Genomic DNA, 72,089 nt, shown 5'->3' on the forward strand with positions numbered 1-72,089 from the left:
AGGTCAAAGAAGTTTTGAGCACACTGCCTATTATGCAAGCTCTTGATTGGGAGAAAGAATTTTATGTTAACCTGTCAGTTGGAGATGATGCCATTGGGGATATGCTGTTGCAAAGAGGGAAGGAGTCCAAGTATATGAAGCCTGTTTATTATGCTAGCCGAGTTAAAACCCCTCATGAAAGAGAGTACTCAGCGATTGAGTTGGTGATGATCAGTATGGTCTATGCTTGCAGATGATTCAGGCATTACCTATTGCAAAAATCGTTCACTTTTCTCACCAGCTATTCATTGCTGCCTCAGTTGTTTAATAACTCAAATATATCAAAGACAGTGATGAAATGGGTAATAGAACTGCATGCATTTCAATTCACTTTTTTGGTGGAAGAGAGTACTCGGGCTACCCTGGCAGATTTACTCACTTACAAAGAGACTCCTATTTTGGTTAAGGAAGAGGTGGTGCAAAGGAAGAAGGTCGAAACTCCTGCTAAATCCAATGCTTCACTGTTATATTTTGATGGCTCTTATTGAAGAAGTCATGAAACTGCTTCTGGAGGGATTGTTGTCTATGATGTGCAAGGAAATCTTGTGAGGAAACAAGGGTTAAAACTTGATGCGAAAAGTAATAATGAAGCAGAGTACATGGCCCTTGAGGGCGGTCTACACATTTGCTTACAGTTGGGAATTAAACGCCTGCAAGTCAAAGGAGATGCCTTGTTGGTTGTGAAGCAGGTAATTGGGGGTGTGGAAGAATAAGAACCCTAAGTTGAAAATTTTGTGTTTCAAAGTGAAATATTTGTTGAAAAAGTTTGAGGCATGGAGTTTACAGCATATTGAGAGGTCTCAGAATGAAGAAGCTCATGATGCTGCCCAAGAAATGATCACTTGTGTGTTTGTGTTGAAGGTTGATGCCCCTCTGTATCATGGAAGAGAGGTGTTGTCAAAAGAGGTGGATTTCTTATTGACCGGTGTCTTGCCTGAAGATTTTCCTTCATCTAAAAAGTATGCTTTTATGAGAAGAGCAAGGAAGTACAAAATGATTGGTGATATGCTTTACGTGAAAGGAAGTGATCTGGTGTTGCGTCATGTGCCTTGGAAGGAGGAGATTTACAAAATTTTAGAAGAAAACCATGAAGGGTCTTGCGGCGGTCATTTTGCTATGAAGATTATGCTTCACAAGATCTTGCAAGAAGGCTATGTTTGGCCTAGTATTCAACGGGATGTCAATCACTGGTGTAAATCTTGCTTGGCTTGTCAAAAGATGGGAAAAAGGGTTCTTAAACCCGAGCTACGGAAGACATTCCTGGCTAATGAGGTGTTTGAAAAATGGGGCCTCGATGCTATTGGGCCATTACCCACTACAATTAAGAGGAATGTGTATATTTTGACAGCGGTGGACTATTTGTCACGTTGGGCAGAGCCAAGGCTGTCAAACAAATTACCAGCAAGGAGATGGGAAAATTTGTGTACGAACACATATGCTGCAAGTTCGGGGTGCCATTGGAGTTACTATCTGACAGAGGGCCAGGGTTTAGATGTGAAATGTTTGATTTCTTATGCAAGAATCTTGGCATAGAGCATAAATACAGTACCCCTTATTATCCGCAGTGCAATGGACTTAATGAGAAGTTTAATGGAGAATTGGTGAAGATTCTGAAAAAAATGACTTTAACACATGCCAAAACTTGGGACTCAGAGTTGCCTTGTGCGTTATTGGCATATAGAACGGCAATAAAAACTAGCACAGGATTCTCACCATATCACTTGGTTTATGGCAAAGAAGCCTTGATGCCTATTGAAGTGGAAATCCCTGCACTCAAGTTTTTGTCATTGCAAGATGAAGAGCAACAAGATGCTTGGCAATAAAGGTTATTGGATTTACAATGCTTGCAGTTAGACAGAATTTTGGCCTTGAGTCATTATGAAGAAGTGTCAAAGAAGGCTCAAATGAAGGCCAATGAATGCGTCAAGGATAAAGGAATTGAAAAGGGTGATCTTGTGTTGCGATACAATAGTAAACTGGACAATACTTTCCATAAAAAGTTTCAGATTAAGTGGGAAGGTCCTTTTACTGTTGTAAATAAATTTGAAAATGGCACATATCAATTGGCAAACTTAAATGGTGGAGAGCATAAATACCGTGTTAATGGTTACAGATTGAAGAAGTATTTGGCACGTTTGATGACAATTGTGACTGATGAAATGCTATCCATAGAAGAAGACAATGCGGAAACTTCTGAAAATGTGAACGAGGTTTTTGGGGATGAAATGCAGCAGTTATTCACCCTAGGGACCTCTGCTTGTCATGTATGACTAAGCAGGCAAGGGGGGGTTGGCAAGCTATGTCATGCATTTTTTGGGTGGAAATGAAGTTGCTAATCCATGCTAAAAACCTTGCTCACTAGCCCCGAGTACATAGATGTGCATAATGCTTTGAGTGTTTTGAAGAGCTCTTGTAAAATTTATGTACAAAGGCTTGGTTTTGATCAATCTGTTGGTTGAGTCTTGGGTTGGTCAAGCTTTCAAAAAATAGTTTTTAATGAGAATTCCTAGCCGTGCTTGATAGCTTGCAAATCGGACTCTGACATCATGAGTTACACGCACTCGAAGTGGATGGTTTTTCACTTAAAAAGTGGCGGCGAATGCACGTGGGAAGATGACAAGTGGGCTGACTTGATGGATTTTTTTAGAAATGGTATGTTTAGAAATTTATGGAGTTAGCCGGGGTAATAAGCTCCAAGCCATGCTTTACGGCGCTACATTTGGTGGTCGGGGTCACCCCGCTACGCCTCCGAGAAAATGGCTTAGGGTGGGGGGCAAAACAGAAATTTCAGGTTTGGACATGGGGAAGTTGGCGAAGGTGGAAGGATGGTGCCAAGTGGCAATGGAATAACCCCACATGGGGGGGGAGCAAATGACAAATGGAGGGTATAAGGGGGGGAGTGGGTACCCCCTATGAGTGTATCAAAGGAGTTAATGGAGCTTCTTGGCCTTGCTTGAGAGGGCTCATGGACCTTGGGGAGATGAGGGGGCACCTAATCTATGGTCCCACTACCTAGACAGGCGCCTGGCCCATTTTTTGGTCCCCGGACACTGTCCCGCCCCACTTGCCTTGGTCAAAAAGTGGCCGACAGTCCATTTTTTACCCAAAAAAGGCTCAAAATGGACCAATAAAAAGGTGCCTAAAGGGGGAAATGAAGTCGGCTAAGAGGGGAGAGAAAATCCCTTGGGATAAGAGCCAAAAAAATCCCCCTTTAATAGCTGCATTTCTCTGCACACCTGCAGACACTTTCCAGAGACCTCTTTTTTGGAGCTTTTTGAAAACCCCTGAACTTCAAATGCTTGTAATTTGCTCATTCCTTATCGGAATCAAGCATATGGATGCTCTAAAGACATCTAGGCAAGCCAATCTACACACTCATGTTCTCTAATTCCTTTAATTTGAAGTGTGGTTTTCGCTAGAGCTGTTCTTCTCCAAGCTTTACAGGTGTTTAACACAGGTGAATTCGATGGTGCAGCTGTTGTTCTTTCCAACGGTGTGATCGGTGAAAGACTATAGGGGCATTCATTTTCATTGTCTTTTGCACTCCACAACGTGCTTTCCCCGATCATGGCATGCAATAAGAACTATGTTGTCATCATTTGTCCGCATCCCCTTTGATGATCCCCTTTTTTAGATTATCTCACACGATCTCCTTTCAGCTTTGCGGAGATGCCTTCACAAGTATTGTGCAGATTGATTGAACCTATGGGAATTGTCTCTTCTCCTTCAATGTTACTTGCAACTTACAAACTTAAAGCATTTCATGTGCCACATTCACAATGGGATGAGCTTGCTCATGGTATGCATTACACTATACGTAACTATGAGTCCACTATGATTGCCTCCTCAAGTTTAGAATTGCATGGTTTTGCAAGGTGAAATGTGCTATGTTTGAACACTAAGAAATAGTTGTTTAGTAACTATTTATGAACCATGTGATCAGCTTCGAATTGGTTTTTGAATGCAAAAATCCCCATCCACATATTCTAAATTCAAAATGTGTGTTGAGAGATACAAGATGGAGTTGGGGATTGGGTACTGATGGCTTCTTGTACAATTGTGGTAAAAAGAGTTTAGCTGCTTATGTCGGTACCTTTGCCAAAGAAAATCCAGCAGGACATGATTACTTTGTTCAATATACCTTGCGCTTGCATCAATTTGTCAAGGGTGTTACTCATATTTGCTTGAAAATTGGCTTTGCTCGGCCTTCTTTGCTCGTTGATTGGAAAACCCCCTTCAATGGTGACGCCATTATGGCCAAATTCCTTTTATGGTTTTCATTCATGGAAAGGAAGGAATTGGAAGAAAGCATAAACGACTCTATTACTGCTACAACACATAGGTGGGAACCTGCGATGGCGATGCCACAGCTAAATGCGGCAGCAGTGTCGCACTCACAATCAGACTGGTTATCCGCTTCCCAATCAGCTTGGCAAAGCTCATCCAGCACAAACAACACTATAGAAGCTGAAATGCTATCATAATTCCTTAGAATTTGTCTACGTGCTGCAAGCTTCTTTGGTTGCAACTTTTAGGCCTGCCCAACATCATTCAAAATTTCCAGCCCACCTCTGAATGCATTGCCCAAAAGATGTCTCTAAAATCAATCTCTCTCTCTTGGCTCATGTTAAATATCGGCTAGCTACGTTACGTGTAGGTGGAGCACACCGGTAGAGACGATCACGGCGCTTTTGGGGGGCACAATTTTTTTTTGAGTTATAAGAAACAGGCTGCACTACCTCTTCAACCCTGCATGCGTAGCGTAGAGGTATAGCAATGGGCCATGGCGGAGGCGACCAAAGTTCAAGACGTCTACACTGCAAGCGATTTGACCTTTTGGTCAACTACTCAACCGGTTTGAATTCATCGGCAACCGGCTTGGCTTGCTATGCCATGTAGGCAAGCTAGCCAATATATAACCAAATCCTCCCTTCAACCACGGCTATTTTGATTTTTCAATGCGCTCAAGGGAAAACTGAGGAAAACTTTTTCCAAACACTAACCCAAACACTTGGACACACCCACACGCACACATTGACACCTCCACACTTGCTCTTAATTCTCTTTATCACACTCATTATGCTCATCTGACTAGTCTTGGTATCATTTGAGCAGGATGGTCTCCATCTCTCTAGTCATACCTCGCCTACCAAAAATGGAAATGCATTCTTATGGCTATTCACATTAGCGGTAGCACTAATAGCCCTTGTGTAGCATGAGAGGTTTATTGCAATCAACAAGCTTATGTGTGTGTGCAAACGTGAGAGAGAGAGAGAGAGAGAGAGAGAGAGAGAGAGAGAGAGAGAGAGAGAGAACTGATTGATTTGTAGTAGCAGAGGTGCAAAGTAGCATCCATATCAATGCAGCACCTCACGTATTGCTACCGTCACAGTTATGCAATCAAGTTCAACTATATATATATATATATATATATATATTTATTTATTTATTTATTTATGTATTTGAACATCATTAGAGGAAATCCAAAAAATCTATTTGATGAGGCTTCAACTACTCAAAGGGAAACTGAGATGACCAATCAACTACACGTGGGTGACTTTTGGGTAGAAGAGTGCTTATTGAGAACCACCTCCAAAATAGTCCTTATTTGACCTAAATTGGACAGCCACCCAAGTAGGTGTCAACAGTCAAAACAAACATTAGAAGGGTGTCATGTATACGAGCCTCTTGCCTGTTTCTGCCATAGAGGGACACGTCTGCACATGTCCTAGGCAAAAAACATGTATCAAATCAAACCCTTTACAATCTGATTGTTGCAAGCGTCTTTGAGCAAACACGACACCAGACAACAACTCATCTTTAGCAATGGCAGTAGCATCCTTGAGCTCAAAAGCCCTATGGCCTACCAAGCTGCACTATCGACAACCATGGGACTGCACTATCGACCATGTCATGGAGGTCAAGGTCTTGTTGCCACCTTAATAAATTAGTGGCAGCATCAAAGGTAGCATCAATGGCAGATAACCACTCAGACTAAAACTTTGGCAAAAAATTCCCTTCAACCACAACCATCCAACCCATAATCCTGTGTGTCATGTATGCTTGAGAGTTAGTCGCTTATGACATCACTTGCATCATTGCTGATTTCATCACTTGCACCATCGCCTACATCATCCATTATGTCATCACTTGCATAATCACTAGAAGGTTCTAGAAGTTTAAAAAAGAATCTAGAAAGCCCTAGAACGTTGAAGAAGGATCTAGAAGGTTCTAGAAGAACTAGAAGGATCAAGATGGCTCTATAAGATTCTAACCTCCTCATGAACTAGTATAAGTAGCGGTCTTGGGCCACAAGTCCCTCAGTCTTTATAAGACCCAGAGGAGACTAACTGCGGATTCACCTCCCAACCAACTTAATATAGGAGAGCCCATGGCCCTTTGCCCTAACTGGATCCCATGTCCACACCTTCAATCCGGCCCTTGGCCTAAGTACTTGACTCCCCTAGGTCGGGCCCTGCCCTCTAGCCCTTGGCTTGACATTACTCGCCCCTCTGAGAAGTGTTTTTGTCCTCGAAAACAAAAGTGGGAAACTTCTTAAGAGCACTAATGTTTCCCAAGTGGCACCTTCTTCAGGACGATCTTTCCACTTGATTAAAGCTTGTCGACGTACATGATGACGCGTATGTAGATCACGAGAGTCAAGAATCTGCTCAGGTTCATGCAGTGGGGTAGGAGGTTCAAGAAAATCAACCAGAATCTGTTGGTCAATGACATTGTCGTCCCCATGTAACCGTCTATATAAACAGCTTACATGAAATACCAGATGGACACAAGAGTGTGTCGGTAATGATAGGTTGTAGGCATGATCACCAACTCTCTTGAGTATCTTGAAAGGCCCACAATATCTGGAGATAATCTAGGTGTTGGCCTAGTCTTCATACTTTCCAAATGCTCGGGAACACTTAAAAACACTTCTTCCCCTTCCTCAAAGGTAATTTGCCGACGTTTCTCATCACCGTACTTCTTATACTGATTCTGCGCTTACCGAACATTTTGATGAGCAAGTTTCAACATATCCATATGATCTTGGAAAAAATCTTTAACTTGCTGGAGTTTTTCGGTTGCCAACCCCCCGTAATGGGTGACCTAGGTTGAAAACCATACAAGAGCATGAAAGGACTAAATCCACTCATGACATGCTTAACACTGTTGTACGAAAACTCAAGAAGAGGTAAATACTCTTCCCAGTCTGTTTGTTTCTTGCTAACGTATGCACGTAGCATATTCTCTAGCACTTGGTTAACTCGTTCAGTTTGACCATCCGTTTCTGGATGATCAGGTGTACTGAGGTTGAGTTGTGTACCCAATCGTTTAAACACAGCCCTCCAAACATGACTGTTAAACTTGGGATCAGGATCACTTACAATGTTACTTGGCAAGCCACACAACTTGTATAGATTGTCTAGCTAATTCTAGAGTCTTTATGGTTGACCTTGTTGGGATAAACTTGCATAGTTTAGTCAATCGATCTATGATCACCCATACTAAGTCATTACCTCGTACAGTGGTTGGTAAACCCATAATAAAATCCGTAGAGATACTTTCCCATTTCCCATTCGGAATCTCTAAAGGATGTAAGAGTCCTCCCGCCTTCAGGCGCTCTGCTTTGTTAACTTGACATTTTTGGCAATGCAGAACATAATCTTGAACAAAGCCATGTAAACCTGGCCAATAAAACTATCGTTGTATGAGAGCATAAGTCTTTTTAATACACAGGTGCCCTGCACTTGGACTGGCATGACATTCATAAAGAATTTGGCACCGAATTTCCATGTCCGTCAGTACACAAACTCTCCCCTTGTGGAGTAGGTACCCATTGTCGATGGAAAAGTTCTTCCATTGCTGTAGTTCATCACTCGACAGAGGAGAACTATGTGTGGAGGTTAATGACACACTACCAGCATTGGAGTGAGAAGGATCCCTCATTTGCGCATGGCTCCACACTTTGGAATATGCATCAGCATGCTCATATTTACCCTTTAGAGAATCCAAAAATTCACTCCAAAATTCCGTGAACAAAAGGGAATTGATCTTAGGCATACGACTAAGAGCATCAGCCACCATATTGTATCGTCCTTTACGATACAGAGCTTTGCGTCATAATCCTGTAGGATCTCATCCCACCTAGTCTTTCGACCCTTCAAGTCGGTTTGTTGTGTAAGCCATTTTATGCTTTCAAGGTCAAACACAATCTACAAATAATGTTTCCATGTCTTCAAGGCAGACACTATTGCGTAGAGTTTGCATTCATAAGCAGAATAATTTTGCTATGCTGAATCAAGCTTCTTGCTTTCAAATGCAATTGGCCTCCCCTCTTGTAGAAGGATTGCTCCAATAGCACGGTTATTGGCATCCGTTTCCAAAACGAATGGTTTTAAAGGATCTACAATAGCTAAAATAGGAGTTGTAGCTAATGCATCCTTGAGTGTATCAAAACTATGATGTTGAGCGGCCCCCCACTAGAAGGTCTTTCCTTTGCCTTTCGGTTGGTCAGACATGGGAGCAACAATATTATCATAGTTTTTAATGAACCTTTGATAAAAACCTGTAAATCCCAAGAAAATCTGTAACTCTTCCAAATTTTTAGGAGAAGGCCACCTCCAAATGGCATCCACTTTGGATTGATCCATGTGCAGCCTAGTAGCTAAGATAACATGCCCAAGATAGTGAATTTTCTCCTTGAAGAAATCACACTTGGATGGATTGGCCTATAATTTAATTGTTTATAACAATTCAAACACCTGCCTCAGATGTTGCAAATGTTCTTCCTCAAAAGCACTACATACAAGAATGTCATCGAGAAAAACGATAACCAATTTGCCTAAGTTCAGTCTCAATACACTATCCATGAGTGTCATGAATATTGCAGGCACATCGATTAACCCAAAAGGCATAACCAAAAACTCGTAATGTCCAAAACTTGTTCAGAATGTAGTTTTGGGTATATCAGTAAGTCAAATACGTACTTGGTGATAACCCGACCGCAAGTCTATCTTCATAAATATACGAGAATGAGTGAGCTTGTAGAACAACTCGTCAACGCGTGGTAATCGGTACTTGTTCTTAACAGTGACCGCATTTAATCCACGGTAGTCTACGCACATGCATATACTACCATCCTTTTTCTTCACTAATAGGATAGGAGAAGCCCATGGTGAAGAACTCGGTTGAATAAACACTCTGCTAAGATAGTCAGCAAGCTAATGTTCCACCTCAGCATCTTTAGAATAACTCATTCTGTAGGGTGGCTTATTAATTGGTTTATTGCCTGCAGTCACGTCGATGCCATGTTGCACAGATCGTGTCGGCAGTAATCCTCATGGAAAATCACTAGGAAAAACATCATGAAATTCTATTAATAAACTTTTTAATTCACTAGCAACCTTTGCTTGTTGAGAAGTAGCCATTTCTGGAAGAGATGGGAGAGAAGCATGCGGCATTGAGGAATGTTCAACAAATTCAACATTGGAAAGAAAATGACACAATGAGTAACACAAGAAAACTTTGTCTATTTCATTATCAGAATTAACGAGCTTCATAAGCTCTACTGTACATATCAATGGTGAGGAAGGCACATCCTTCTCTCCTAACAACACCACATATGCGCCATGGGATTCAAACATCAGAATGTTTTTCTCGTAGCTGCACTTCAGTGATGGTCCTAGGCTATGCAACCATTCCCTACCTAGTACCACATCTACCCTCTAGATATTCATAACCTAGAAATCCAAGTATGTGGAATAGACTTGTATTCCAAACGATGCAGCTCTGACTTGAGTATCCCATATTTCAGCATCATAATCATTCATCATTGCTACCTTGTAGCGGTGGGAACTCGGAGTTTGGGAAAAGTTGAATTTTTTCACTCATCCATAGTTAATGAAATTGTGAGTAGCACCATCATCTACCAAGATACGCACCTTGTTACCTTGAAGAGATCCGTGCATATGCACTAACTCATGTGGACCAAAGGTCTGTTGCCACATGGAAGCTATGATACTTACACCATAGAGAAACGTGAGGAAGACTCAAGAGGCAATAGCTGCACCGTGTGCACTACTTTCTCCTTGTTGTGAGCATCAGATTTCCCCTTGGGACAATCCTTTTTGCCATGGCCGCGTCCCAAGCATTGAAAGCATAACTTCTCTTTTTTAGCCCTCTCAAATTTCTCAGGAGAGAGAGGACCACGAGACCCCTTGGGTTTTTTAGGTGCTTCAAAATTGTCTACAAGAAATTTTTCTTTAGTGTGCCCATATTGTGTGCGTGCATTACCATGTGTATTAGCATGCACATGATTATTATGTGATTTCTTTTCATCTAGATCATCATGAATGTGTGTTTTCACTATGGTCTCCTCAAGTGTTGTAGGGTCCTAAGTCTTGACGTGTTTCTTAAGCTCTAGCGTCAGACTACATATAAACCCACAAACTTGATGAAAGGTGTCTAGCCCTTCCAACTTAAGGATAACACCCGATATTGAGAGATATATTCAAGCAATGATGGGTGTTGGCACATGAAACAAATGTCCCAAGCCATCCAATTTCTATCTGCCTCATTCGTGGACAGAAACTCTTTTTGAAACATAGCTTCAAAGGCTGCCCAAATCTGTGGTATGATATTCTTCTCCTTGAGAGACATCCACCCTTTGTAGGCCTTTCCTTCCAGAGTTAGACTTGTCTATAGTGTTCTGACTGCATCCGGAGTACGCCGTAAGGCGTGAATTGCACCCCACTTGCTGAGAAAGATGTTCACTGCTTCCTTATTGCTATCACAGTCCTCTCCCTTAAAAGTTGGCGGCTTGGTGTTTTTCAACAACTCGTCCACCTCCTTTGTAGTGAGAGAGTGCAGAGAATCCAGAGATGGACCTTGTCCATGACCAGAAGGGCCTTGCCCTTGATCGGCAACGTGCTCATGCATGTGTGTGTCAACAGGGCCCTTGGCCTGCTAATGCATAGATTGTATGACTAAAGTGGATAGTTTAGTGATATTTTCATGTATGGATGCAAAGTTTGTTTCCATTACTGAGATGCATGCCTGAAGTGATCAAAATTCTATATCAAACAATTCATAAGCGTGATCTCCTCCTATACCATCACAGGCACCCTCCGTGAGAGTATCCGGCTGTGAGCCATCATGGGAACGATCAGGTGTATTATGCTTGAAATCAAAAGTCATGTTGATATCTGAATCCATGGCAACACTGCGCAGTGTAAGAGAGAGGAAGAAGAATACCTTGATTCAAAAAACAATCCCGTAGCCGTAGTGTGCACCACAAACAGTGAGAATTAGTCATGCTAATTGCTCGTCAAAGCTTTGTAAATACGTAATTCCACCCATTCAAATACACGGCTTGAACACGTTGTAGCCGACTTGATCTTTCGAAGAAACAAGTGGTGATGGATACTTGTTTGAAAATTTCAAAGCCGTCGTAAATTAACCTTGACACACTTCTGCAAATTTTGCACTTTTAGAGAATCTACAACAAGCTGACGGCTTGTCGAAGAATGTCACAGCCCTTTGTGGACAAGATTAGGTCGCACCTTGGCAGACAACCGGGGAAGAACCGGGTATGGATGTGTGCCAAGTGGGCATGCACCCTTGCTCGAAATTGTTTAGAGGAGAATGCCCAAGGCCAAAGGCCTTAGGTCTTTTTTTGGTGTGAAAACCACACGCAGGCAGTCATTTATGGTGCCCGACATAGTGCCGTGTGAGCTTGGCAAGGCGATGGGGGCGTGCACGATGCTCCTCGGGGTTAGATCTCATGAACGAGAGTTACAGGAGATCACAACATGCACTCACCAAGCTTAGTAGCACCACGATTTCTTGAGGTCGACAGCTCGTCCCTCCCCACCTCAAGAGGCCCTGCACGCAGTTCTCTCTCTTCGACTCCCTTCCCTGCTTGGCAAGAGAGAAGCTCCATGGCCATGCACATGAAACATGCAAAAAACGGAAGACCACACCCCTTTCCTAGCTAACTTTAGCTATGATACCAGTATAAGACCTAGAGGAGACTAACTACGGATCCACCTCCCAGCCAACCTATTATAGGAGAGCCCATGGCCCTTTGCCCTAACTAGATCCCCTGTCCACACCTTCAGTCCGGCCCTTGGCCTAAGTCCTTGAATCCCCTAGGTCGGGCCCTGCCCTCTAGCCCTTGGCGTGACAGTTTTGCCAACAACAGTTGTGATGCTCCTATGAGGAAAGCCCTCTTCTAGTTATTTTCCTTACAATCAAGCCTTGTCAGAATGAAATAGGTTGATATGGAGGAGATAAAGAGAGAACAATAAGGGAGTGGGAGAGAGAGAGAGAGAGAGAGAGAGAGAGAGAGAGAGAGAGAGAGGCTGGTAGAGAATGAAGAATAGGTAGAAAGAGGAGAAAGAGATGAGAGAGAGTTTGGTGTCGTGCAGCTCCGCTTCCATGATAAGAAAAAGAGCAGAGTAATGCAAGCTAAGATTCCTTGAAGCCTACTTGATTAATGGTCAGTGATGAGGGCTTGTTAACAGGCCAAGTTTAATGATTAACGTATGCCGGATGCGGCTTAAAAGGGCCAACAGATGCCTTAATGATGCCAAAAATGATTATGCTTGAAGTGAACACATATGGGAGTTTATGATCTAGAACTGTAGTGCTTGAAGTGCTCTGCCGGCTTGTCTTTACGGCTCGTCGATTGGAGCTACGATGAAGAAGTTATTAAAGTTCAAGTCGATTGCAGATCCGTACCGGATTGGGCAACTACAGCTGAGGTGACAGAACTGAACTGATTGCATGGGCTTGAAGTGCTCACATAGTGGAGCACGCTAGTCTTTCAGATCAGTGATCGGAGTCCCGATCGCCAAGATATTGGTCGTTAAAGATTCATTGGGGGCCGGTTCCGTACCAGTCCGGTCCGCTCGAACGGTGTGCCATCTGGGAATTTGAGCAGCACCAAGGGTTTTGAATACAACAAAATAAGTGCTTGAGATAGCAGTGCTTTAATCGATATGTACGCCAAATTTGATGCCTGCTACATTACCTAGCCGGTATGTACGCCAATGACTGCCCAATGTTGGCCGACGGTGGTCGTAATTGGCAACATTAGGAGAAATATGAACCTTGCATGGGCCTTGTAAGGAATCCTAATGTTTAGGGATTAAGGATAATGTTGTGTGGGGTTTAGGGGGCAAGGGCATTGAAGAAGGTAGTTTTGAGTAGGCTTTTCTAGCCTTTTTCTTAGACAAATGTAGGATGTGGACCTAAAGGGTTACTTTCTCTCTCTAGCTTTTTTTAAAGTGAAGGAAGCATAGGGGTGTGTCCACATCAGCAATTCTGTGGGTCAAAAAGAGTCAAAATTTGACTTTTTAAAAAAAAATTCATTTTTATTTTATTTTTACTTAAAACTCCCTCCCAACATATGTACATATCCAAAAATCATTTTTTGACCCATTTTTTAACCCAGAAGCTTAGAAAGTCCATTTTTTCAAAAATATTTTCCCCGAAAAAGTAATAAACATTTTGTTCTCTCCTCCTCCTCCCTCCTCCCTCCTCTCCCTCTCTACCCCTACCTTCCTCCTCCTCCCCAATCTCTCCCTCCCCCCCCCTCCCTCCTTCTCTCCTCCCATCCTGCTCGGCCTCTCTACCCTTCCCTCTCTATCTTTTCATTATTTGCTTCCTCACGCAACAACTTCTATGGTGCTCACGGACATCACAAATGGTTTTCTTCCACCACCACATACTCCGCACACCAAAAGCATACATATTCGCTTACCCACGGAATTTGCACCGAAGACCACTAGTGAGGGTGATCAAAGGTCATCACAGGAACGTCGCACCGCTTGCGAGACCAATGTTGACATTTGGGTGGATGGCCATTTGTACCCTTACGATCCTATAAGCCTCTTCCATCCACCATTTAATAGCATTTACACATTTCTTCAATTTCTTGGGAGAGGAGAAGCAGGCTTGTTAGGCTATTGCAAGCGGCTGTGTATGGGTGCAGGTGCTTCTTTGCATATGTGGATGCACGAATGTCAAGCTCTTCACCTCAAGACGACGGCATTACAAGAGAGTGTTGCCTCTTCGGAGAGGGTAGTTAAAAGTCTTGAACAACAAATGCAAGAAAAGGAGTCCCACATCCAAAAGCTTACCAACACCATCACATACTTGACAGAAACACCCCTTGGTGCAAGGGAACGCAAACGCCCGTATTCATCCATTGAAACTCTTGAACATTCCGGAGGAGCACGCAAACGACGAGTTACAGCCACAAGGTGATTTGGTCTTTACTTGCATGATGCATTCTTACTTCACACTATTTTCTAACATTTATGTTTATTTGTTGCCAGAAACTTCATCCAAGAGGCATGCGGTGGAACAAGCCAAGATAATCGAGTCAACCTTCTCACTAGTTGTCTCAATACCGAGGACGTGATTTCTATCTTACAATCACCTGGAGGTAAGCACATTAAGGATGCAGTCACCAAGGACCTTATGCGTAAATTAAGAAATGTGGTTAGTGATGATGATGTTCAACAAGCTTTTGATGAGGCTGGAATCAACACCAAAGCCTATCAGGCTATTTTTCAACTCCTAAAGGATGCCCTCAAAGAACATGGCATTGTGTAAAACCTATTTCCCGTTCCTCACAAGGTCAAGCTCTCAAAGAAGGCCACAAACGAAGATGTGTTCTCCCGCATTGGGACATACCTACACATTGAGGACACAATGCCAACTTCCCTTTATGCTTCGTGCGCAACAAAGACAAGGGGAAAAGGTAAGAAACAATCCATAAGACCTTCGGAGAAGGGCTTTCCTTACACAATGTGGAACAATATTTTTGTGGATCTTAGAAGGCTTCAAGAAGCCATGCTTAGATTTTACGAGTTACCTGAAGAAGGTGACACACTTTACTTTTTTCTTTGGTATTATTCGTATCATAGACGCTGAAGTTTAAGGTCTTAGCACTATTTATTTTGTAGTGCTTGGCACAAAAGTCTCTTTTGTGCTGAAACTCGATGAGTGTCAAATAGTGAAAGGCCGAAGGTTAGAGAGACTAAGTGTCACTCTAATGAACGAGGCCCTTCTGCAAACCAAGCGAAGGGATTCAGTCGAGCCATATCCCACCCTATCTTTTAGCGTGCAATCAGAGAAAGACATTTGGTGGTTGGGTGCTATTGAGGTACCCAAAGAGAACAATGGATTACTTTCATGGATTTTTGAGAGAACTCCATGGATCACAGAAGTAATACACTCCCAAATTGCAGGTTAGAAGTTGGAGATTGAGGGCTTTGGTAGTTATGATGTGGAGTGGCACTTAGGTGGGGATTTGAAGACCATAAAGTGTTTGCTTGGATGTAAACAAGGGGCTTCTTCTCTCATGCCTTGTCCATTTTGCACTCGAGGGTACAAACCTAATGGACAAAAATCACATAAGAGCACTGCAAAGGCTGGTTACATGCTTCCATGGCAAGGGCATGGAGAACAAGGGTTAGATTGTCGTGATGTCAGAGATGAAGGTAGAGAATGGGAAGCGTCTATTCTGAGATGTCCCATGCTCAATGCCCCAGACCGTGATCAAAAGGACCACGCTTGGAATCCAATCTTTGGATTTCCTCTATCGAATGTACATTTTTGTACATTGACTGTGCTTTCACAATGAAACCGTTGGAAAAGTCCCAGGAAGAGATCGAAAGAGTGGAGGTACTCTTGAATTCCATTGGCTGTCACGGTGGAAATGTGTCTATAGTTGCTGCAAAGAACACAGGGGAGGCCCATGAAATTGCTCAACAAGTTTCAATGAGTGGACAAAAAGCTAGACACTTTTTGAAGAGAGTTTCCCAAGGAAAGCCAAGTCGATATGATGCTCAAAACAGCTCCAACCAGCAGGTAGGTAACCTTTGGGAGCTTTGGAAGGAGTTATGCAAAGCTACTACTAACAATGATTCAAATGGCGAGCTTGCAAACAAGCGCAAGCAAGTTTGGGCCCATTTTGATAAAATGGTCAAGCTTATGGGCCTTAACAACACAATAGAAGAACAACGTCAACACAATAGAAGAACAACGTCAATCATTTCAAGAAGCTTTGGCGGATTTTACCAAGGTCTTCACCCTTTCTTGGGGTGAAAATAACATCACACATTACATGGTAAGTAATTCATGGTGTATTCATTACAAGGGATTGTTTTTATTTAATAATGTGGATCGTTTACTCATGTGAACAACATATCTTGTTTGTGCATGGTGCATTTTTTATGCACAAGTATGGATCGCTTGAAATTTTTAGCACTCAAGGCATGGAGAAGTCCCATTATCGAGCAAGGGGAGTGTACTTCAAAAATACTCGACATAGTGGTGGAATGGTGCAATCCAATTATTTGGAGGAGATGTTCAAATGGTTTTTTCACACAACATTTGCTCGTAAGATCACAATGGAGCATGCGCAACAATCCAAGATTGCTATTGAAGTGCGCAAATGGAGTCGTCAAGAGCATAGCAACAAGTGGCAAATGTCACAAGGTCCCACCAAGCATGCTGCATGGCGGCGATGCAGAGTGCAACAAGGATCAAAGTGGATACTGCGCGAGTCACTAAACGTGAACGCAGGGTCCAACTCTTAGCGACATGTTTATTTAAAAAATAATACTTCTTTTAAAAAAATTAGTGTGAATAGGGCCCTTTTTAAATGGGCCCTTATAAATATTGCATGCTCTCATAAATCACTCATTTCTTAAGAACAGGTGAGCTCTTACCAACGAAATGGCGCGCACCAAACAAACCGCGAAAGAGCATCCGCCTGCCAACAAAAACACCCTCCAAGGATGTGAGAAGCCGTCATGGCTTAAAGGCACAAGAAAACGGCCACGAACACCTGGCCGTTCCAGGAACTCTTCTGGTAGTGGGCATGGTGGTAGGGCACGAGAGTCATCAAGGACTGTTGAATCTCCACCTCCTCAAGATATAACACCTAGAAAGAGAATAAAGCAACATGCCCAGCGCTGGAGAGAAGCAGAGGGCCAGCAAACATCAGAGTCCGATAGGGAGCAGCCGTCGCGCCCCCAAGCACAAGTAGGACCATCCAGGACTCGGGTGGTCCATACAGACACCGAATCAGAGAGTGAGCCACCATGGCTGCGAGAAAAAATACCGCGCACACACCGGGTAGCCGTTGGGGGGAAGACATTGCCTCAAGGCCAGGGAGCTCTCCCCACACGACAAGATCGGCAACCAAGTGAAGAAGAAGAATCATAAGGGGCTGCAGAACCAACCCCTAAGCATGTAAATAGGCACAAGTCTAAGTTTTTCAAGAAGCCTAAACGCCGCCCGCCAGCAAATGTGCAAGTGCCCCCAAGACAACCGCAGCGGCGCCGAAAAATAGCAAGGGCATTTGCACAAATCCGCCACTACCAGAAGACGACGGAGCTCTTGATTCGACGCGCCCCCTTTGCTCGCACTGTGAAGAAGGTGCTTCAAAGCTATGGAAATCAGTATAGACTGCAAGCAATAGCGCTAGAGGCTATTCAAGAAGCTGCAGAGGCCCACATCATTTCGGTGTTGGAAGATACCAACTTATGCGCCATTCATGCAAAGCGAGTGACAATACAGCCAAAAGATATGCAGCTTGCATGTCGATTGCGGCGAGACTTTGAGCATTAGCCGAAGTTATCCCTCCTTTTGTATTGCACACCCTTATCTTTGTAATGATTTGACTTTCCAATGACAATATGATCAACAGTTGTGTCTACTCTGTCTATTATCTTTGTAATTTCAAGTTTTGTATGTAATTGCATTCAATTTCAGTAAATTTGTGCATTTTAAGTACCCTTGGGGGTAGATAAGCCTATAAGGGGCCAAAAAAAGCCTGGCCACAAGGGCGCGCAAATGGCCCATCCAAAACTGATGGATGGGCCATTTGCGCGCCCTTGTGGCCAGGTCTTTTTCTGCCCCTTTTAGACTTATCTACCCCCAAGAGTACTTAAAATGCACAAATTTACTAAAACCTATTGGTTTTGCATCAATATTTTATATGGATCCTTGTGGACACCTTTTTTTGGTCATTTCAAGCTTTGAATTCCTTATAGGATATCAAAACAAATAACATATTGTGATACCAAGTGTCTATGCAACATTAATTTGGATTTTTCAAATGTCCAATGTAATTGGACTTTTTGGTGGAGGGGTGTACTAGGTAGAGCTAAAGCAGGTGATAGTGTGCTGGAAAATTCATTTCATAATTGATTTCAGCTTTTCTAGTGTCCTTGAGTCTGAACATATGCTGGAATTTCCATAAAAAGGGTGCATTTAAATGAATGATGCAAAACCAATCCATTGCAGTATATTTGTGCTTTTTAAGTACACTAGGGGGTAGATTGGCTTATAAGGGGCAAAAAAATGCCTGGCCACAAGGGCGCGCAAATAGCCCATCCAAAACTGATGGATGGGCCATTTGCGCGCCCTTATGGCCAGGCCTTTTTCTACCCCTTTTAGGCGTATCTACCCCCAAGGGTACTTAAAATGCACAAATTTACTAAAACCTATTGGTTTTGCATCAATATTTTACATGGATCCTTGTGGACACCTTTTTTTGGTCATTTCAAGCTTTGAATTCCTTATAGGATATCAAAACAAATAACATATTGTGAAACCAAGTGTCTATGCAACATTAATTTGGATTTTTTAAATGTCCAATGCAATTGGACTTTTTCGTGGAGGGGTTTACTAGGTAGAGCTAAAGCAGGTGATAGTGTGCTGGAAAATTCATTTCATAATTGATTTCAGCTTTTCTAGTGTCCTTGAGTCTGAACATATGCTGGAATTGCCATAAAAAGGGTGCATTTAAATGAATGATGCAAAACCAATCCATTGCAGTATATTTGTGTTTTTTAAGTACCCTAGGGGGTAGATTGGCTTATAAGGGGCAAAAAATGCCTGGCCACAAGGGCGCGCAAATGGCCCATCCAAAACTGATGGATGGGCCATTTGCGCGCCCTTGTGGCCAGGCATTTTTTGGCCCCTTATAGGCTAACCTACCCCCTAGGGTACTTAAAAAGCACAAATATACTGAAATTGACTGAAATTACATACCGAACTTGAAATAACAAAGTCACCAATCAAAAAACAATTCATATCACCAATTGAAACAATTTTCAAGATTGACAAATCAGATTCAAAAGAATTTGCAATATAGAGAGACAATTTCAAATATTTTTTATTCCTTCCAGCACGGTGATTTTACATCATGTATCTGAGGAGTTCATAATTTTTTTGACCATTTCCTGGCGCCTATTTTGCGCGTAAGGCAACTCCCCAATCAAGAGGGACTGCGCTATGGCATTTGGGTCAGTTGAGCCAATGGAAGCATGTATACCTATCTGGGCAAGCACTTTACCACAAAATCCAGTGCCAAACGCTGTGCATACAAGGGATCTACGAACTAGGAACACTTGATGCGCAGTTTCAGCAATGGTGCTCAAACACAAAAATTTGCTCAAAGATTTTAATGACCAAGTCATAAAATGGGCTTGGGGAGTAAATTCATTATGGATAATGGCCACATCGCCAGGGGGGAGTTGTCCTAGGTAATGCGCAAGGGAAGCTTGAGGTCCAAAGCCCGTCCGCTTGCCACCCGTCCTTGCAGCAAAATCATCAACCTCCACAACATCCTGTCATAAACCTATGAAGGTAAAGAAAAAAGACAATGAAGGATAAAATAGTAACATGAAAATTAGGATACAATTTACCTCCTGCTCCTTGTCGTCCTCCTCCCTATTGCCCTTTGCATCCAAGTCAATGCTCCCATGCACCACATATACAAGCTTTGGATCATCAGATGGGAGGTCGCATAATGGCATAGGAATCCTAGCAGCCTCAACCTTGGCTTGGGTGGCTTGGAAATCTTCATCAGCCATGTGCAACTGCTCTACTGCCAGGACCTCCGCACATACAACTGCAATAGTGTCAGCAACAGAGTCCCCATCTAGGAAGAGCTTGCTTTCTAGGGCATCTGGCGTATTGTCTAAGGGACATTTGCTACTGTTGCATAGCCCGCTCAAGCATTCATCCATGCGCAGGCCAAATGCTTTTTCCAAATCATGCAGGAACACATACTCCTCCCCATCCACTAACACTGAGGAGAAGCGGATGATTTCTACCTCTGGGATTGCCACATCCGTCAGTGGTAGTGGCACTGGAGTGTCACTAGGGCCAGCCGCAACTATGGATTTCTCAACCACTTCCTCAAGACCCCTAGGGTACTCGAGCTGGTGTCTTTTTCCTTCCGCTGCAGGGTTCATGGGGATAACCTGCTGCTCCTTGGTGTCCTTGATAAAGGACCCAACTTGAAGGTGTGGTAAGCGGAGCTCCTCCAAATCAGGTTCCTTGCTCACCAAGAAGATAAATGTTGCGAGCCGAGAAAGGTACTCCACCCCCAACTTGCGCTTCTTGAGCGCTGACACCCCAGGGGCTTGCTCGTCCAAGTAATGGCCTGCATCGGTTGCAATTTCTTGGAATCGTTGCAACCGCTTGGAGAATGGGCGATCACCTTTGTGTATATAGCGCAAAAGATTGCAAGGCACCCAGATCCCTGCATGTGGGGGGATAGATACAGAATATTTTATGATGTGCTCCTCCATGAACGCAGAAATCTCCTCAAATGCATCCATGTGAAGGGCAACTGTGGCGTCAAGGTCAGGGAGATGAGTAAAAAAGGTGTGGAGGTCCAACTTCCCTTTGTATTTGGTGTCCTCAAGGAAGAGGATGAAGCGTGACAAAGGGGTGGATGTGGGTGCAGATGCAGAGGCTGTGGCAGCATCCATGTCTAACGTGGGGTGTGGATAGAGAGTGGAGGAGCTCAAGAGTTGCAAAAGTGAAAATAGTGAATGAGTTAGGTGGCCCCCCTTTTATAATGGACCCTATTTTTAAGACATAAAAAAAAGGCACTTTCACCAAAAAATGATTTCTCATCCCAATGCAAAAAATTATATTCAAAGGCATGATTTGCCAAAGCAAATCATGTTGATTACAGCGGGGATCAATATGAAAATTGCAAGAGTTACAAAGGTATAAGATCGATAGCATAGTTCCATCTATCCCCCAGTCCTCCTCGACCTTCAATTTGTCTTCCATTCTCTTCCCAATCTGTGGACATTCATTACAATAAGCATCTAATGATCAACAAACCATGATGTATTGAAAATGTGGTGGAAGGATTCTCACCTTGTGACCTTGTAAACAAAATTGTGCTTGTTGAAGGGCCTCAAAACCCATAATAACCAAATGTTCTCGAACATTACTGAGAGTCCAATGCTTGTTCACTTGGACTGCCTCCAAAGCATCGTTGGGCATCTTCACTACAATGTCAAAGCTTGCAATAGCGCCATCTACACTCTGTAAGGGAGTCCACACTCCAAGCTTGCACATCCAACGATCATAGTGAAATCGTATGTACAAGGAGGTGCGGGATTTCAAATAGCGCATTCCAATACATGAAGCTCCAACCTTACAACGGTACCGGTCCCCGTTGTGCATGCCCTCCACAAAACCCCAGTCCTCTTCTAAAAGCCTTCCTAATTCCTCGTAATGCGCATCTTTACATACAAGCATTGTGGTAGTCTCCACAAATCCAAACTCTTTAAAAATGTGCACAAAACAATGAATAGGCAAACACCAACTCAAGCCCACAGACCTAGAAGCTTTAGAGTATTTCAAAGAGTTTTGGACATCCATTATCATCTTTTGCTTGAAAGATGCTACCGACCACAAATCTGGGACCGGCCACTCCATACTTAATAAGGAAGTTACTTTGATGGGTTCAAGCGTTCCAAATGCTTGTTAGAAGTAGGGACAATATAGGAGTGAGAATAGAAGAAAATCCTTCTTTGAACCAGTTTGGTTGGGCAAAGATGTGGGAACATTATTGCTCCAATATCCGCATGTATAGCATTGAATGTGCCGGAGAGACTATGTAGTGGCTGCTCCTCCACCAACGTGGATGGAAATATGACGATAAATGCATGACAAATGTTAAGTATGAATCCATAATAACATTACACGGTGATTTCACACCTAGCTTTGTATTCTCAAAACATGTACGTACAATGTGTTGGAAATCGAGGTGGTTGTTGCAAGTGCATGGTTGACATTGAGAAAACATGTTGCACAATGGCTACGGTCCCCTTGTCTTTGCGGTTCTTGAAGCCAAGGAGCTTTCCTTTCCAATGAAGATCCAAGTTTGCACGATTCCGCACACGATGAGGGCCAACAGCAGATGGTTGCATGTATACCCAAGCACCTTTGGTGAACTCTTGTGGCACCCACTCATCATCTACACCTCTAGTGTTGTGGCATGCAAGTGCTGTGACCTCATCCTTTGGCCGCCTTTGCGAAGTAGAGTTGGCCATGGTTGAGCAAAGCAAACTAGGAGGAGGAGAAGAACCTTGCTTGTTGCTACAATGTAGGTGGGATAAAGTGATATGAGAAAGTGGTTAACCCTTGTGGCAATGGGAGGAGAAGGTGGACAACCCTTGCTTGGTGTGGTACTGGGAGGAGAAGGTGGATAACCCTTGCTTGGTGTGGCAATGGAAGGTGGTAGGGGAGGAGAGAGAAGCTTCCTTGCTGCAGCAATGGAGATGGTGTAGAGAGAGAGAGTGTTGGAGTAGAGGATGAGTATGATGGTTGCAACCAAGGAGGGGTTGGAAAAGGGATTCTAGAGAGAGAAAATCACTTTTTGCCTAATAACTACTTTTGGGGGAGCTCTGGATAGCAAAAAAAGATTTTTTTAAAGTTTTTAAATTTTTTTGAATTTTAGGGTTTTTGGATGCACGTTTTGACTTTTTGAGATTAAAAAATGCTTTTTTGATCATAAAATAGATTTAGGGGGGTTTTCAGAAGATGAAATTTGAGTTTTGAAATTTTTGAGAATTTTCAAATTTTTGGGATTTTTTCATAACCGGATCAAAAAAGAAGGAAGTTGGAGGTTCCATATGGCCCACCCCCCCCCCTCCCCCCCCCCCCCCCACCTTCTCAATAGGTAAGAGCCCATTTAAGAAGTGTAAGACTACTTTGTCCCCCTACATTTTTGAGGGCATAGAGTGTGTCCACCACCCTCTTCTCATTGGCTGGCCTCTAATTAACCTTAATCCCAAAGGGCCCCTAGAGGGTTCATATTTTTCCTAATGATGCCTGGCTAGTTTGACACTCTTTGACTGAATGTGATGTGAAGACCTTACGCCAAATGCAATCACTTATACTTGCATCTTAATGGTCAATCGCAAAGTCCGCAACACTGAAATGGGCAACAAAAGCCCATGATGATAATGTTAGTCGGTAGCTACTGTGGGGAAAGTTTTTGAGCTTGGTGATGCTTTGCCCAACATGTGCGACTGTGGTGCCTTTACAAAAGCATGATATGCATATCAAATGTGGTGCCCTCCACTATGTACCTATGACAGCCCAAGGGCAACCAAGTGTGAGGCCGCCCACTAAGGGCCGCCCACTTAAAAAACTAAGGGCTTTAGTGTGTAAGGGGAAGAAAAAAATAGCATGGCGGGCAAGAAGCGAGCAGGGAGTGTGCAAGCAGGAAGAAGAGCTCGCGGTTGCAAAGGCGTGCCTCAGATTCCCTCGCAGTAGAGATGAAACAAGCAAAGGATCACCTCGCGCATATTTTCGGTGCTAGTCGCCTCGCATTTGAAGCTGCCCGAAATCCTGCAGTGCCACATCATAGGAACGGGTTTTTTGCCTCCCTAGCAACGACGGCGCCGTCGTTGCTAAGGGAGGGAGGGGTTATAAATAGGATATTCCTTCATGCAAAAAAAGGGCATTTGAGGGGTAACAAAGGAGGCATAGAGGAGGGAAGGACGAGCAAAGGAGGGTGGGAATCTTGGAAGAGAGGCAAGGCCGGGAGCTCGAAAACAAGGCAAGCTCGCTCTTAATCTCTCTCGCCCTCGGCTTGCAAAGCAACGGCTCTCTCTCTCGTGTTGGGGAGTCAAAGCAAAGGAGGATTAGCAAAGCAAGAAGGGGAGAAGCAAAAGAAGATACAAGCTCTCCCTCTCAAGCCACGAAAAAGACGAACGAAGCAAGAGGAAAGAAGAGGTAATAGGAGAACGCGTAAGCAAGGAAGGGAGTCGAAAGTCGAAGAAGAGGAAGGCAGAGATTTGAGCCATAAGCATTTGAGATAATTCCTAGACGTTTTGTAGAATTTGGACAATAGCTTGCATGAGTGAGGAATTAGAAACCACATTGCTACCACATACATAAGCCCAAGACTTGTTTGTGCATACATTTTTCATGTCGCATACATCCCGGCTCATAGTGTCAAATTTCTCCTCTTTCAATACATGGTCATGCTCTACTTTGCTCATCCGCTCCTTCAAAGCATTCAAGTCCACAAGAGAGCGTTTACATTCCTTGACTTCCTCTTTAAGTTGCATCAAACGTGTTGTTTGCATCTCAAGTGTCCTCTTGAGATTCTCATTCTCAACCACAAGTACCTTTAGTGTGCCATTCTCCATTGCAAGTGCTCGTAAGTCTCTCGGCCTAAGCAAGAACTCTCTCTCTCTCTCTCTCTCTCTCTCTCTCTCTCTCTCTCTCTCTCTCTCTCTCTCTCTCAAGTTTTCACAAGGGGCAACCTTGCTCTCTCTCCCTCGTGCTCAATCGATCAAAGGAGGATATTATCTCCAAGCTCTCTCGCTCTCAAGCTTGAGCAAGGGTAGGACAAAGACTATTTATCTCTCTCTCGGGATTAATGAATCAAAGCAAAGGCTCAGAAAAGAGCAGAGTTAAGCAGAGTCGAAGCTTGCGGAATCCGCGAGTTATTTGAGGCAGATGAAGCGACATAAGAAGATTTCCATCACCAACATCAGAAGTTGATTAAGCATTTTGTTAAGTCCGGTGTCGTTAACAGCCCGGTTAATCCTGTATAATTAGGAGATTAAACTCCAGATGATCCAAGTGACGGCGCTATTAACAGCCCGCCTTGGCTAAAGATTAAGTTGTACTCAGATGTATTAATCGATTAATTGATGATTGCGGTGATGCCAGAGTTATCAATTGTTCTTGTTCTCTCTCTTTCACACCTCCCACAGCCAGAGGCCCGGTGCCTGCTCGGCTCACGTAGCAAACAAATATCCCCCGACATCTTTGGTGAACCCGACGTGAAAGAAGCCGGGGTGGGAGATGCAAATGGAGATTCCAGCAAGAAATTATTTGAATAATTTATCACACATGTTTCTAATGGCAAATCAGGAGTTCCAAATTTTTCCAAGATGATGCAAGTGATGCAAGGATCATTGCATGAAGTAGAAGCCGTGAAGACAAAGAAGCAGATAGAAGAATCTTTAAATGCAGCATTGGATGCAGTATGCGATGAAAGACGAATGTCTGATGGTGAATATGATCCAAAAGGCTACCTAGAGTGTTATGAGCAAGAAATGAAGCGTGAAAGAGTGCCAGAAGTTTGAACAGCTTGTGTGTGACGATATTAGGGAGCAAGTTCAAGTTATTGCAAGAACATATGCAAATAATTGGGATGCTTTTGCAGAAGCAATTTTACAGGGGATCTGAATGAATAAAGACCTGGAGCTTCAAAAAATTGAAAGCAGACAAGTTGAGGAGCCATTTTTCTTAATGCAAAAAGCATATCATACAGGTGATCAATATTCTATCCGAGCTAAGTTAGAATCTGTTATTGATGCATGTCTTCTAGAAGACGAGACATTATTGCATGCAGATGATGATTTCATAGTAGATACTATTTATGCTCGATTGGGATTGTCTTCTTTATTCCAAAGCAGATATGACCCCTATGGGTGCTAAGCATACAGTCATATCCTCTCAAAGTGACATAAATGAGGAAGCAGGTTTCTCAGAGCGAGTACATGGTTTCCATACAAGCATAGTTGCTAGCAGTGATCAAGAAACATGTTTGTCAGAGTCAATATGTGATGTGGATGCCCATTTGGAGTGCTCTTTCGGTGTAGAACATGAAGAGAGTGCTTATGCAACATTACATGCAAAAGCAATTGTTTTGGATGATGCTATACAAGAGGGTTTCATGTCTATGGCTGCATTTCAGGACACTGGTGATGATGTAGATGTATTTGATGCTCAACCATATGTATTTGATGTGAACCAAGACAAAGATTATGATTATGGAGATGCATATTCAGAGGGGGTGATGGATGATGATCAATCTATGACTGCTACACGTGACAGGGTTTTCTATGATGATGCTATGGAAAAATAAATTGATGCTATCTTTGTAATGCATGATGAGACTTGTGCTATTGAAGTGGAAAGATATTTGAATGGGAGTGTGAAGCTGCCAGAACAATTCGTGCCTATGTATGAAACAAGCAATGAGGTTTCCTGTGGTAATACCCACAAACTAGGTGGTTCTTCTAAGGAGGAAGATATGGAGCTTATGAATTTTCTTGATGATGCGCTAGAGGAATTTCGAGTTCCTTGTGACAAGAGTAGTGAAGAACATCCTACAATATATGATAAAGAGCTTATGTTTCTTTTGGATGAGGCTCTAGAGGAGTTTGTGCCTACTAGAGAAGGCAACCATGCAGCGTTTGTGGTATCAAATGAAGTGATGGCATTCAATGACTCACAAATGCAGAGTGATATTTTGGAAACCATAGTGATTGAGTTCATTTTGCCTCTGGGTTCTGCTATGCTGGGAATTTGGGACTTTTTGTTCCTATGCTATGAGAAAGTTTGTGGAGATACAATATACTTGAAATATGATCTTCCACTACCTTATGACCTAGGAGGTTATCATGCCAGCTATGATTGCTGTCAGTTACTTTATATGCCATATGATCCAAGCGGTTTGCATGAAGATTTGTGGGTTAATGTATGTTTATGTTGTAATGATTGGAAATTCTTGTATTTTCCCTATGATCCTGGAGGATGGTACAAAATTTTTAAAGGAATGCTCACAATGGGACAGATGATTAGTTTCCCGTTTGATCCCGGGGGCTCCTAAAGTCCAAAATTTCTGATTTGAAGAGTACCAGTTATCTGTTGTAGCAGGTTGTATGGTTTAAGATTTTGTTTTCTAGATTATGCCGAGTTAGAATAGTTTTTGTTATGTGATTAATAAGATTACATGGTTGGATTCCAACTGACTTTTTTGGATAATTGATGAAGTATCTTCACATCTATTGAGTTGGTTCTACTAACAGAACTTGAAGTAAAGGACTTGACGGCCATTCCGTGTGCAGACAGAGTAAGGCATACTTGAGCTTGACAGGGTTCCTTAAAGAGAGCTTAATGGTTAAGCCGTGTGCATCATTAACTGGTGCACTTGAGTCTGGCGGGGTTCACTAAGCAAGTTATCCATGATTGAATGCTTTGGAGATACGGCAGATACGGTTCAAAGATTTTTTATGGGTAGCTACCTATTGATTAAGTTAAAACATTGATGATAGGGTATAAATCTTATTTCATTTTTCATATGTTTACCAGTTACGTGAGTCTGATGATGGGTAAGGAGCTTAAGGAACTTGTAGAAGATGCAGATTGAAGTGTTGTTGGCACACACCGAAGGCTGTGCAGGTTCAGAGGGGGTGGATGTCGTGCAGCTCCGCTTCCATGATAAGAAAAAGATCAGAGAAAGCAAGCTAAGATTCCTTGAGGCCTACTTGATTAATGGTCAGTGATGAGGGCTTGTTAATAGACCAAGTTTAATGATTAATGTACGCCAGATGCGGCTTAAAAGGGCCAACAGATACCTTAATGATGCCAAAAATGATTATTCTTGGAGTGAACACAGATGGGAGTTTATGATCTAGAACTGTAGTGCTTGAAGTGCTCTATCGGCCTGTCTTTACGGCTCGTCGATTGGAGCTACGATGAAGAAGTTATGGCATATTAAACTTCAAGTCGATTGCAGATCCGTACCGGATTGGGCAACTACAGCTGAGGTGACATAATTGAACTGATTGCATGGGCCTAAAGTGCTCACATAGTGGAGTGCGCCAGCCTTTTCAGATCACTGATCGGAGTCCCGGTCGTCAAGATATTGGCCGTTAAAGATTCATCGGGGACAGGTTCTGTACCAGCCCGATCCGCTCGAACGGTGTGCCATTTGGGAATTTTGAGCAGCACCAAGGGTTTTGAATACAAAAAAAAAAGTGCTTGAGATAGCAGTGCTTTAATCGATATGTACGCCAAATTTGATGCCTGCTACATTGCCTGGCCAGTATGTACGCCAATGACAGCCCAATGTTGGCCGACCAATGTTGGCCGACAGTGGTCGTAATTGGCAATGCTTGGCTAGTCCGACACTCGTTGACTGAATGTGATGGGAAGACCTTACGTCAAATGCAATCACTTATACTTGCATCGTAATGGCCAGTCGCAAAGTCCGCAACACTGAAATGGGCAACAAAAACCCACGATGATAATGTTAGTCGGTAGCTACTGTGGGGAAAGTTTTTGAGCTTGGTGATGCTTTGCCCAACATGTGCGAATGTGGTGCCTTTACAAAAGCATGATATGCATATCAAATGTGGTGCCCTCCGCTATGTACCTATGGCCGCCCAAGGGCAACCAAGTGTGAGGCCGCCCACTAAGGGCCGCCCACTTAATAAACTAAGGGCTTTAGTGTGTAAGGGGAAGAAAAGAATAGCATGGCGGGCAAGAAGCGAGCAGGGAGGGCGCAAGCAGGAAGAAGAGCTCCCGGTTGCGAGGCGGGCCTCAGATGCCCTCGCAGTAGAGATGAAACAAGCAAAAGATCACCTCGCACATATTTTTGGTGCTAGTCGCCTCGCGTTTGAAGCTGCCCGAAATCCTGCAAAGCCACGTCATAGGAACGGGTTTTTTGCGTCCTTAGCAATGACGGTGCGGTCCTTGCTAAGGGAGGGAGGGGTTATAAATAGGATATTCCTTCATGAAAAAGAAGGGCATTCGAGGGGTAACGAAGGAGGCATAGAGGAGGGAAGGACGAGCAAAGGAGGGCGGGAAGCTCGGAAGAGAGGCAAGGCCGGGAGCTCGGAAACAAGGCAAGCTCTCTCTTAATCTCTCTCGCCCTTGGCTTGCAAAGCAACGGCTCTCTCTCTCGTGTTGGGGAGTCAAAGAAAAAGAGGATTAGCAAAGCAAAAAGGGGAGAAGCAAAAGAAGATACAAGCTCTCCCACTCAAGCCACGAAAAAGACGAACGAAGCAAGAGGAAAGAAGAGGTAATAGGATAACACGTAAGCAAGGAAGGGAGTCAAAAGGTGAAGAAGAGGAAGGCGGAGAGGGTTGTAGCGAGGAGCAAGCTCCCTCTCTCCCTCTCTCATGATCGGCAAGGTAAACAAGGCAAAGCTTTGTCTCTCGGCCTAAGCAAGAACTCTCTCTCTCTCTCTCTCTCTCTCTCTCTCTCTCTCTCTCTCTCTCTCTCTCTCTCTCTCAAGTTTTCACAAGGGGCAACCTTGCTCTCTCTCCCTCGTGCTAAATCGATCAAAGGAGGATATTAGCTCCAAGCTCTCTCGCTCTCAAGCTTGAACAAGGGTAGGAAAAAGATTGTTTCTCTCTCTCTCTCTCTCGGATTAATGAATCAAAGCAAAGGCTCAGAAAAGAGCAGAGTTAAGCAGAGTCGAAGCTTGCAGAATCCGCGAGGTATTTGAGGCAGATGAAGCGACATAAGAAGATTTCCATCACCAACATCAGATGTTGATTAAGCATTTTGTTAAGTCCGGTGTCATTAACGGCTCGGTTAATCATGTAGAAACGGGAGCTTAAACTCCTAGTTAGCAGATGATCCAAGTGACAGCACTATTAACAGCCCGCCTTGGCTAAAGATTAAGTTGTACTCAGATGTATTAAGCGATTAATTGATGATTGCGGTGATTGCTAGAGTTATCAGTTGTTCTTGTTCTCTCTCTTTCACAGCTCCCACAGCCAGAAGCCCGGCGCCTGTCCGGCTCACGTAGCAAACAAATATCCCCCGACACTAGATACATGGCTACCTCTTACACATACATGCTTTGGATGGTGCAATAAATGGGCCTTGCTTCGAAGGAGGTAATCATGGAGAAACTTTCGTGTGTAGTCTACAACTGAATGCACATAAACATTGACAAGAGGGTAGAAAAGTGCTCATCACTCTAATGTCATAGCTACTTCATTTAGTAAGTAGCATCCAAGTGTTCAATTGTTAATTTGTTACTATCAAAGCATTAGCACCATGTGTGTAGAAAAAATATACACTTTCCCTTAAAAAGATTATAGCAGAGAAGGATAGAATGCTTCCCTTAAAGTTTCAAGCCCAAAAAATAATTCTTTGAAATGGATGCGCCTTCCAAAAAAATGACAAAACGTACATTGGTCATTGTTGATCATGCCTTGGGAGATGATTGATTGAGGTCCATTAATTCAAACTCTCTATTGACACCTTATATCCAAAAATACTATTTTTTTCTTGCTTTGACTTTTGTTTGATGTGGAGGGGGGTATGGAGCGTGGGAATTGGCTTGTCTAGATAATGCTCGCCTAGTTACTGTATACAAACAACAATGACATTGTCATCCAATATGGAGGGATTGTGGGGCGTTAGCTTTGTTGGGGAGCTAGATGGGTTGTATGGTGACAATATTCAAAAGCAACAAAGACTTCTCCACCAAGCTACGTGCAATTTTGGGAATGCAAGCCCATCGACTAAGAGACATGCAAGAGCGAGACAAGAGGCATGAAAATGAGATGGATTGTGCATCATATCTGTTGGAGCTGCTACAAGACATTGTGGAGTTAGATCCACCAGTCCATGAAGTAGAGTAGATATTTTAGTTTGCACCTTGCATTTAATGTACAATGCTATCTTTTGTAAATAGTTATGATGGATCGTTTTCAAGATGCTTTTGAATACATATATACTTATACTCAACCGGTTTGATCTTACAATTACATGGATTTTTTCTATTATTGTAACCCTTTCCATGTAATCTGAGAGAGATATATGGACTTGATGTGTGCCAGAGAGAGAGAGAGAGAGAGAGAAAGAAAGACATGCATGAACTTGCAGTCATTGTGGTTGTCCTTTCTTGGTAGTTGAGCTTACCACTTGAAAGTTTCCAACTATCACATTGTGATTCTTCCTCTCTCTATTGATAATCTCTCTCTCTCTCTCTCTCTCTCTCTCTCTCTCTCTCTCTCTCTCTCTCTCTCTCTCTCTCTCTCTCTCTCTCTCTCTCCATTGAGGACATTATACTTGCTCTTTCTTTCTGGTGATCAGTACTTTGTGTTTGTGGATTGATTTGAAAACTCATGTCAAATGTTTAGGGTGCTCGTAGTGAATGTCAAAATTTTCTCTATGCTCTTCTTCATTTCAATGTGCCAAAACGCGAGACCTCCAACAACCCAACGGCCACTCGATAGCGGTGTCCATTGATGTGACGATACAATTTTGGGTGACGGGCTTCGACATTCACCAGCATTTCACAGAGGGAGATTTTTGCATAAGATTAGGGAATTGAGTAGAAAGTAATTTGAGAGAGCTTTTTCAATAAATTTGCCAACCGGTCTATTTTCCATAAAAATGTACCTCAAAAAATCCCTCCGAAAGATCTCTCCATTCCCCTACTCTTGAGTATGGGCCTTCTTCCTCATCAAGTTGATGAGAGTAGCATAGTCAAGTATGAAGCCAAAGAGTTGTATCATATCCAAAAATCCATGAGTCTCATCGGAGATATAAGTGACAATGTTAACAGAGAAGATCATACTCCAGTCGGAGTTTTAGGGCTTTGTTAGCCAGTAGAGAATAGTATGGATGTTGTTCATAGTCAGTCCTAGAAGTTTTCCATGTTTTAATCAATTTCTATGGATAGTCCGCATATGAATCATCCATCCAAGAGTAGTTTCTTTATAGGTAAAATTTTCTTGAAATAATAAAAAACAAAATAATTACACAAGGGTAAGTAATTCTGGATTAACTTGCAACCTAAACTTACTAGCAGAGTCAAAGACTACAATAGTTGTGGGCATGAATCCAATCTATAGACAAGGAAATACCACCTAACACATATCAACCTGGCAAGAGATTATGGACAATGGGTCCATCAAGGCCTATAGACAAAAAACTCCAAAGCCAGCGTCTTGGTTTCCCAGCTTTTTGGGAGAACCTTGTGTTTAGGACGTGTCTGTTTCTATTTTTGGATTTATGCTTAAACACAAAAGAACATAATAGTTCAACAGGCAGATGGATTCAAATAGAGGACAATATTAGCACAAAAACAACTCATTCTTTGATTTATTTTTGTACATCATAGTGAGAATGAGGTATTGTTCTAGTGTTTTAATGTACATAAGATAGTCAAGAACAACTTATTATGAAGTGAAAGAGGCCAGGTTTGATAGTATTGGACAACAACTTATCCAAAAAGATCCTATGTAAAGATAGAGTTCTCACTTGCATCCATATAAATAATACAACATATTTGTTAGACTTGAATATGTATTACAGGTGTCAACAAACCTATCAGTTGATATCCATGTCCTACTTAAACCCTTTTTAACTTACACCTACCATCCATGTAGTGTTAAATACCAGCAAATATCCATTCTCAGAATAGTAAGCCACATATAAAAGAGACATATATGTGTGTAAGTGTGAGTGTGTGTACGGTGTGTGTGTGTGTGTGTGTGTGTGTGTGTGTGTGTGTGTGTGTGTGTGTGTGTGTGTGTGTGTGTGTGTGTGTGCATGCATGGGTGAGAGAGTTAGAGGAGAAGATGCAAGAGATTGGTCATTCTAAACCTTCTCTCTTTGAGCTTATACCATTCCATTAGAACCTTTCAGAAGACACACTTTAAAAATGTTTGGTATCATGTGCAGGCAAGGGTTAATAGCAAAAGAAGGACGTCTATATCACACTCTAATGATTAAGAGTGATTAGTTCTCCCCCCTTAACAAGGACTGAGGAAAGAAATGGTTGGAATCAAGATGGGTGGTGATAGAAAATATAAGTTGGATTCCACAATGAACGCTTTCAATGAAGATATTTTTGTGAAAGGTACTACGGGGGCTTTGTTGACAGGCATAAAGCTTCTAGCCAGAGGTATTGATTCAAATAGATTCTCGGGGTGCAAAACGGCAAGTAAGGACCTCCCACAATTATTCAAGGAGTGCTCAACAATCTGTGGCATGGCAAAAGAGATCTTCAAATGGATTAAAAAAACTTGGAAGATAGGGTTCTTCAAGAACGATCTTTTCTTAGGAGGGAAGGTGATGAAAATCCAAGCGCTTCTAATCTCTACATAGAGTGTTAGAGTCAATTATTTTAAGCAATTTTGGGAGGCCAGGAACTATCAGGTTTTCAAGAATGTCCTCTCAACAACCAGCTTCATAGAGATTATACAAGAAATCAAGGAAGTGATTATTGTCATTGGTAAAAGAAAAAAACTCGGACAAGTGAAATACGGAAATTTGCATCGTAATAATGACCACAATGTACTAATGTTGTGTACGAGATCATGGGTAAGTGATTCACCTCTATTTGGGGCCTAGTAGCTTATTGATGTATCACATGATCCCTTAAGTCTCAACATGAGCTTGAGGTTGCTCTATACATTTCTTTTGAAGAATCTAATACATCCACTCACAATTGTGAGTTCGCCAAAAACAAATCCACTTTTTCTTTAGAAACTTATAATTTTTTTTGCCAGAATGAATTTAAAACCACTATTGTAAATGATTCTCTTAACTTAAAAAAATTTTGCCCAATGAAAACACTTCGTTCGAACTCACAAGCTATATTTATATTTTTGGAGATGGACCCTTGAGGCTAACAACCCCCTTTCACAAACTATTTCATAGGGGTGTAAAAAACCTAAAATAGATGGTATAAAATACGTACTCACTATCTTCTTACTTAGTACTTGTACACTTTGCACTTTCGCCCATCTTGTCATTGTTTGGAGATGATGCTTATAGATACACTATCTAGATAATTTTTGGATGGAGTGCTTATTTTTGTAATCCTATTATGGTTCTACGGATTGCAAATATAGATGAAGCTCACAAATTATGATGTACTTGGATTTGTCCCATTGATTCTAGTATAATTGTGTATTGCTAATGTGAACCAAGCCTAGAGATCATGTTTTAGGAGCCCTCGTTATAAAATTCGATTATTAGAAGGGTAAGAGAAAAATCTCTATCAGTGAAGGAGTGGAGCGAGAAAAGCTACTTTGTAATCAAGATCAAGATCAAGATCTTGTATTTGGTAATTAAATCAGGTTCCGTTAAGTGCATTGTGTTCCTCTCCTCTTACTCCATCTTTTCTGTTCTCATTATTTTTTTGATGAAGTTCCATTCCATGTTGTGAGACTCGATCTATTATTTTAGTGATATTTCAAGTTTAAATGCTAATAGTTTGATAGGAGGTTGTTCCTCAGCCTTAGAATGTGCTATGAGATTAATTTTTTTCATGTTTTCGTGACTTGTGAAATAATGAGTCAAAACTTGTGTACCTCATAGAATCCAGTTTTCAGGTCCAATCTTATAGAGTTTCAAAACGCTTTGAGCTCGTTTAGTTGAGAAACCATCCTATGCTTGATTAGAATGATTTGTGACTATTGGTTCATGGTTGATCTTGTGCATCTTCTTGGGTAGGTTCACTCCATTGTGATTGACACTTAAAATGTGCCTATGTACCCCATCTAGGTTGCTTCCCTTGAGTATTGACATGCTGTATATGTTTTTGCCAGATAACTATTTTATAGAGATCCATAACTATCCGATAACATTGGCACCATTTTCAGGGGTCTGATCTTATGAGTGTTAAGTAAACTGGTAGTCATACTTGTGTTCATTTCTACACTTAAAATCCACAGCAACATAGCAATGAAACTAGGGGTCTTCTTTCTTGATAGATTCTAGGTTTCAAGGACTTGCTAGATCTTTCATTTGGTAGAAAAGAGTTTTGTGATTGAAGTTGAAGAAAATAATTTCAATCATCAATTTTCTCATTGCTTTTAGAGTGTTGTGCATTCTACCGCTAGTATCTATTTTTTCAAGTTTTGTTCAGTTTTTTGCATTCTTTCATTTTCCAGTTTGGTTGCAATGTAGTGAGTCCATTTCTGCTTGCATGCTCTTTGTCCACTCTTCTTTAAATTCAAGTGGCATAGCTTCTTGGTATGACTTTGAATCTCCAAAATTTGAGACCAAGAGATGGTTGAAGGAAGAGACAAACCCTTTTGGAGGTCTACTTATTACAGCCATCATGAGGTTGTCCAAAGTGTCTAGCAAAGATGATAGTATAAGGAGAGCTCACACTTCATCGTCAAAGTTGATCTTCACCGAAAAAAGTTGACTTATGTTGGTGTTGAAGTTGTTTAAATGTTCTACAACCGCACCACTCTCTCCCATTTTTAAATTGAGCAACAACTTCATGAGAAATAACTTACTGGATGCCAATTGTCTTCATCTTTGAAACATTGAAGTCCATCATTAGTGCCAAGCATAGCCCATGTTCCCACAATGCAATATGAAAAATTGGGATCTACACCTTTGGCTAGTCACTTTAAACTAACCAAGGATATGTGTCCAAGGACACATGAGAAGCTAGCTGTTAGCAGCAAGCTAACACGGACATCATTTTTTGGAGTTCTCCTTGTAAAACAATTATTATTTTTATAAATCGAGAATATTGTAACTCTTGTTTTCTTGGTAAACCTTATAATTAATGAGCCGGGGCTACAAGCTTCCAGATTGTATCAGCCATTCAATTCCCAGCTTTGGTAGAACTCCAGATTATTACTTTTGACCACCCAAAAATCTTGGCTAAGGTATAAAAGCCAATTTTTGTAAGTTTTTTATAAGTTTTTGGATAAGAAATACACAGCGTGAGCTAACGGCGCTCACTTCTCCCCTTCTCGCGCTTCCTACTCCCTCTCCGGTTGTCACATTGTGAATGTGTTTGTTGCATTGCAACCGCAGGTAAGAGCTCTACGCATTGACGTAAGCCATTCACAGTATTTCGTAGCTTTTGGCATCGCCGACCAGCAGCCTAATTTTACCATAACTAGGAATTTACACTTTCAAATCAAAAACTAAGCATAGGCGGGGTATTGGGGCATCATTGCTAAGCATTTAGATGCATTCTGGGTCGAAAACGACTAGGTCAAAAAATCCACTGCTGCTGTTAATAATCGCGATTTTGGAACTTGACCTAAAGTGGGATTAGAGACCATAGACATGTGTGCTTAGGTCTTATAAACTTGTTCTAGAAGTTTCGTTACGTTTGGATGTCATTTGATACTGTAACGGATGTGATTTGCTTGCCAATGAGCGATTGGCTTTTGGTGATTTCAGTCACTTGAGTGTAGCTTGAGTTAGATGCGAGTTGTTAGTTGTTTTCCAAGAGATTGACAACCTCTTGTAGCCTCTATGCACTAGTCGAGTCAGCTTCATCCCATGGTTTGACAAATTAATCATGGTTCTCGCTAATACTGCAATAAGATAGGATGGTGTGGTTAGACATGCGTCCCACATTTGGCGCCGTTGTCGGGGATCGAAGAGACCTAAACTAGGGAAAAACACGAGCGTCTTGTGTAATTGTTCCTTAACTTCCTCTAGGTTCTCCTAGAGTTCAAAAGTCTCTTTTAGAAACCGCATAGCTTAAGATTGTCGTCTTTTGTTGTGTAGAGGTAGCTTGGAAGTAATCGTACTTGCTGAGTGCCTTTAGGATTGTAGGATTGTGGATTTAGATTAGGATTACGAAACAAGTCTTAAGATCAAGACTCTGAAAAACATAAAAAACACAAGAAAACGAGTGTTTGTGGACACTTTCCACAACCCCATTGCATGAGAAACTAGGAGTAGGGTAAGTAGGATCGGAGGTGGATTTCATAGCATTGTTCTCTCTGAAAGAATCAAGTGTGAGTTGTTATGTAAAGTTGCAGAATTTCAGGTCTATGGCTAGAAATAGCACGAAAAGACTCGAATTCACTCAATCCAACTGGGGAGTAAGCCTAAGAGTTGTCCGAACCAGTGGGTAAGCTCAAGGACAGCTCATTTCAAGCCTCAAGTTAATAATCACGATTATTAAGTTAATAATCACGATTATTAAGTTAATAATCATGATTATTAACTTTTTGCTCTAAATTAGCCAAGACTCATATCATTGACTCATTGCATATGTACAAACAACTTTTGTAAAGACCCAAGAGATTTGGATCACTAAACTGGCAAAAACTGGGTGAAAACTAAAGTTTGTACTGACTTTTTGAATCTTGAGTGTGAATTGAGAAACAATTTATCCAAACTTGTTGAAAATTGATTTATAGGCTTATATTGATGTGATAAACATATGTATATGCTCAGGTGACCAAAAACTTGTAAAATTTTGACAAAAGTAAATAATCGTGATAATTTACTTCTGGTCTGGTTTTGAACTTTTTTGACCAAGTTGGCATACCGCTAGCTTTACCATGTTGTAATAAGCCCACAAACCAAATTTGGTAAGATTTGGATCACATGAGTGAAAACTGCGACAAAATTGCAAAGTTAGTCTGCGGATAGATAATTGATGACCATTTGACCAAAAATTGTCCAAACTTGATGGAAATTGGCTAGTGACCTTAACATAAGGTGCTTAACAGATCTATGTCAAAGTTGGGACAAAAATTTGTAAAAAATTGTCAAGAGTAAATAATCGCGATTATTTACATTTGCTTTACAACTTGGTGATTTTGCAAATTTGAGTATACCACAAGGCCAAGCACATCAATTAGACCCCACAAATCAATTTTGGTAAAATTTGGACCACAAAAGTGAGACTTAAGCTAGATTCTTGAAATCAGAGTCTGTGGACACGGAACAGTGGGTAAACTTGATCAAATTTTGTCTAAACCTGTTGAAACTTGGCCAAGGGCTATAACAAGTTGTATACTTGCCAAACCAATCCAAAAAGTGACAAATGTAAATAATCGCGATTATTTACTTCTGCTATCCAGAGACTTTAAATTTGACTTTTGGGCTTATACAGTGTTAGACTAGCATAATATAAGGCCACAGGGAAATTTTGGGTTCAATCGGATCAAAATTGGTACAAATACACTCAGTTTACAGATTGCAGATTAGACTTTTGATTTGGCTAAGCTGAATTTGAAAGTCAAAATTTTGACTTCCATAGCACAAATTGAAGTGAAATACAGAGACCAGTCTCACTGGAGCTCTCAAGAGCTCTACTGTCCTTATAGAAAAATAGCTAATTTGATAAATTTTGTATAGGAATCGGGTTGCAGACGAGGAATAAGTGGCTTGACAGAAAGTTGCAATTGAATCCAGTGGACATTGACGACAAGTCAATCCCAGGTGAGTACTCTATCTAGGGCTTCATACGTCTATATGACCCTTAGATCCGGTCGTATAATAGGAAATCAAGGCCTATTCAGGGAAAACATCAGTAGAGTATCCACCACTGAATAAAGCGTGAATCAAGGCAATTCCTTGCACACAATTCCTGAAGAAGTCTCGGATACTTTTTCAGATTCAACATCCGAAATGTCTTCTTACTCGACTCACTCTGAAACCGGAACTACAATGCGCTATAAGCATATACTCTCTTTTTACAAGACTAATCATCATGGAGCCCAGGTTTACGTGGATCCTAACAAAGAGTATGCTATTCGCGTTGATGATCATGGTATTGAGTTCGAAGAGGAGGTTAAGGCAAACAAACAAGGAAAAATGTACATGGATCGAAACGGAACTTAATACGTACAGGTTGAAAATCCTGATGTGATAGACGAATGGGGCTTAGAAGTAAACACTATAATCCCAGATATGTCAGCAAAAGAAGGACCACCAACTTTGGAATTCGAGGGATACGATCAAGTAGACTTGAAGCCTTTGAAACGGCTTAGTACGGATAATCCTAGGATTGGAGTCTATTGTTGGGAAGATAGAAACATAAAATATCTTTTGTGGACTTATCATGCTAGACAAGGGCAATTAACGGCCATGAAGATCATCTATATCTTCAAAATCAAAGATAAGGGATCTACGGACCTACCGACTTACTTGTTTAGGGATTGTTATAACAACAACTTTGTTATGATGACTCCTGAGGAAGTAGAACAAACCAAATACCAGGGGTATTCCATACGGGATTGGATATTGGGTCAAGGACCAGAAACCACTCCAAGAGATGAACATCGTGAGACATCATCTGAGAGTAATGCGAAGAAACCAGAAACCACCTCATCACATAGAAAAACGGGTGACACTAAGGCCAGTCCAGAGCTACATGAGTTACTATTTTTGACAGACCGGTTTGAAGGACTCGGAATAGGACCAACTCCTAGAAGACCTGGAGTTGAACCAAATAAAGGTGTCAGACCAGCTGATTTCCAAAAATGGGTCAGAAAATACAGTGGATCAGGGGATCCATATGACCACTTAGCAAGCTTCAAGAAAGTGCTAAGAGCAGAGCATATATTCGACTTCCATACTCGATTCGAGGGGTTTGGAATGACATTAGAAGGAAAATATTTGACATGGTTCCAAAACATTCCACCAAGGTCAATCATAGATTTGAATACATTAGCTCAAGGATTTGTAGCTGCTTGTTCTAAAACAGGGATTAAACATAATACGGTAGCTCAAATCTACAGCTTCAAATAGAAACATGGTGAGTCTATTAGGGATTGTGCAACTCGAATGAAACAATACATTGCCAGATGCCCAGAGATGGAGATACCTGTAGAGGAGCGACTTGTCTCATTGTTTCTGGAGGGACTTCTAAACAAAGAACTTCATGCTATACTCTATAGTAAAAAGCATACAACCCTAGAGGCATGTGTATCGGATGCTATCGACCTAGGAGAAAATTGTGAGATTTTCAATGAAGAGGATGTCCCTAAGGATAACCAAAGCGAGAAGACAACATCCACAAAACCAGCACAAGTGGGAACGACTGCTACAGCACCCTCTCAGCCATAGAAGATATGCTAAAAAGGATGAATGACATGATGAACAATATTGAAAAGGCACCTATGAGAGGACCAGGACAGGGGATATCCCCACAAGGACAACCAATTATGCCACAAAAATGGTGTACAATCGAGGGTAAATGGACCAACCACGAGACCCACGAGTGCTATTTCAGACCAAAATATGATGGGAATGTTCAGGACGTGCCCATGAGGCCACCAGGACAACCCATGTATAGATAGCAGCCTAATATGGCTCAAGTTCAAAGACCACCGATGGGTATGGAGAGACCTCAACCTGTGTTGGGACAACAACCTCCTTATCTAGGACATAATGCGGTGTCTGTAAAGTACATGCACTCACAAGGAGTCATAGATGAACAAGCATTAGTGCCTGTTACAACCTATGCAGAGTCTAGTCTATCTATAGTAATGGTAGAGGGAAATTGATATAGTCCACAACCACCACCAATGGAGGAAACCATGACTTATGTTCCACCAGAGCTCGCACCAATCTATTGTCCAACCTCCCATGGGAAGACCCAGATGAAGCCCATAACAGGAAACTGTCATAACTGTGGTGCTGATGACCATTGGAAGAACGAATGTCCAGAGCCTGACAAAAACCTCAAACCAATTGAAGCCTATTGCATACAATGTTGCAAAAAGGAGGACACTTTCCGGAAGATTTTCCCAAGAATCCTTTGAACAAGGGAGAAAATGTAGTCAACGTAGTCCAAGTGATGCCTAGTAACTCATCAGAGAGCGAACCAATTGTTCCAATCAAGGTAATCACTAGAAACCAAGAAAAGAAAAAGAAACACAATTCCTCTGATGATTCAGAGAAAACAAAAGTTTCTTCTCAAAGAATCAAAAGGAGCAGAAGCAAAAGATATGAGATGAGAAAACAAAAACAATGGGTTGAAAAAGAGAAAGCAAAAATTTTAGCCCAGGACAAGTTGAAAGAAACTGGCAGTGAATTTAAGGAAACAACCGTGAAATCTGGAGAATCCATTCTAGTTGATAAATTTTTTGAGCCTATCGATGCTGCCTTGGAAGCCGAACTAAAAGCAGGCCAAAACATGAAAAACAAATGGAAAAACTATCTATCTCCAGACATGGAAGAAGCTAAGTTGGAAGCTTATCAAAATTTGATAAGAATCACACAGGAAATTTGATAAGAATCACACAGGAAATGCTGGATAAACAGAAACCCAAGCTTGAAAGTATTGCAAAACCGGAAGAGCTTGCGGCAGAAGAAACGAAAGCAAAATCCGAGGTGGTGGCAGAACCCCACCTGGAAACAAATGAACCAGAGCTCATAGTGCCGGACAGTGAAGATTCCTTAGATGGAATTCTATTCGTGGAGGAAGAATGGCCAGGACACTTATGGGAAAAGGTAAGGGAGATCAATGATGGGAGCCTAACTTTAGAGTCAACTCCTATAGAGGAAGTATGGTTGGATAACCTACCATCTGAAATAAACATGGATATACAATCCTTGTACGGGGATTGCGGATAAGAGGCTTCAGGAATATATAAACATTTGACATTAAAAACATTACCTTCTTACTTGGAAGATAACGAAGATGAATCTATCATTTGCAAGACCACTCAAGTAAAAAGATCCAAACAGACCTTAGAAGTGGACAACATTCACTCAATCATGTCTACACCTATCCAATCCACTCTTACCTTGGGAGAACTGTTGAAACTCAGGCCATACTTATGGAATGATTTACAAAACACTCTAGAGAAGGTGGGTATAACGGGGTTAATCTCTAAGAATCTGGGAAACTCAAAAAATGAAACGGAATACAAAGAGACACGATCAGTTCCTATGAACAAGGTTGGAGAATATTATGAAGGGGAAGAAGGAAACACTCCCCTACCAGTGAAATATAATGACATTGAAACCATGGAAATACTGGATAGTGGAGCGAGCAGAGCCACAACAACTAAATCAGTATGGGAATCATGGGGACAACCAGCCATTAGATAAACGTGAATGAAATTGCAGTTGGCTGACGGACACATTGAAAGACCGCTAGGGATACTAGAAAAAGTGATAGTCAATTCCTGTGGAATTGAATATCAACACACTTTTGCCATAGTAGACTTTGAAAAAAAACTCAACTATGAAATCATATTGGGAAGACCTTTCATGCGACAGGTACAGCTTATCCAAGATTGGGGAAACGACTATCTGTACTTAAAGCAGGTGGGATCTATAACAAGGGTCAATCTAAAGGACCACACCTATAGAGACGTCTTGAAAACACCCATCCAGGAGTTTGATTCAGTCTCTTCGGCTGAAACTAAACTTCCATCTTGGCTAAACAAAGACACTCCTATTTGGATGTGCGGAGCTTTAGAAAATGGAAGCCTAAGACGAGAGGAATGTATCCTAGAAAGGGACTGTACAGAAGAAGCCTACATACCTGAACCCTTTCCAGAGCATTTATTTGAACCATTCGAGTGGACTAAAATCTTATCGACAATGGATGTATGTGTGAATACGTCTATGTATACTCAATTTTGCAATGAGGATGGCTACGACATAATTCCCATCCAAATGATGTCAGTCCTTAACATTGAAAATAAGGATGAGGAAACAAAGGACTTGATGAAAGCTCAACAAGTCTTTTCTGACCTCTATTACGATGCAACTGATGAGTTGGATGAACACTCAGCTACCTCCGAAGATTCGGGATCCGAAAAAGAACATACGAGAGCTCAACTACTCTTAAGGGGAAGGGAGGATTTTTTTTTTTACTTTCCAAACTAGAAATCAAGAAGACAAAAATGGTATAGAAGAAAGAGAGACACTAAAATTGTGAAAACACGACCTATGCCATCAATCTCTAGTAAAACAAAATTTCTGATGCAGATAGATGCTAATGATTGTGTCAAGGACAAAATAACTGGAAGATATCCTTCGAACGGAAACTCAAAAATGTCTCAGACATCAAGAAAAACAAGGAAGGGTACTCACGAAAAACATCAGGATAAAAAACCACTCATGACCAGAGTCGAAGCGGAAAAAGAAATATCAAGAGTTGAGAAAAGCTCTAAAGGAGATATACACCACTGAAATGGAAACCACGGAAGAGGATGGGAAGGATGTAATGCATGTTCCATCCCATTACAAAAAGTATACTCTCCAAGATCGGAAAATCATAATTGAACAACCTGTTAGGGAACTACAAAAACAAGGCGAGTCTTACGAAGGACCTGAAAACACTAAAAGGGTAGACTTGGCTGAACCAGGAGAAGAGCCTAGACTGGCTTACATTGCAAATGACCTAACAGAAGAAGAAGAAAAGCTCTTGTTAAGCTTGTTAAAGGAATACCGGGATATCTTTGCTTGGTCTTATAAGGATCTCAAGGGTGTTGATCCAGAAATCTGTCAACATACTATACCATGAGAGATGATGCGAAACCAAGTAGACAGAGACCATACACTTATAACGAAACATTTGCCATGAAGATCAAAGAAGAGATTGAAAAACTAAAGGAAGCTGAATTCATTTAAGAAATTGAACACACTGATTGGGTGTCCCCAATTTTGGTAGTACCTAAGAATAATGGGAAATTACGAGTGTGCGTTAATCTCAAAAAAGTGAATGCAGCTACCATTAGAAACAACTTTTCTCTTCCGATAACGGAGCATGTTTTAGAACGAGTGGCAGGAAAAGAAGCTTACAGCTTCCTAGATGGTTTTTTGGGATACAATCAACTTTTGGTTGACCCAAAAGATCAGCACAAAACTGCTTTTGCAACAGAATGGGGTATATTTGCCTATCGGGTTATGCCGTTTGGGTTAACTAATGCTCCAGCCACATTTCATACATTGATGATCCATGCTTTCAAAGAGTATCTTTGGAAATTCTTGGAAATATACATGGATGATTTATGCATACATTTGTCAATCGGAGCTGATCATTTTGATCACCTCAAAGAGGTATTCAAGAAATGTAGACTTTACAGGATTTGCTTAAACCCTGAAAAGTGCACATTCATGGGAAGACAAGGGAAAATTCTTGGACATATAGTGTCTAAAAATGGCATAGCTACTGATATTGAAAAGATTCATGTCATTGTTGATTTGTCTGACCAACAACAGTCAAAGGGGTACAAGCCTTCATGGGACATTGTGAATATTACCGACGGTTCATCTACATGTATGCTATAATTGCAAAACCCATGTATAGCTTGATTCCGCACTTTGAATGGAGTGAGGCATGTGAAGAATACTTCATGAAGCTTAAGAAATCTCTCACCTCAGCTCCAATATTGAAAGCACCTGATTGGGATAAAGTATTCCACGTACACATAGATGCCTCAAATTTTGCTATTGGTTGTATACTAGCCCAACCAGGAGATGGAAAAATTGACTTTCCTATTTCTTATGCTAGCCGACAATTAAATATGGCAGAAAAGAATTACACCACCACTGAAAGAGAAGGACTAGGAATGATCTGTGCCGTTAAAAAGTATAGACACTGCCTATTGGCCAACAAGTTTGTGTTCTTTGTGGACCACCAAGCCTTGTTATATTTCGTCAACAAACCATGCAGCACAGGGAGAATAGTGAGATGGTTCATCATTCTTCTCGAATTTCATTTCACTGTGGTTGTTAAAAAATGCACTACACATCAACGAGCAAATCATTTGTCCAGGATTGTTTCGGGGGAATCACCTAAAGGGGTAGATGATGATCTACCAGATGCCTATTTGTTCTCCGTGGAAATGATACCAAGATGTTCTGAAAAAATTGTGTCAGTAATGACGATAGCTCAAGTGGATTCACCACTCCCTATCACAGTTGATTTAATCGAGCAATCGGCTATGTATCAATTACTAGCTGGGAGGCTATATAAAAGAAATCAAGATGGGATATTGCTTTTATGCATTAACCCTGAAGAAAGGGATCAATACCTAAGTCAAGCACATGTTACCATAGTAGGACTTCACTTTGCGGAAGACCAAACTATGCAATGAATCTTAAGACTTGGAGTATTTTGGCCGACTATGAGGAGAGATGTTCAATCTTTTGTAAGAGATTGCCCTCAATGTCAGAAACAACAACCCATTACTCATGTAACATTGTTTCAAATGTCACCTGTTCTTAAGTGGAGTAACTATCTGGTTACTTACTTATCAAGTCGAACATTTCCAGAGGATATGAGTAAACGCCGTCAAAGACAAATTGAAACGGAAGCAAGAGACTATGCTCTCATTGGGAACCAATTATATCGGCGAGGTAAAGATCAACATTTGCGTCTTTGTGCAAATGAAAACGAGTATATTCCAATTATAGAACAAGCACATGCCGGATTAGCTAGAGGTCACTTTTCTAGTGAGACCACCACAAGAGCAATCTTGATGGCAATCATATGGTGGCCAAAACTTTTTGCGGATGCCAAAGAATATGTTCGAAGGTGTGATGCTTGTCAACGAGAAAAGATGCCAACACGTGAAGACAACATGCCCTTAAGACCAATGATGGGGGCCAGAGCCTTCACAAAATGGGATATAGATTTTGTTGGACCGATACAGCCACCTGCTTATAAAACCCAAGCTCAATATATCATTGTAGCTACAGACTATTTAACCAAATGGGCCGAGGCTAAAGAGACTCAAAATAATGATGCTAGAACCACTGTTGCATTTTTATATGAGTATGTATTCACAAGGTATGGACTGCCAATAGAGATTGTCAGTTCGGGAAACTCATTTCCTCAACGAGGTAATAGAGTATTTGCTTAATGAGTTTATGGTTATCCATAACAAATCAGCTCCCTATCACCCACAAGAAAACGGACAAGCTGAGCATACGAATAAAATTCTTAGCTCGGTACTGACCAAAGTGGTTAGTTTAGGAAGGACTAACTGGGAAATGAATCTCCATGCTGCTTTATGGGCTTATCGAGTTTCATTCAAACAGCTTTAAATGCTACACCCTTTAACCATGTTTATGGTCTTGATGCCATACGAGGAATCCCAAAATCCGAGCAAAGAAAATCGAGCAAACCATAAATCGAGCAAAACGTGTGATGTTTTGTGACACCCTTGTGCAATATATTTGTTATATACATATTCAATTTTTGCTGGGGTTAGAAAAAATCCCTTCATAGTTTCTTTACTTTAGAAAACTTTTTTCAATTGTTCGATCACTCACACATGCCAAAAACCTTACATCAACAATGAAATCGACAAAAAAGATGTATTGCACCTACAATTCAAAAATGTGTACAATGTACAACAATACTTCCGATCAAGCGTACTTGGCACAAAATTTAACGCCCATAGCCATATATCACCAAAAAACTACTTCTCCAAACCATTGCAAGGTACACAAGCCTTCAAGGCTACATCTTCATCCGTGCACCTCCAAGTGCTTGAACTAACTCTATTTTTGTTAGGGAAGCCTCATGCATGAACTCATGAGCGTGAGGGTCAAGGACAAGGACTTGAAAAAATATGAATTAAATGTGCTTACATGGAATTTATAAAAGGTGTTTGATTTCTCCATTTTGAAAATCCTCATAAGTACATCTAGGAAAATATGGCATTGTCACAGAGTATGTCACCCCCTTTGCACTTGACCCCGTAGTCTTAACATAGAAACCATGTGTTTCATTGCAAACCACAATGACCTCTTGCATGAACTCTGCTGCCATGGTTCTACCTAGTTCTATTCAGTCTGTACCACCTTCTTGGCTTGATGGAGTGCAATATAAACTGCTTTGCAATGGCATGCACTTAATCATGTCAATCACACTTGCATTGATCTTCAAGTGATCTACTTCGTGTAGATCATCATTAAAATTCTCCATTGTTGTCTTTATTATCTTGAGCAACTTTGTCGATGCCTGCACCAATTTGATCATCACTTCTAGCATCTACCTTGTAGAGCTGGTGCAGCTCATGATCAATCATAAAAGTTTCCTCACCATCATCTAATATTGTAGCCTCCAGCTTTACTTGTGGTACAGAGAATGTTAGCAGCGATCAAAGATAGAAATTGGCATCACAATCTCAAAATGTTCTTGCACAGAAGCAACTGCTAGCGAATAAAATCTACTTTCAAACATTAGCACTAGCTTATGTCCATGTCATGGCCCAAAAACTGTTATGCATCTCCCCATGGGTTAATAGTGTGACGAGCAGAATTTTTAAAATATTGATACAAACAACAAGGAAGCAGTGGTAGTGTACAGATTGCTACAAAGGGTTGGATCAAAGTTTTAAATTTCTTTCCAAATTTTTTACTTGAAATTCTAGTCATAACTACAAGCCGCCTGAGGAGGTTTGTACGTTCATGTATCCATACTTTCCAATCATGGCTTTCTTTAATATCTTATATCTATATGAAAAAGAGCAAGTCAATGCCAAGTGGCAGCAAATCCCACTTTCCAGCCTATATGCTTCCCCTCCCACTCTCTAGCCTTATGCATCTAGCCTACATGGAGGTTTTCTTGCAACCACGCCTCTAAATTGCCAGTCTCAATGTCGATTGCACTGCCGCCTTGCATCAGTCTATCCCTCACCATGCCATCCCAATAGGGTCGTTGCTTTGGCATTGAGATGCGAAGGCGCACTGAGGCATTAGGGCGCACACTCACGATCAAGTGCATGTGTTGAGCTACGGGCTCCCACTCACGACATGCACTTATAAAACGGGGGTGCACTATCATGGGCTTCTCTCTCTCTCTCTCTCTCTCTCTCTCTCTCTCTGCCAGCTTGCAAATAGGCGCTAATCTTTGACATTAGAGCTGTGATGCATTGTTGACAACACTTTGCTATAGCATTCTCTCTTTCTCTCTATCTGTAAACAGGTGTTGATGAGTGGATGTGGACCGACTTGCTGATCCATTAGTCTAAGGAATCGCTCTTCCTTCTTGGCTAGGCTTATTTTCTTGGTGTGCTCAATATCCACCTCATGATCATCAAGACGTGATCCTTTCAATACTACGTTAGATGGCTTCCAAATTTGCTCCACCAATACTGTTTGCCACCTCTTCGTCCTCCTCCTCTGTTTCCTCTCTTTTTGTGTATTGTTGCAGGTCCTCCTCTTGCTCCTCTTCGATGCATAGTTCTCCACCATTGCAGGCCGGACCATGCAGCTACTGCATAAATAGACTTACCGACTGCACATGATCTCTATAGTTGACCAAGTCGTCACGACGACATGAGCCCAAGTGATGTGATGGGAGCATGGTAGTAGATGGCAGGGAGCTTGTCCATCCCCTCCAGCAGAGTGTGCACCTTCTGTTAGATGGTTAGGGACAACCCGCTATCGGAGGGCTGCATAGTCAGCTGCACTTGCGTCCGCACCCAATATGCAGGCACTGTGATGCATTGTTGATAGCACTAAGAGAGAGAGAGAGAGAGAGAGAGAGAGAGAGAGAGAGAGAGAGTATAGTGCTCAACCTCCTTATTTCTCTCGCTCTTTGACGTACTTCACTTCCCTAATCCTATCCTCAAGCCGTCACAAACACGAGCACATGCTCCTGTGGTTTGCATTCCACCAAGAGCTCGGCTATCTCTAACGCCATTGTTTAATCTTCATTGTGAGAAGGCAACAGTCATCATCCACAAAGAAACCTCCTCCTAGGTACCTTTGAAAACTGCCTCTAGCCATCCACTCCGGCGTGGATGGCTACAGACAGTTTTGTTTACATAATTTTAAGGTTACTGTGCACGGTTGTGTTATTAATGCAGCTTCAGCTAGTGATAGATATTTTTTAATCAACTCCACGTCGTCAGTTCCCTCACCTCTCGCCCCCTCTTGCCCTGCTAAAGCTTGCATGCGCTCTTTGCGTGTGTGTGTGTGTGTGTGTGTCTGCGTTCCCCTCCAATGCCATAGCTACAGTAGAACCCTGATGAAGAGCACGGTGGTTGCAGTACAAAACGGCAATGATCACTGACATGATCATCTCATGATACCGGCCTATTGTCCCCAAGCCAGATTCGTTTGCATCATGAGGAATTAATGAGCTAAAACAGTGCTAGCTGAGCTATAAGCGATAGCTGTGGCAGCTCGTCAAAGCTTTTAGCCCTTCATTTCATGCGCCCACCTGGCACAGGTTTTAAGCATGTTTCGAATCTGATCTGGCAGAGATAGTGGTGGCTAGCAAGAGCGGACTGGTTCAATAGCATGGCTGTATGAGATGGACGGAAAGACTCTTGGTGGTTGGGCTCCAGATACTGGCCTTGGGTGGGTGAGGTCAGCAAGGCCTGGAAACTGAGTGCGGCACGCTCTTAATAGATTTGCAAACTACTGGCCTTGGGTGGGTGAGGTCAGCACGGCCTAGAAACTGAGTGCGGCATGCTCTTAATAGATTTGCAAACTACCTGTAGCTATCCACGCCAGCGTGGATGGCTACAGGAAGTTATTTACCCTAAGCGTGCACGTCTCCTCATAACGCTGGCTAGCTGTTGCAGTTTCATGATCGCATGCACTAAATTCTTCCTGCCATAGCAAGATGACATATCATGATCTCAAAGCCGGATATGTCCCAGAATTGAAGACTTGAGGAGTCACAATTGTTTGAAGTGTACTTAACGGCACCTGGCCCTGCATGGGAGGATGATGCAGCGGCGGCGGTGGCCGAGGAAGTACATTTGCATATCCAAAACTGTGTGTGCTCATATTTGTTGGTTGCGGTGGACCTGGGGGCCGGAGTGGAGGATAATGAGGTTGACCCTCCTGAGGAGAGGATGAGTACATCTGCACAGAACGAGAATAATACTGTGGCCCTGTTCCTTGTAACGGAGGCGGCGGTGGTGGCTGTTGGTCCACAAAAGCTGAGTTATTTTGTGAACTTCGCACAAAGTATGATTCCTTTTTTCTAGGAAGTTGATATTGGAAGATCCCTCGAGGGGTGCACTTGCAGTCCTTATGTTTGAAGCTTCTTCAGCCACCATTCATGATAATACAGATGCCAGCACCTGAGCTGAGGATGATGAAGCTGCTAGCTTGGCCGCAACCTCTACCAGGACTCTTGAACTCGTCTACGAAAGAGGTCATTTCTTCTGCTGGGGGAAGTGGTGGCCATTGGTACGTATCGCTTGCCATGCTTTTGAAGGATCCCATTTTGGCATCTAGTTTGTCCTGCTGTTGAACTGATTCTGTTGGAGGAGGGCTGCTACGTGCCAGAAACTGTTGGGCCGTAGTTTCTCAGAATGATGTACCTGAGACTTTGCATTCTGCGTACATCATAAAGACAGAGTTATTGCAGCAAGGAGGCATCCCACCGTTGGATAGAATAGGAGGCATTTCACAATTAGAAGGTTCACCTGAAGTTGAGACCGAATCAGCTCAAGCTTACTCTCCTGGTGGACAAGAAATCAATGTCAGGTAACAGCTTCAGCCAAGTGGGGATAATCAATACTGAGAAAGATGACTATAAAAATTACCTGCTCTTTTAGTGCTTCCTTTAACACAGAGATTACAGAAAGTTTATATTGTCACCGCGAATGTGCTTGACCCTATACAGATATCACTGGCCTACCTTGATTACCGTCCAGTTTCGGGTTGCACCAGGGGACCATGGGTTTGGGCTGAAAAGGTGTCGAAGGATGCCAATAGGCACATGCTCTGTGGGTGCATAGGATATTCCAGTCCAGACAAGTACCATGACTGACAGACCATAATATGCTATTAGTGCTCTTAGCCAACCAAGCTTATCATTACAAGATTCTTGTGCGCCTTAGTACAAGCTTTCATTTGTCATGACAAATAGCCAGCTTTCAATTTACATGAAGCAATCAAAAACATAGATAGCACATATGCATGCCTGCTTCGTAGTGCCACGCGCAAGCATGCCTGCTCCTTAATCCTGTAAGGAGAAGTCCAAAGGAAAAGAGTAGACCAAACATCCCATTTCGCCAAGCAAGTTGGAACTCTGGATGAGTTGGATCATCTCTTTCAGGTTTTTTGAACTCCTCAATGGCACCCTTTGCAAGTCAAGCTGGAAATAGCTTTAGTGGCTTCCTTTCACATGCTTACAAGAGTTTGAAGTGCTAAAATTGAGCGACACTTACCTTGATAGCTTGTTGCAACTTGCTGCACAAACAACATTGAGATAATGGTGCTAATCTTCGCTACTAATAGTGCTCTAGTTCGCACAACTGCTACAAATTGGGGTCGTTCTCATGATAGTTTGCAATAGTACATGGCACGTTGTGACTGATCAGGGATGGCCGAGCTACTACTGCTACTTCCATATTAAGCTAAGTATGATGATGAAGAGCTAGTTTCTTGGCCGAAACATGAGAAGAGACACCGTTATCGTGAGAGCGATATTCCTGCTAAATCATTTGCAAACTATCTATAGCCATCCACGCCGACGTGGATGGCTACTTGAAGTTTTTTTCTCATGAGTTGTTAAGAACTATAAATCAATGATGGGCCATAGTTCTCAAATGTTTTTGAATCATTACTAAAAATCAAAACGGACCATTGTGATAACACATGAGATTGTTTTTACATTTATTCATCACTTGCTAGAATTTGTTAGCTCCTTCAAGCCATCCAAGGCAGCATAGATATTGCCGACATGGTTGGCTAGAAGGGATTTCTGAGTTAGTTTTTTAGTTTTTTTAATTGCAGTAAAGTTGGTTTGGTATTGGAGTGAAGTAAGGAAATTGGTTTTTGTTGTGTTATGCTACTCCTTCTACTCGTGGACAAGGTCGGAGAGGAAGACGACCTTCTTCAAATCAAGCTTCAGGTATTTTAGAAAGAAGTGATCAAATAAATGCGATCGCTGTCACTGATATGACAGAAGGCTAGGAGACAAAAGAGGAGGAGATGCAAAGTCAAGACCTGGGGCTTGGCTCCATACATAAAGTTGATGAGTCTCTTGCTCCACAAGAGGCATGCTTACAAATAGTGCCGTACGTCGCAAGAGATGAAGTAGCAGTAGTGGCACAAAGTTGGGGGATGAGCACAAGCTCTAAATGCATCGAGGACAGGATATTCTTTAATCTACTTGCATTTTCAGTTGTTTTCATTGTCCACCAATTCCTTTAAGTCGATCGATTCCCTATGCAAGGGTGAGAGGTTTAAGGGAGATGTTAGTGGATTGAAAGCTGCTTTTGCAAAGGAGGGCTATATGCAAAAAAAAGGAGCTTTCATTGTTTCAATTTGGAATTGTAAGAAGGAGGAAGCTTGTGTGACAGGTATTTTATTTTTCTACTTTGGTTCTTGTTTGGTTGGTAAGAGTTCTTTCTTGTTGTCATAAATAGTTGCTAAGTGTTCTTTTTCATTTGTGCTTATGTATTTTGTAGAGGAACTTCTTTCATCATGGGACCCAATCTGGGTTGACATACACAAAGAGTTTGAGATAGAGCTTTCTAAAAGACCTAATCTTTAAGTTCTCTCTAATAAAATGTTTTATGTGTGGGAGGGAAACCACAGAACAGTCGCTTGGATGGCTACAATTAAAGAGAGTTTCTCCTTTGATCGAGAGAAACATTGCAGTGTGCTTTGTACATGATCCTACATGAGTGCCAGAGATAGCTCTACTTAGTAGCTTGCAAAGAATGAATTTGTAGGTTTCATGACTTTCTATATATATATTCAAGAACACAATGTATTTTATATTTCTCTGACTTGGTATGTGTTCTATATAAACTTGGAATAGCATGAACACACATGCCCTTGTAGGAGATACCATTGGTGGCTGGGTTGATAGATTTTGTCGTGCATCAGAGTTGGCTATTATTTGTCGCATTACTGTCCTCCATCATGGAACTTACAGGATGTCAATAACATTGGTGGTCAGATTGACGTAATTCTCTTCTATATACTAACTTGTTTGTTTCTCATTTGGTGTGTTAAGTGTTATTGTTCTTATAATTGTCTATGTTGTGGTGTAGGGTCATTGTTTTTTCCTACTTATGGTGCATAGGACTGGCATGCAACCACCTTGCTTTTTGAAATCACGCCACTTTTCAATCGACGTGGCATGAATCCTTTGGACTCTTACATGATGCACGACTTTCTAGAGTCCTCTCAGGTGAGATCATCATTAGGGGAGCCATGGCGTGGTGGCATTCAACAAAGTCATTCTTTTGTTGCATGTTTTGTTGAGGTCTTTGTTGGCAGTTGGGATGTGGTACAACTCCAATATTGGTAGCATGCTTAGGTACAGGGTGGGTGTGTGCAGCCATTGACAGTGATGATGCCTTGATTTCAAATTATGTGCAGCCATTACTTCGTCCTATAAAGTGGAGCAGAGAGGGGGCTTCCACCTCTCTTGATGTTGATGATGTGGGTGACATGCCTTCACGTGTCAACCCCTTTGTTGACTAGTGAGACTCCACCTTACTCTTCCTTTTGCTCTCTAAATTATGTTCCCATCGTACTTGTATGCTATTTTTTCACTATTTATGTATCATTGTTCGTTATGTAGGAATTATGGATAATGATTCAAACAAAAATTTAAATTTTATATTTCTTGTTTCTATGATGTATGTTCTATATTTCTTACATGTGGATTGTGAATCTTATCCTTTTTTTTTTGGTATGGAAGTTTGTTGCCAATTTATGCTGAGGGGATTGCAAAAACCATGGTGGCTTATGTACGATACAATTTTGACATCCATGAGAAGTGTCAGAGGCATAATCTCTTTATTGATGAGTGTGACACTTCATAGTCACTAGAGAAAACTAAAACATTTCTTAATGTTGTTGTTGAAAAGCACAAAATTCTACTCTCTATTTTGCATCAATATCCCACTTTTTATCTTACAATTCTTAAAAAATTTCTCTTTTTTGGATATAGGATATGAAAATTGTTTATTGATATAGTTTAGAAACTTTGTAGGTGTATGAGCATTGTTGAATTTCATAAGACTTATTATTAAAATTTGAATTGAAAATATAGTGTTGATTGTTGTTGTGGATCATGACATGGTTTGCATACTTGTAAAATGACTTTGCTACTCGATTAGGTTTCTCATTGCTCGACAAATCTTGCATTAAAATTGTAGTTTTGATTGTTGTTGTGGATCATGACATGGTTTTCATACTTGTATAATAACTTTGCTACTCGCTCGGGTTTCTCATTGCTCGAGAAATCTTGCTCGGGTTACGATAAGACTCATGCCATACTGCCAATATAATTTCTATTGCCGACCTTAAGGGTAGCACAGACTCTTGAGTGGACTGGACATGAATTGTCAGAAAGACTTGAAGATTTGGAAAAGCTAAACGAGCAAAGTCTAACTGATGTAGCTCATATCTATGCACAAAAGAGGAAACAAAAACAATTTTTTAATTCCCACTTAATCACCAAAATTTTCAAGAAAGGGGACTTAGTTCTAGTCTATTCCCTTAAGCAACACATTCCCAAGTTTAAGAAAAAGGGAAATGGACCATTTATCATTGAAGATGTATCTCCAAGTGGAGTAGTAAAATTGTCAACCTTAGATGGTGAACCAATGGCTAATTGGATTAGTGGACGTCGTTTAAAGAAATACAATTTTCCACTAACCAATGAATTGCTATAGAGAATGCATGCAGCCAAACAAAGGAAGATGAAGCGACAGAAGGTTATTGAGGAAGCCCAAGAGGAAGCTAGACTTCGGGTACTCAAGCGTAAAGCTGCTCTCAAGAATCAACATATACCGATTCCCATCAACACTTTGAAACTAGATGATCGACAATGGGAATTACCTAAAGATGCAATTTCAACAGATGACGATTGGTTAGATGGAATGGATCTCCGCATCAAAGTACAACTCAACAATCATGGCACCAATGTGGTAGACACAGGAGCTAGAGTGAATGGAGTCAGTTATTCCATATACAAGAAAGCAACAAGTCAAGCATTGACCGCAGGAATAACCACAATTAAAGGATGCAACAAGAATCCGACTCCAACATTGGGAGTGGTCAACTTGAACATGGTAGTACATGGTGTTCATGTCCGCATCAGTTTGTATGCTTGCTAGATGAACACATGAATGAGACTATGATTCTTGGTATTCCTTGGATGCGAACATACAAAGCAGTACCAGATTGGGATACAAATCAGCTAAATCTATTACTTAAAGGAGGGCAACTCATTGTTCCCATTGCACCAAGCAAAGAGGAATGGAAAAGGTGCAATCATAAGACCAATCCACGAAGAAAATCTTCTCCATCCCCTCGACAAACAAATGCTACAAGTAGCATGCAAGGAGTTAGGAAAATTTGGGTACCAAAAGCACAACTTGTGGATAAACCAAATCAAATCTGGGTACCTAAAATTTCACCAAAGAAACAGAAGATGGTTCCAAGGATTAGAGCACAGAATCGAGCATCTATGATCAAGGAACCTAACATAAAAAAAAATTGGAATAAAAAGGAGCACTTACCTTCTCCACACAACACAAAACCAATCAAACAGTGGCGAGTTAAGTCTCAACAGACTCTTAAAAACCATGCACCAAGCAGACCGAGCTACCAATGGAGAGAAAAAGCTTGACAATTGTCTAAAGCGCTCCCAATAGTTCAAGCAATCAACGTACTTAAACACCCCGATGGTACTATCAAACAGAGAGCACAAAGGCTACAAGATTTGCTCTTTGGAAGATACCAACAGCAAACCTCGACATCGAAAACCCTTGAGTTATTGACTCAAGACCCAACTCTTGCACAACATATTGAGTTGAATTGCATTGATCTTCATATCATGGTAGAGCCAATCACGGCTATGCATAGACATAATTGTTCAACCCATGCACACAGTCGTCCTGGAGAACACCATCTAGGAGGGGTGGAAGGGTTCTACTAAATACTAAGTAATTAGGGGCAATGTTTGAAGAGGGAGGAAAAAGTTTCATGTTAATGTGTGATTTTTTTGCAAATTTACCTAAAAATGCCCTTATAATTCATCAACTGGGGAAAAGTCACTGATAATATCTTCCCGATGAGTGTAAATAGTGTATATACTATCAGAAAATCATTAAAAATAGTCCTTTTTGGGTATTTTTCATCATTTTTGTTGAAAAGGAGGCTTAAAAATGGATAAGGATGTGTTTTTCAAGGGATTTTCTTAATTACTGGATTTTCACTTTGCTTTTTTAGAGCATTTTTCTATTTTCTTTGATTTTTCCGATAAAAAGGTAAAAAATTAATAATAATTAGAAGGAAAACTCAGATGGAAAAACGGAAGACAGAATGGTGATCAGAAAGACAAGGCAGGCAAGCACAAAAATTTTCAACAAAATCAGAAGATGGAAGCAGGAAGGCCAAATTAGGCGGCCAAGCCTACTTTTGCAAAATTCTTGCTGAATGAGCTACAGGAATCCGATTTTGGAAATTTTTGAGCTTAATATAGATTTCATGGCCTAATAGGACTAACGGGGGAATCTGGGGAAAATTGGTCCAGGAAGTCCAGGTATAGATATCTAGCCTAGGCTAAAACCACCTCATTTCCACTTGGAGCTTTGCAGAGAGAGCATTTTGGCTTCTTTCGCGCGTCATTTCCGGAGCCCACAGTTGACCTTTTCCAGCGTCGTCTCACACTACACATGAGGGGTAAGTTCCTTACTACTCAATGATTCATTTTGTATAGCCGGTAGCTAGTCTAAAGCCCTAGAAAAAACCCTAGAAGCCGAGCAGTGCACGAAGACCTACGACCTAAAAGTGACCATAGCGGCCTGCCAGCTTGAAAAATCGGATGGGATTTGAACCATACCATGTCCTAACATAATAGAACCATTCCATACCATCAGATGATCATTCGGCTGGGGTCAAGGGGGTCCTCAATAGAGAATTAGGGTTTTTTGGGAAAGGCCAGAATACCGACCTGACCCCACAGATGGCTTGCTAATGAGGTTCATCTACAATGTATATGATTGGTTTGGAGAAATCCATCAAGTAAATCCCTCGAAAAGCGAAAAACGGCTCAAAGGGTTACAAAGCTTCAAATTCAACATACGAGGCCAAACTGACTCCAAATGAGCCAGAATTGGACAGGTAGCTTCACGATGATGTTACGGACAAGTCCAAAGCCTCAAAGTTGACCAACCAACCCAACAGACAGAGTAGTCATAAAAAACGGTGATTTCAGAGTCAACAGAGCACAAACTGATGCCCGCATGACCAAACTTGACCAAATTCAATTTAGGACTTGTGTTAGGTGTATGAAACATGTTTAGGTCAAAATTTATGTGAAATGCAAAGTTTTTGTCACTATTGTAAATAATCGCGATTATTTACTTTTGCAACATTTTTGCATGGAAATTGTCAATTCACCTCACCTATCATGTGTACACACTTATTACATGCCAAAAATAAAGTATGAGCCAAAATGACCACCCATTACTTGCAAAATTACCAAAAAACGCAAAGAAGTCTGTGTAAACCAAAATTTCGGTTATAGACAACTTTTCTTGATCCAAATCACCTCATAATTCATACCCAAGGTCTATACCATGCATAGAACCAATCTATGCCAAAAAATGTCAATTTTGGAAGAAAAATTAATAATCGTGATTATTTACTTTCTGGCCAAAATGGGGCAATTTGGAAAATTTGTCATCATACATCCAAAGTACATGTTGTGATAAGACCACTAGCCAATTTTGAGTCAATTTGGATTTCAAAATCTCAAATTTTCTTTATATCTAGTGTTTTAGAGACCTAAAGCCAAAATCTGGTACCATTTTCACCCTGTACACTCAAATGAGGCCATATTTCCCTCAGAGCATGTAATTGGCATATACTTCAAGCCTATCAAGCCAACTTTGCAAAAAAGTTGAAATCTTTTCCAGCTGTAAATAATCGCGATTATTTACTTTGGTTGCAAATTTTTGTTTTGACCATACAGTTTTGTTCCTTGCATGATTTTATGCATCTTTGCTTGTTCAAAAATTGATTTGAAGCAATGTGGACCAGATTATCAACATTTTAGTCTAAAAGGACATTCTGGAGAAAAATATGACAACTCCACTAACTTTGCACTCTATTCACTGAACAGGATCAATGCAAGCCGCGGAGAAAGCCAAGAAAAAGTTAAACCAAAAGGAGAAACTGCAAGAGATGCCCCCGTATCAACTAGACCCCGAGTCAATAAAAGCTGCAAAGGCATCTTACCTTTCTAAAGAGCAGTTAGACGAACACCACACCACAGTCTTCACTCGCACGTTTAAGAGTGAAGAAGGGCATCCAGTGGAGTTGCAGCTCTTGCCTAAAGAGGTTTATGATGTCGCAGCAAAGCCAAAAACCAAAGAGGCTAACTGCAGGTTGGGACTCCGACACTTCTATGAACAACAGCCCTGCGGAGTAGACTTTCAGAAGCTTACGAGCTTTTGTCCACCATCCAGAAAGACGGAACTGCCCAAATCTCAGACAACCAAGGAAATAAGGTAGAGGTTGTAATTACAAAGGAAATAGTGGCAGAGGCACTCAGATTGCCCACTGAAGGGATGACCATGCAGGCAAGAGATAGGAAAATAGCGGGCACTTTTACAAAGGAAACAGCCGCGGCTACATTTGCCGATCTCATCCACAAGCAGGTGGAAGAGACAGCCCATCTCTACCACCAACATTTCCATTTCCTGGCAAAAATGCCACCAAGGTACACGACACCAAATCACGTCGTGGCCACCACTTTTACACAAGTTCTGAAGTCAACCACCAGGGAACCTGTGGACCACGTGCAGTATGTGTTGACAACATTGAAGGACACCAAGAAGGAGGGAAAGATAACATACTTGGGCGTGCCGGAAGTATTGACCAGAATAGCCTATCATGCCATCGGCATGGCCGACAACCTACCGCCTGCCTCAGATCAGGATCTTGGCAGCTCAACCTTCTCCAAGATCTGGTAAGCGATCATTTAAATCAGGTGATGATACCGATGACAGTTCATCAGAGCAGCATAGCAGTGAAAGATCTGACAATGAAGAAAAAAGAGCTAGGAGGGAAGAGATGAAGAGGAAAGTTGTGGCTACCCACCAAGAGGAGCCAGCTCAAAAGCAAGCGAGATTTGAAAGAGAAAAACAGGCATATCAGCGCACAAGGCAAGCGCAGGGAAAAGACCCAGAAAAGTGGGTACCCACCAGCTTGAAGGGACTTTGAACGAAACATCATTCAAGGAAAGAGGCCGAGGATCCTAAGGATCATTTAGAAAGAATATTCCAAGAGGCAGAGGCCTTGAAGTTGAAAGAGACGGAGGAAGCGGCCAAGAAAGTTGAGGAAGCAGCAACTCAAGAGCAAGGCCAGGCATCTCCCCGATCCACCTCACCGCCGCTGGAACAACACGACCAGCCCATGCCCACTCCACCATCATCACCACCAGGCCAAGAGACCACTGAAGAGGCCGAGACTGACAAGGAAAAAGAGTCTGATTTCACCCACCAAACAGAAGATACACAAAAAACTCACCACGCCGAGCAACATAAAGAAAAGGAAGTTGAACCAACACCAGAGCAGACAACCGAGGATACTCACAAGGAGGCGGATGAAACTGATAAAGAGCAAGATACAGAAAAAGAGCAAACCACTACACATGAGGAAGTAGCTTTTGGCATCGCCGACCCGCGGCCTAATTGTAAGGATTAAACACATGCCTTCACTCCATCTCTTAGCCATGTGGGAACTAGCCCTAGAACACTCTAGAACATCTCATGAGAGCCTACATAAGAAGGCACCCTCCACAAGCTCTAGACATCACTTGTAGTTTACAAGCTTTGCGTATGCACTAGTTATTTTGTTCATTTCAATGGTGTAAGTTCTCCTCTTGCATAGGCATTTTATTTCTCTCTAATCTCTCCTCATTTTGTGTCTAAAACATGAATGCTACATGTTTGTATCCACCCTGAAAACCCAACAACTGGTATCAGAGCATTAAAGACCCTCGTGGGCTCACTAGCACACACTGGCATTCACTTTTAGGTGGTTTTCTTACACTCTCTCTCTAAAACATTTTTGGAAGAGCTAAAAGAAGAGAAAGTCAAGCCTCACAAGTGGGCATACAAGTGATTTTCTCACACTCTCTCTCTCTCTAAAACGTTTTTGGAAGAGCTAAAAGAGGAGAAAGTCAAGCCTCACAAGTGGGCATGCAAGTGGACAAGTGGCCTTGACATGTGGAAAATGCTCTTCACTTGATTCTTGCTCATTCAACCACCTACTTTCTTTCTCCTCTATGAGCTTCTCCTTCTTCCCACCAAGCTTTCATGGAAAGCTTCAGCTCTCCATCAGCCCCAAGCTTGATCTCAATGCTCCTTACTCTCACTTGCCTTATTCTTGCAAGACTAGGCTTCTACTAGCTCCTATCTTCGTCTATCTTATTCTCTACTTCACAAATAAGCTCTCTAGAAGCTTCCATGGCTATGTTTTCTTCAAAAACAACCCATTTACATGCTCTAATCAGCCCCATTTCATGCTCCTTTGATGCCTAAAGCTCCGTACATTAATAGTACAAGACTAGCTAGCTAGTCACTAGCTACTAGTCACATTTTCATGAGTTTTAAGCTTCATTAATTCTCTGTTTTCATATCAGAGAATTAAAAGTGAAAAACAGGCCCTTAAATCTATTTTTTATGCTCTATTAAGCACTCTTAAGGCTTGGGCAACACTATACGACACTTGCCGACAAAAACTACATCAATCGGGAGCCTCTACATCACTAGTTCGAGGCCGATTCTACTTCAACAAAGGGGGACATTTCAAATCAGAAAAAACAGCAAGCAATAGGCTAATCTCTCATCATTCCACACTCTTCAACAAAGGGGGAAAAGGACGCTTCAACTCTACTTTGAAATGGCAATACATTGCCGCACTTGGTAAGCAAAAACAAGCATTTTGTAACTCTATATGCTACATTTTACTTGCTTCATTTGTATGCTATTGTAACGGGCCAAGACACCATCAAGAGAGTCTCTTGATAGGACATCTCTTGCCATTGCATATTCACCTACCATCATACACTATGGGTAATGATAATCTATCTAACTTTAATGGGGTAGGATTCCACACTTGGCAAGTTAAGGTAAAGGAATATCTAATGAAAAAAGGGTTATGGAGCATAATCACATCTAATATTGATGAAGAGAACCCACCTTCGCGTGCACAACAACGTGAACTTCAAATTAAGGATGAAAAAGCATTGGGCATTATTCTCACAAGTGTAGCGGATGAGATAGTTCACTATTTAGACCAATTCACTACCGCTAAGTATGCATGGGAGATAGTTGAGAGGAATTTTGGGGCAAAATCAAAACACTCTAAGATTTCTCTTAAAATGCACCTCTATAGCTTAGTTATGCAAGAGGGTGAAAGCTTATCTAGCTTAGTCAATAGGCTAATGTTTGCGGGTCGCCGCGACGGACATCCATAGCATAGCTCTCAAGCATCAACATAAAATTATCGATACAGGGGAAGCGACTCGGATGAGGCATGGAAACTCATTAGGTTTTCAATCCTAATGCAGTGAGCTCGAAGAGATGCAACTACTAACTCTATAAGCAAATCAATCGCACTAAAGCCAAGCAATTTGCCTATGTCCTTCTACACAGCTCTACAGTCATCACGCCCGTTCACCATGCAAATCATATCGAAATCACACGAAACTTGAAGGGAAGCTACAGGGGACTATCAGGAACATATCCTGTCACTGTCACAGCATTCTGGAGAGGTACAACGATCGCGATCGTTCGCCCTAAAGTACGCAAAAACAGTAAACGAATGATCCTAAAGGGTCGTTTTTAGGTCCCTAAAGCCTCTCATAGGGTCAAAACAACATAAAATATGCATATAAACACTCAAAACAACAATTTAAGGCCTAGACGGATGTGTCTGAAACCTTCACCGAATCTTGAATGCTTACACTTGAATGGAAGAGCAGAGTAAGAGGAACACAATGCAAGAAACAAAACTGAATTTGAATTACCGTAGCCGCAATGGCGAAGATTACAAGTTTGAACAAGAAGGAGCTCTCTTTCGTACGCTGTCTTCTCAGTTTTTCCTCCAAAAAGATTATCCAAAACTTACAGAAAATGAACTTTATAGATTAGGTCTTTGCAAAAATGGCTTGTCCGGCCATAAACTCCTAATCTTAAAACTGGCTCTCTAATATACAATTTCTCCCAAAAAAATAATCATACATCCTTGACAATTTCCCGGCTTAGAGATGCTTCTTTACAAAAGAATTTTACAATGGCCACGGCCGCCTGTTGCTTCTTCCGCCAAACACTCCCCCCTTCCTTATCCTTGCACGCCCTCGTGCATGTTCAGTGCTTTGGCCGTTGATGTGGCTCTAATGAAGCGAGTGTCGCTGAAAAGCTTCTTGTTTGGAGTACGGCTTCGAGGGCTTCTAGGTGTTGTCTGAATGGATTTTCTGATAATGTGTGTTGGTATGCCACGTACCTTGCCTTGAGGTCCTTTGCCATGGGATGGAAAATCCTTGAATCCATTTCGAAGAATCCTGTGACGAAGGCCTCTTCAAATGTTTGCAAGTAATGTGATGGCAGGTACATTAGCCTGGAGTACATGGCCATCAAGATATGCCGTGGCGGTGAATCCTGTAGATTCCAGCAGATGCCTCTGTGTCCTTCCAAGAACAGATTCCACGGATGATCATCGCCTTCAGTGTCTTTAAACACCTGGATGCAGGTGACGATCATCCGGGCTATCTTTACTAACATCTGGCAGGCCAAATCGGGGACATCCCGTAGCAAAGTCACTGTTGAGTTCAGTGTGCTGACCATGTACGCCATTGTAGGGGGATGCTGCCTTGACCCCTTCCATGTTGTGAAATATTTCCACGTGCGTCTTCGAGGGACAGGGCAGAATGTAGGATCTATCTGTATATGTTGAGGCGCGTTGTGGTAATTTGTTAGATCCTATGGTCTGTTGTCCAACCACTTCTGCCTCCACTTGGGGTGGTCATCGACAAGCACCTGAGCTTCTTCCACCGTGAGTGCAATGCCCTCGTAACCCCCTTCTTTGTTTCGTGGCAAGGCTGGCCGCATCTTTTCTTTCCATAAATTTGCTTCATGGCACAGCAGAGGAAATGGAAGATATTCGTGGCCAAACCCTTCCACTTGCTCTTCTGGTTGTAAATACGGCAAGGCTACTGACTCCAGTATCTTCTTTTCATAGAGCATATATTCCTTGGCTGGCCCCTCTGGCATGCTTCTTGGTATCCAATTGATTCTGTAGGTGGTAAAGCTTCCTGTTGCGAGGTTGAAGGGGGAGGAGTTGGCTGTATTTTGTCCGATGGAGAAGGGGGAGGAGGTGATTTGGGTGAGGGAGGAGGCGGACTCGATTTTTCTCACACATGCCTCCTTTTGGAAGTTTCCTCGCCTTGTTGCGACGCAGATGCTTCCGCTTTCCTTTTCTTTAGGATCCTGATTATTCTTTGGCGGGTGAGATCCGCCGCTCGTCGCGCATCTAGATTCCTATCTCTCTGGATCTGCTTAAGCTGCTCAGCCTGATTCTGCTCTTCAACCGCGTCTTTTTCCTTCGTTTGTTCCGTGGACTGTGAGGATATGTCCACTTCCAGTCTTTGCTTCTCAGCCCGTAGGCGAGTTGCATTTTCTATCCTTTCTTGTCTTTCCCTTTCTAATATTCGTTTTTGTGCCTGTTGGGTTTCCACTGCTCAAGCTTGTCTGTCAGCCCGCAATTTGGTGCGTCTTTCTTCGACCCTTTTCTGGGCTTCCGCATACGCTTTTTGCAAGTCCGACTGCGGTATTGTACTTCTCTCTCCTCTTTTTCTCTTAAGCGGCTTTGTAGAATCTTCCTCCTCACTTTCCTCAAACTCTAAAGGGACTTTATCTTTAGACTCCTAAGACTTCCCTTTGTCATCTGTCTTTGTTTTCTCTTCATCACTAGAACTTTTATTGGTGGCCTTCGCTGAGCGCGATGATGTAGCGCCAGGTGTTGTCCTTACAGAGTGTGCAACCAGCTTAGCTTTCTTGATCAAGGCCATTTGTGAGCTGGCATCTAGCAAATCCTCGATCATTCCTAAAGCCTGGTATGCTATTCTGGTTAGCATCGGCCCTGCACTCATGTAGGTTTTGTTTTTTGCCGATCTTTTCAAATTTGCTTCAATCAGATTATCCAGAATATAAGATCTGTAGTTGCAACGAATGGATCTACCATCTGCTGTTGCTAGAGCCATGACTACGGCAATGTGCAGGATTGGCTCTGTGTAGCGAGGAGGCTTTTGAACTTTGAAATGTTGAGATATCAATCTCATCGGCAACTCCAGCTCTCCGTAGATCATGTCAGTGTATTTGTATTTGTTCCCCTTCTCTTTGATGAATGCCTTCTCATTGTCTAGTGACTTTGTCTTTGCTAACAAATCGTGTTGCCCTGGGAGGAACTGCAAGGCTTCATTGATGATCTCCTTTGTGATCTTTACTTTAACCTTTGACCCATCTTTGTTTGTGGGCATTGCCTGCCCATCATATTGTATTGAGCTCATGAGTTCGTGGGCCCTCATGTAATCCGTTCCCCATGGCTGTAATCTGAAGAATTGTTCCAAGTGTATCGCCCGCACAACCTCTATTACTTCCGGCCTTTGGTGGAGAGTCCATATCTTCGGTGGCATGATAGTTGTCTTCACCAAGTCGCCATCAGCATCCTTAAACTTTGAGATGAAGATGTGGGCAGGGATTTGAGCCAGTATTTCATCCGAGATGTGAGCCTTCTCATTTGTGGCAAGCTCCTCCCCTTCATATGGTGCTGCTGTCCACTGCCTGTCTTTCTTTGGGCGAGGCATTCTGTGTCAAGAGAATCACAAGCTGTCAGGAATTTCATTTTGCAATCAATTGCATTTAGACTTTTAGTAAAAAACAGTTCAAAAGTTAAAACTGATCATAATTTGAACAAATTTCATCCATTCTTGTCCATATTTCACTAGTGGGACTAGGAATGCTAGAGCTATGACTGATAAAAATTTGAGCCAGTTCTGGATCTGAGGTACATCGATCGCGATCATAGTACAGAGGCCAAATTTGGATTTGATCATATGAGTGGGTTGTTGATAGTTAGAGGGTCATTTTGGTCCATCCTGTGTGTTTTTTGGACCACTTTTGAGTTTACAGGTCCCATTTCTGGGTTACAAGGGAGTTTTGGACTAAACTCTGATTTTTTATGAGTTTTTGATGTCCAATTGGCTTGAAACTTGGATGGTGACTTGAACGAGATGTGTACAAGGGATCTGATAGGTTTTGGTCAAATTCTGGGTTTGAGGTACACCAATCGCGATCGTAGTACACATGCCAAATTTGGGGTAAACTGGATGGTCATGAACTCCTATGCTTGCCTAGCCCACTGATGATTTATTTTCAAGTTTGGACTTAAAATGAACAATTTAGAGCAATTTTTCACTATTTGACCATATTTTACTAAGTCTAACCATATTTGGTTTCCCCGATGAATTTTGGTTGGATCCTGGAGTTAGTTGAAGTTAGTTCTTGAGCTGCCACTACTCCTATGATGTTCTGCTACTATCAGCCTACTCCATTGTCTGATTTTGACCTTATCAGGCACTTTAGACCCTGTCTTAGGAGGTTTCCCAGATCTGTGCATTTTTCAGGAATTTCTTGGATATCCATGTGATGTTTGAGCATCCTTAAGGTGGTTTTGGCATTGCCTCGGCTCCAACTCTAGCTTTGTGTGATCATTCGAAACTGAAATTACCATATCTGTACTTGTAGGAGATTCTGAGATCCATCTAAGGTTTCCTGTAACTTTCACGACCCTTAGTCGAACAAGTATTCCTTCCAAACCATCCATCATCATTTTTAACCAGATTTGGGTAGTATTAGGTCAAATTTTCCCTTTTTGGTTGTGTTCGAAAAATTGGGCCCATTCTATGAGCAAAATTTGTGCATTTTCCTTGAAAATTCAAGAGGATGTACTTTTATCTGAGTTCCAAGCATGGGCCAACTCAAAAGTTGCAAAACCTGCAAATGGGGGAATCGATCGCGATCGTAACATGGAGGCCAAATTTGGTTTTGACACCAGCAGGTTGTAAGCGTGGTTGAGGGGAGGTGTTTTGCAAAATCTGTCCCAGTTTTTGTCAGGGAGGTACACTGATCGCGATCGATGTACCACCACCAAATATGGTTTTGACCACATAGCTTTGTTCCTGGCCTTGTGGGGAGCACACTGATGTGTTCTGTGGCTGAAAGAAGTTTTGCATGGATGCCTCTAAGGGCCCTCGACTTCTTTGACCCAATCCGACTTTGATTTGATCCTTTCGCCCGTTTGTGCAAAGATTCGCGCTTGCGTGCATAATAGACTTGATCTTTACTTAATAGGGAACATACCTGTGAAATCTGGTGTGAAATGTTGGCTCCAACCGTCCGTACGGGGCAGAAACGTGGCAGCTCGCTCTAGGTCAAAAAATCTTTCTCCTTCTCTCTCAAAAGGTGAAAATGAACAATGAGCTAGACTTTGGCCTACCTGACCTATATCTTCCCGAGATTTTCATAACACCGGGTTGCTTTTTCTCACCATTGATCCTGATTTAATCTGCATACCACTTGTGGGTCTAACCGTTCATCATTCCAGCGTCGTATGACCGTTTGATGCGATTTTGGCGAAATGTAGTCATGATCATTGAGGCCGAAATTTGACATCTTCAGATTAGCTTCATATCTTCCATGCTTGATAATTTTATCATGATACTTCGGCGTTTGCTTCTAGAACTTGATTCCGACACTTGTGAGCGAGATTTTTTGAATTTTAGATGTTTTATTAATGAAAATCAAACACAATAAAATGAAAATACTTATTAACTGGCGAAAAATTAGCCAAAATTATTATACTCACCCCTAAGCATATATTTTCTCTTGAAGCATCCCAATGCTCCAAATTTGTCATTACAGCTCATTATTATGCTAGTCGGATGATACAAAAAAAAAACTGCTAAAAGATGCCAGGTTTTGATCGAATTTGTTCAAAACTGAACTCTAAATAATGAAAAAAAACACACACATTATGTAAATATATACACCTTGGATCTCTTAATGGCCTTGAATGTTACTCACCTCTTCCTTGTCCGAGTCGTCCCGGACGAAGGGTGGTGCATATGCATGGGTTTTGAATTCTGTGTTTATGCATGGCCGTGTCATGTGGCCCTATTATGATGTTTGAGACAATGCGTTGGGTAACAATATGCTGTGCATGATGTGGGAACTGAATATAGTTTTCAGTGGCCTTTGATGGTGAGGGTAGCTGTTTATGGAACATGAGAGCCTGTAGTTGAATTGCTCTTTCCTGGATTGTGGGTGTTGTACCGGCAACTATTTTTGAAACCCATTTATATGTGGTTTGTTACATTTGCACCGATTTTGCTTTAGTTTTCACCGGTTTCCAATTCCATTTGGAAGATTCAGGCTTCGTGGTTTGAGTTTTGGTGTTCCTTTTGAGCTCTGGTATTTTAGCATTATCCTTTTTTTTGTTGCCATTTCCACTTGGAAGTATCTTCGGAAGGTTTTGGAGATGATGCCGCTTCCGTCAGGAGTTTGCCCTTAGGTAGCCATATCTTGCTCGGTTTGTCGGTTAGCAATGATTTCTTGATCCAGATCTTCTGAATAACCTTGGGGGTTGTTTTTGGTTGAATAGCCGATTGCTTATTGCCGATGGGGATACTTGGCCATGAGTGATCTGTTTTTGTGAATGGAGTCATGTACACGTTAGAGTCGTGTGTGTACCTTAATGCATGTTCTGACCATTCAGTGACTGCATTGTACGTTCTCATCCATGGAACTCCTAAACATATTGATTCTCTGATTTCTCCGTCTTTCATTACGAAAAATTGATGAGGGCAGCTGTTTCCATCAACATTGATTGGCAAGTTTTTCTATCCCATCGTTGGCATTGTTGCACCGTTTGCCGCTCGTAGATCAATTGTGGATTGCACGAGTGGTTCATCTGTTAGCATCTTGTAAGTGGAGAAGTTGACCGCATTCACTCTTGCACCTGTGTCAATTAATGCTCGCTAATACCTGCCATGTGGGAGTTTGACATTGATTCGAACATCAATTCCTGTTTGCCATTGCTCATCAGTTTGAATGATAGCTAAAGGAATTCGAGCCGTGTTCGTTGGTGTAGGAAGTCTTTGTTGTTGTAATGCATGTTTTCTTTTTAAAATCCAGACTTTGGCTTCCTCCTGCGCTTGAGCTTTTGTTTCTTTTGCTTTGTTCTTGCGTTGCTTCGCAGCGTGTATTTTGGCAAGCATCTATGTGGTTAGTGGCAAGTTATATTTCTTTAGTCTGCAACCACTAATCCAGTTAGGCATTTCCTCTCCCTCTAATGTCACAAGTTTGATGGCACCGCTAGATGATATGTCATGAATCACGTAGGGTCCATTCCCTCGCTTTTTGAGTTTTTGGGAATGTTGTTTTAGGGTATACATTAAAACGTAATCCCTAGAAGAAAATTCCTTGCTGATTACGTGTTGATCAAAGAATGATTTGATGTTTTGTTTTTGCGCGTAGATTGACGCAACGGCTCTCAATCTAGTTTCATCTAGTTTTTCTAGGACATCTACCTGATTGGATAATTCATGGCCCGTCCATTCTAATTGTTTAGTGACTCAAAGTGTGGGAATAAGGAATTCAAGTGGCAAAATCGTTTGCATTCCATAAACCATGTTGAACGGAGTCGTTCCGATGGATGTTTTGTAAGCTACTCGATACGCCCATAAAGCTGAATGCATCTTTTGATCCCAGTCAACTCTCGATTCGCCGACAATTTTGGTGAGAATTGTCACCAAAATTTTATTCGTACTTTCTACTTGGCCGTTCGCTTGTGGGTGATAGGGAGCGGACTTCCTGTGAATTACAGGAATTTGTCCAATAGGAATTCGATTACTTCATTGATGAAGTGAGTGCCTCTATCGCTCACGAGCTCAATTGGTAAGCCATATCTGGTGAAAATGTTCTCGTATAAAAATTGTGCTGTCATTTTTGCATCATTTCTAGCTGTTGCTTTAGCTTCCACCCATTTTGTTAGATAATATGTTGCCACTATAATGTATTGAGCGTGCGTTTTATGTCCCGGAGGTGCTATCGGTCCTACAAAATCTATTCCCCATTTTGCAAATGCTCTTGCCCCCATCATTGGCCTTAAGGGCATATCGTCGCGCGCTCTCAAAATTTTTGTTTTCTGGCACTCATCACATCGTTTGACAAACTCTTCAGCATCCATGAATAGTGTAGGCCACCATATGCCCGCAATAAGAATTGCTTTGGCCGTTTTGTCAGCTGAGAACTGTCCACCAGCTTGTCCGTTGTGTGCTTGCTCTAAAATAGGAATGTATTCCTCTTTGGTCGCACACATTTTCAATTGACGGTCCTTTCCCCTCTTGTAAAGAGCGTCCTCAATCATTACATAGTTTTTTGCCTCTTTCATGATTGTTTTGATTCGCGATCTACTCATCCTCTCAAGCAGTATTCTGGTGGTGAGGTATTCAACAATGTAGTTACTCCATCGGGGTGCTACAGACAATCTGAATAGAGTCACGTGTTCTATTGGCTTTTGAAGCGTGCATTTGACACAAGATTTGACATGCATATGAACACTATGTTGCATTTTTGGCCAATACACACCCGTTCTCATCAATCTCTGGTACATCTGTGCATGCCCATTGTGAATTCCCGTTGTTTGTACATGAGCCTGGTTTAGGTACAATTCCTGTTTGTCAGGTTCAACACAAAGCCTAAGGATTTGACCCGTTCCCTGTTTATATAACCGGCCCGCTAACATTACCAATCATCTGGATGCTGCATTGGTAGATGGTTGTCTTGAGATATTCAAAGACCCGATAGTCAGCAAAGGAATTAAGTCCTCGATCCATCTTGGAACCATTTCTATGTTGAAAAGATACGCATCTGGCAGATCATCGTCAACTCCTACAGGGTTTTCTCCATGCATCATTCTAGATAAATGGTCCGCTCTTTGGTGTGTAGTACCTTTCTTGACCACTACTGTGAAATCAAACTCAAGCAGTATGATGAACCATCGAACAATCCTTCCCGTACTGCAAGGTTTGTTTACTAAGTACAGCAGTGCTTGGTGATCAACGAAGAATACAAATTTATTGGAAAGTAAGTAGTGTCTAAACTTTTTCACCGCATACACCATACCTAATCCCTCCCTCTCAGTTGTCGTGTAATTCCTCTCTACGTTGTTCAATTGTCTACTGGAGTAACTTATTGGAAAATCCATGTTGTTCTCTCCAAGTTGTGCAAGTATGCATCCTATTGCATACGCTGATGCATCCACGTGAATGTGAAAGTTCTTTTCCCAATCCGGAGCTTTCAATATTGGAGCGGAAATTAATCTTTGCTTCAACGTTTGAAAAGCTTCCTCGCACTCTTCTGTCCACTCAAATTTAGTTATCAGCGCGTAAAGTGGTTTTGCAATTATAGCGTATGAGTAGATAAATCTGCCATAATATCCACAATGATCCATAAATGCTTGTACCTCTTTCACCCTTGCTAGTCGTGGTAGATCAACAATGACGCTGATCTTCTCCATGTCTGTCGAAATCTCGTTTTTGGACACTATATGTCCTAGTATTTTGCCCTGTCTTACCATGAAGACACATTTTTCTGGATTCAGAAAAATCCGATACAGCCTGCATTTTTCGAACACCTTGGTTAAGTGCTCTATGTGCTCCAGTCTTACAAGGGAGTGAACGCACAAGTCATCCATGTAAATTTCTAAGAATTGTCTTAGATATTCTTTAAAAGCATGACCCATTAGCCTTTGAAATGTAGCTGGTGCATTTGTTAGGCCAAAAGCCATTATCCGGAATGCAAAAATACCCCATTCAGTTGCGAAATCTATTTTGTGCTGATCCTCTGGCTTTATTGCGAGTTGGTTGTAACCCGAAAAGCCATCTAAGAAGCTATAAGCCTCTTTGCCTGCTACTCTTTCTATTACATGATCAGTAATGGGTAGGGGATAGTTGTCTCGAATTGTAGCAGCGTTTACTTTCTTGAGATTGACACACACTCTCAACTTTCCGTTTTTCTTCGGAACCACCACAATTGGTGAAACCCAATCGGTGTGCTCAATTTCGTAAATAAACTCTGCCTCCTTAAGTTTATCTATCTCCTCCTTGATTTTTTTAGCAAATGTTTCATTGTAAGTATAGGGACGTTGTCTATTGGGTTTCACGTCATTCTTAAGGGGTATCGTGTGTTGACAGATACTAGGATCCACCCCCTTAAGATCTTTGTACGACCACACAAACACATCTCTATATTGTTTAAGAGTAGCTACCAAAAGCTTTTCCTCCTCATCAGTAAGATCCGTGGCAATATATGCAGGTTTTGGATCTTCTCCTGGCTCCGCTAGATCTATTCGTTTGGCTTTTTCAGGACCGTCATACGATGTACCCGGTTCTTTTAATTCCCTCATAGGTTGTTGCACTATGATTTTCCTATCTTGTATGGTGTATTTCTTATAATGGGACGGTGCATCTATCTTGTCAGAACCCGTATCGTCATTTGTTTCAAAGTCGGTCCTCCATATGTCTCTAAGGGTTCGCTTGAGCTTGTTGTACTCTGCGTTCCTCTCTGTTTTGGTCATTTCGGACCCCGTTTTCCTCTCCTTTTGCGACTTAGTCATCCGCTTCTCGTGTCTGTTCTTCTTGTTGTTTTCCCATGGTTTAGTTTTGGTAAACCGGCCAGTGACCATGTCTTTGACACAATCCTCAGCTTTGACAAGTTTTAGATATCCCGTTCTGTCATTGACAAGAGGCATAGGATTATGCTTATTCGCCCTTGATTTTCTGGCTCTCTTGGATTTATACCGCTCCTGTCGACTAGGTTTTTGGTTATGAAACTCGTAAAACCTGTCCTATCTCATTTTGTATTTTCCGTTCGTCTCTGATGCGCTTGATCTTTCATCATCAGCCTCTATCAGTTGGTTTTCGTCGTCCAATGATGGAAAGTCACAGCATAGTGAATCCGTGAATTCCTCTTCTGTTTTATTCCTATCGTTCACTACAGATACCTCATCAGTTATTCGTTTACAACCAGTCTCACGTAGAGGTTTTTCCTGTTCCTCGTTCTCTGATCCCGACTCAAGGACAACGCTAGCCATTTGCAACGTTACTAGGTCGTATCCTTCTTCGTCACAAAATTTCGTAGGTGTGCATTCGT

The 72,089-nt window shown here is 41.8% G+C and overlaps 1 protein-coding gene and 1 pseudogene across 1 annotated transcript; one reads left to right on the forward strand and one right to left on the reverse strand.

The window, feature by feature from the left end:
• The first annotated feature begins 25,831 nt into the window (after window positions 1–25,831).
• Window positions 25,832–28,068, forward strand: LOC147457645 (uncharacterized). Its single transcript, XM_086513344.1, has 3 exons — window positions 25,832–26,234; window positions 26,319–26,887; window positions 27,994–28,068. The coding sequence occupies exons 1-3, from the start codon at window positions 25,832–25,834 to the stop codon at window positions 28,066–28,068; spliced, it is 1,047 nt and encodes a 348-aa protein (XP_086369470.1).
• A 21,381-nt stretch (window positions 28,069–49,449) lies between these two features.
• On the reverse strand, window positions 49,450–50,596 carry LOC147457646 (uncharacterized; annotated as a pseudogene).
• Between the last annotated feature and the right edge of the window lie 21,493 nt (window positions 50,597–72,089).

This window comes from Adiantum capillus-veneris, chromosome 5 (genome assembly GCF_014529385.1).
Source record: "Adiantum capillus-veneris isolate H3 chromosome 5, ASM1452938v2, whole genome shotgun sequence".
Classification (NCBI taxonomy): Eukaryota; Viridiplantae; Streptophyta; class Polypodiopsida; order Polypodiales; family Pteridaceae; genus Adiantum; species Adiantum capillus-veneris.

Excerpts from the sequence above, each read along its gene's own strand:
- LOC147457645 (XM_086513344.1), top strand. The coding sequence starts at position 25,832 with ATGGGTGCTAAGCATACAGTCATATCCTCTCAAAGTGACATAAATGAG. Across the intron at positions 26,235-26,318 it reads TCAATCTATGACTGCTACAC|TGGAAAGATATTTGAATGGG; the intron begins GTGACAGGGTTT and ends GTGCTATTGAAG. Across the intron at positions 26,888-27,993 it reads ATGAAGATTTGTGGGTTAAT|TGCTCACATAGTGGAGTGCG; the intron begins GTATGTTTATGT and ends ATGGGCCTAAAG.